This window comes from Megalops cyprinoides, chromosome 10 (genome assembly GCF_013368585.1).
Source record: "Megalops cyprinoides isolate fMegCyp1 chromosome 10, fMegCyp1.pri, whole genome shotgun sequence".
Classification (NCBI taxonomy): domain Eukaryota; kingdom Metazoa; phylum Chordata; class Actinopteri; order Elopiformes; family Megalopidae; genus Megalops; species Megalops cyprinoides.
In genome coordinates this window covers 12,255,594-12,327,682 of record NC_050592.1, presented here as the reverse complement: position 1 = coordinate 12,327,682, position 72,089 = coordinate 12,255,594, and the positions used below count along the sequence as shown (strand labels likewise).

Below are 72,089 nucleotides of genomic sequence, written 5' to 3'. Positions count from 1 at the left end.
GTGGAGTAATAGCATTGCATCGTGAAATTATAAATATGTTAATAGGTTTTGGAAGATATAAAGAGCACAGACCACACACTAACAAAAATAGGTCAAAGTAGTACATTTTTTTTTTAATTTGCAGAAACACACCTCCAACTGCATGGAGTTATCAAGGGCTTGAAACAGATAACTCTCATGAGATGTCTAATTCAGATCAGTACATAATTCAGTCCAGCCAGACTACTTAAATGTTTATCTTGAACAAAAACCAGGATACACAGTGGATGGTAAGAGAGATGAGTTGTTGCCCTATGACTCCATCTACCAGTGTTGACTGCTGCACAAGTGCTCTCTAGGAATGAAAGTCTCATTTTTTATGGTCTCTGTAAGGGGAGGCAGCTTGTTTTGGTGGCCCTTGCCCCAGGGGTGACAGAGATCCATTCCTGTCCAATCCAAGCCCCCCTTCTCCTGTAGCTCTGTCCTGTCCATGTTTAATTTATGACCCAACACCCCCTGTCCCAGGGCTGTGCAGGTCAGAAGGTGTCCCTTAATGGGGACTGGTAAAAATAGCCTGGGGAAAGAGGGAGGGGGGGCTGACCAGTTCTCTCACACTGGGAGTGTTAGACTGAAGGAGAGCCCTCAGCAGGTAGGGAAAAACAGGCATAAGAAAATTCAGTGCCCGCTTAATTTCCATCGATGGCTATTTATTTTATCAGCCTTTGCTCAAGCATTAGTCATCCTGCAGCTGATCCAGATCTCCTCATGGTACATATTGTATGTCAAAAAAGGAATGTGTCCTCTTCAACTTCCCATTCAAACATCTAATAGCTGTTCTGTATCTTGCAACTCTGTAATTGGCATCACACAGCCGCACACAGGTTGAATGTGCATTGATTGGGAATCTGTGCAGAATGATTTTTGAATTTTGTTTTTTCTGTCCAGTCACATCCAAGCACACATGGTTTTTAGCTGAATCTGCACAAATACACTATAGTGCTGCCATGGGCGGTCCTGGTGTGGGAGGTAACCAGGCCCTAACAGGAGTGCTTAGTTCAGGCAGAGGAGCAGCTGGAGCAGGCCCCTGACAGCTGAGGGAAGGGAACAGGGACTCACTCTGTCCAAACGACACACACAGATTCTCTCCCTTGTCCACACATGGGTGTACAGGTGTACACTGTCGTTTACATTGACACCTAACACACGTGTCTCTCATTTGTAAACACACTGACAGTAAAGCACAGACAGACACACACACAAATGGAAAAAAAACACTAACTGATGCAGATTGGCTTACATATAGAGCTGAATATAAACATAGGGTATCAGACACATATGCACCCATTTACACCCATCTTATAGTATAAACAGACTTGATGCTATACAAAGACAGAAATCAAGACGCCATGCAAATGTGCCCTATGTGTCTGAGCGATAAGTGCCATTCACCTTTCCCAGGGTTTTCCTTGTATTCAGCACAGAACTGCCTACAAGGAACCACTGCCCATCTATGAATGGCACCAAACCAACCAGCTTCATTACATTACGGGGGACCAATAACGTAATGAAAGAGGTCATACCACTCTTCAGCGCTATTGTACAAGGAAAATCCTGACCCCAAGTCAAAATCCTGACCAAAAGCACATTACACTCTTACTGTTCTACCCTCAATGTCAGCTTGCCTTTCTCCAACTGGCCCCTTTTCTGTACTACCCAAAAACAACAGCATCAAGTTACTCAATGGCTTGTAATCAGCTTTAGTGGGTCAAAGTTCTGGCCTTTGCTACAGTCAGCCACTTTGTTTGGCACTGGATTCATGTCATCCATTCTTCTTGCTCAAAAAGGGACTTTTGTTCACACACACACACACACACACACACACACGCGCGCGCGATTCCCCCAGGTGTAGGGAAACCTTAGTTACAGTGTGTAGATGCTTTGGATGATTATCACACCCAGGCTGTCCACATTTCTCAGTGAGACAAAGAGGGAGAATTTTAAGGTTCATCCTATAACGCTGCCTGTGTCAATGTGAAGGCATATATTACAGTGGACCATAATTATATTTATATATTTATAGATATCATTGGGGATACAGTGTGGAGAAGGGCTTGCCCTTTATTCTTTTCCCTTTCAGGGGGAAATTTCGCCTCACCCCCCACTTCTCCGCATATCTATCAAACCTTTCATTACATCGGCCCTCCCACTTACCTTTACACTGATCCCCAGTGTTGCCTTTCACGCTTTTCTCGCACTATCCTTCTCTACCTGATGCCGTCCCTCACTGTTTCTACGTCTGTCCCCCCTCCCCTTCAGTCACGCCCATGTCTCCAACAATGGCCAGTGTGTTAGTGCAGCAATTATAGCCCTGTGCACCGGGGGAGGGGAGCCAGTGAGTGTGGCATGCAGGAGAAAGTGAAATGCAATCTGGGGCCTGTGACAGCTGCAGGGACCCCCCCCCCCCCCCTCTCTCTCACTCATGCACCCCCCAGCACTGAGGCGAATGAGCTGCTAAAGCTAGTCAACCAGGCCCGGCCACACCTGTTCATATACACACGTCTGGCACGCAGGGGACAGTGGGACTGGGACAGATGACTGCACAATATGTGCAGACCTGAGGTCAGCTTCAGAGGCAGGTTATGGGGGGGCGGCGCATAAAGGTAGTCTGATATAGAAGCACTTCAGCACCGTGTTGCTAGGGGGGGACTGTTCAAGTTCATTTTAAAATAGTGACTACTGTCAACTACTTTTCTCCAGAAACACAGAGGAGACGTAAAGCTTCACACGTGTAACAATTAGTCAATCAAATAAAGAACTTATTCCTTTGGGTGAACTCTTTTTTTAAGCAATGTAGGTACACAGCACTGCAGTGCTTAGCTCATTTATTAAACCCAATCGATGTTGTACAAGAACATGAGGCATCAACAAAGGGTTTAGCTAATTAATCAGTCTGATTCACAAACTGCTATAGTCCCAGTTAGCATGCTTTGTTTAAAAACAGATGTCGTATGTCAGTGTTATTTCTTTAGGGTATCCAATCAGTCTACCTAGCCCTTTGTCAGCATGCAGAATAATTTGAAATAGCTAATATAGAGCATATGCTCCTCACAAAAGCCAGATATGAATTCTTCTGTGTGCCACCCACCCACATACTGTTGGATACCTTAAAAATGGTACACAATCACAGCCATTGTGTCCATTTCAAACAACAAAAGACATAAATTTGAGCATCTAGTATAACTGTATATAATGCATTGGTGCAATACCTTGTATCTTGTCCTTTCAAATTAAACATATAGCTTAATGGGTACTCTGCACATGAGTATACTTAGACTAACATAAAATAAGGTAAATCCAAACAGAAAGGTAATATTATAGCTCTTATCAGAGGAAGGCATTGTTTTTCCATCATGGATACATTTTATATGGGTGCCAGTCTACCAATTGTTGTGAGTTTGTTGTGGTTCACTTTCAGGTGATTCTCCTCTTCTCTGGCTGTGCCAGTGCAGACCAGGACTGTTGCGCTTTCATTCCACTGGATCCGATGGCACCACTGGGGCTCAGACTTGGCCAGCTACCAACAGAGCAGGCACAAATGCTTACCATGGGTCAGAAGACTGGGAGCTGCGGTTTTCTGTGATGGAATTTTAATGTTAACAAAGCACTGTGTCACAGAGTGAAAGCAGCTCTGTGGAGGGGAGATGATCCCTGGTATGTAATTAATGCTCTGTTCTGATTGCAGATTTTTGCTGCTTAGGATGATCTTAGTACTCAACTGTATCTGGGCTACGATGTTTAATCAGCCCTCCTGATATTGGTAATGGGACCTAAAGGAGACAGCTGCCTTGTTTCCAAGCATGGCAGTGCTTTCTCTGCACAGCTTTGGTTACAACAGCAGGCCGTTCCCATGTGCTGGAATGGAACCACTCCCGGATATTGAACTGAATCCTCGCTGGTCAAGCTGGGACATTCTATAACAGCCACGGGCCATCATGAAGTCAGTGACCCTGCAAAGTCAACTGAAAGCTCTCTTGCAAGCCTTTATGAGGCACCAGTCAGTTCCCTCTCTGCCCCCAGCGTGCATCAAGGCACAAAGTAGTCACACCTGTCACTTTATACCTGTGAGCTCTGGGTGTTATCTTGGCATCTGTTACATCAGCATGAGCAGTGAGCATTTGCTCTGGCTGCGAGGATAAGTCAATTTGAACTGCGAATCTACCGAGTGGATCTTTTATGCTGTCGTAAAATCATTTTCACGTGTGCAATTGAGTTTTTATTACCTCTCAGGGTGCTTTATGGTGGTCTCTTAATGGCAGGAGCATTCCACATGACCAGGTTCAGCAATATTAAACCAAATAGGAAATATCAGAAATCATATATCACTGAAACTGCATTTATTCATGTGGAAGATTCATATAATACGTGTGCATTTTTGGAATCATCTGAATTCTTGAAAGAAAAAACTTAAAAAACAGTTAATTTAATAATTGTCTACAGTGAAAGTCAGATGTATGCAGGCATATATTATTAAGACTGAGTTATATATTGGTGTAAGGTAATGTATCAGCGTGAAAGAGTACTGTCATCTTAATATTTCTGTGATTGCAACTGAAAGCTACATTTCTGCAGTATCTCAACCACAGGCAATCCAATGACAGTAATCAGGATAATCAATCTTGTAAATAACCGTCTGCCCAACACACACACCCACATGCTCACACACACACCCACATGCTGTCTAAGTGCCTCAGGGCGTTGTATGTCCGACTGGGACCTGAGGGCAGACGTGACGTCAGCCAGGAGAGTACCCAGACTGTCCTGTATCATTCCTCTCAGTTTACACTGAGCTGTAAAATCTTCCCCACGACCAGGGCTACTCCCATGTCCTCCCTGCCTCCGCTGCAGATACTGCTCACAGTAATGAGGAGAGAGCAAGGAGGTATTGATTCATATTCACCTGAGTATGCTGCTGTGCAGCAGCTCTGATGCACTCCAGGGCACCCCCGGAACAGCAGACTGAGAGATGAGTACAGTTTAGCCCCCTGATCGCACTCATTGGGCCACTGAAGGTGAATAATGCCCACCCTCCGCCATGTGGTACAGGTTTATTTCTTCATTATTATCAGTGCTGATGCATTTTTAATACCCTCCACTTAGCCGGCCCAGGGGCTCAGACATTTCCATGAATCAAATTGCCGAGGATGGCTTATCAAACAGTGTTTCACAACTTTCTCGCCTCAGGGAGTCACATGGTCTTACCTTCTTGCTTCCTTTCTCCTGCTGCTACCTGCTCTTTTCTTTGTTTGCTCAGGTTATTGGGTTTTGAGACTAGAAATGTGTTTCTGGGGATTGCAGATTTTTTTGCCTCACAGGACTCCAAGCTGTAGCATTCATATGCTTTTCTCCAATGTGCTCAAGAGGGTAAAAGTGTGTGTTTTATATATTTTATAATATGCCAATGTTGCATATTTTAAATATAAAATATTTTAAATAAAATAAGATCTTTATTCATTCTTAAACCGTTATGCCATAACCATAACATATATTAGACTTTTGGCATACATTGCAAGCCATCTCATTAAATACGCTCTTGATGATGACACATACAAAATAGTGCTGATTGTTTCTGGATCTATCAGAATAATTTATGTTGCAATTATAAAGATTAAGTCAACATGTCAATCAAAATGCATTCCAAGACTACTTTAATGAAATTTGAAGTAAGGAAGAACTTTTGCACCTGTAGTGGCTCTGAACTGATTGAAGGGATCAGCAATGTTATGACATAAGACTCCACATAGGTCACTGTATTTTAAAAACACCCTTATACCATTAGAAACCATTGCCCTCTATTTGTGTAATTATATAAGAGAAGGTTTACTTCAGGGTATGTGTTAGCATTGTGTTTATTAAATAATGTGTGATTTAAAATAGTTTCACACATTCATAATCCATTTACTACTTGACCACTTTTTGTTTGCTTGCCACCATAAAAATATGTCATTCTTAAATAATAGGAAGTAATGTACAAATTAGCTGTTCTCGGAGAGTATAAATAGGCCCTTAAAATAAAGTGTTGCCCAAAAATAAACCCTGAATTCACCTCTTCCTCTGTTCTTCAAGTTCACATAATACATCTATACAAGCCTTTCTGAGGTATATTAGCCCTTGCGTATTACAAGTTAACTGAAAGTCACAGTGACATTGTGCTATATTTGAATGGGGCATGGAGGAGAGACAGAGAAAGAGAGACAGAACGCATTGATTTTGCTGGTTTTTGATTCAGTTACCCAACCTAATGTCGCTGTTAGCCATTTCCAGTAACAGTAATGGTCTGCATGGAAAAACAGCCGTTCTGTTTGTCTGTTGCCCAGGCTAGGGAAACAAACACATGCGTGGCCATGTGCCATGCCAAAAACAGCCCGTCGAGGGACGGGAGAGGCCAGTGCCATATTGATGAAATAAAGTCAATGGGGAGTGTTCTGTGGAACACATGCTATAAGGCTGTTGGAACTCACACAAACTCGCTCATTATATAACATTCAAAGGGATAGATAACCTGCAGGGGTTCATATTTGGATTTCATTATCAAGGGGTAGTTTGATGATGAGTAGGCTGAAGTTCTGATTGTTCGATGTCGATGAGGTACATTTTTTAATGCTTGTAGGTCATGCTCGTTTCATAATCATTTCCACTCCTGTACCTAACAAAAAAGGTCACAATGTGTCCCCTTTTTCCATCAAACACGGCAGTTGAGCAGGAGGCTGGAACTACCCCTTTGACACTATAGCTAATGTCTTTCCTGCACCAAATGACTCCAGAGCACCACAATTTCAGAAATTGTGCTGGTGCTCCTCTACACTACACTGGACTAAATACTTAAATGTGTTAACGCATGTTAATATGCAGCGACATTATGTTAATTATTGTACAGCTCTGACAACAACATGTAACCAACAAAAGATGCTGCCATTTGAATCCCCATAGCAGTAAGTCTTGAGGTTAGGTTACAGATTATTTCTCATTTGTGATCAGTCTCACAAATCTTCTCACAATTCACAGTTCCTACAGCATAAACGCATCAATTTGATTTGATCTTTTTAATGAGGAAATGCATGCTAATTATTTAATAGCAAGCAGTTTATGCACTGATGCACATATGTTCACAGTACTTAAAAATGCATCAAAGTGTGAGAACACCAATTATAGAGGACAATGAAGGCTATTTAAAGTATTCATTATATTTCAAATATTATTGCAGATATGATGTTTTGACAGAACTGTTAACACAGATTGTTCTGGAATTAAACTGAAAAAATACAATAGTACAGGCGTTCTCATTTCAGGTGAAACACAACAGGTTAGGATTAATAGCAGACCTCTTCAAGGCTGGCACTCTGATGCCCACTGCCTGGTGCCAGCTCTGCCCATTCACAGATAGGGCACAAGGGTGACACTGCTGATCTCTTTTCAGGACCCATGAATAATGGAAAAACCTATAATGGATACTTCAATAATGAATAAATTGCCTCACGGATCAGAACAGAACCTACCTCCTGCTTGCTAGATGGAAATGCATACATTTTTCTATAGATATTTGAAAAAAATTTTGTCTGAAATGTATTTTTTAAAGAAGGCTAAACATTGGTCATAGAATCTTTAATACAGGCAAGGACGGTAAACAGCAATGCTGTCTAGGACATATCATGCCCCAGACAAAATGGCTATGCAACATATCTGGAATATCTAGGAGTTACGAACTAAATCAATGGGCCTAATGCTTTAAACAGGTTCTTTAAGGATCTGAGAGATCCCAAATTAAAAGGGTGTGTTTGTTTGAGGTTGAGCAGACTGATCTTTGGGGCTTGGTTTACATATCCTAAAAGGGCAGCAGTGGGGCTAGGGATTAGATGTCCACTCCATCAGGCTGACCCAGTCATGTACTACAATCCAGGAGCAATCTGGGTAGCTATTTTGAGATTATGACATAACCGTGAAATATAGATCCCAAGACAATAATGCACATTAATGCTATGCTGAGTGTACACAAAGCCCATATGTTGCTGCAGCCTCAATGTGTAATACCCACAATCTGATATTCTCGGAAACTGAAAGGCATATTGGTTTTCACTGTGCCGTGCACTGCTTTTGAATAAATATTGTGCGCCTCAGACTGACATATACATCAAAGTAAGGTTCTGAAAAACAATATAGGTAAAGACAAAGCAAGGGATACCACAAAAAAAGTTGCTGATTACATTTTCAATCTCATCCACAGGTCTGAGGATGATTATCATGTGTCCTGTAGTGTCAAATTTAAGATATACATTTACATTTATTCATTTGGCAGATGCTTTTATCCAAAGCAACTTACATAGGTTACAGTTGTTTTACAATGTTATCCATTTATACAGCTGGATATTTACCGAGGCAACTGTGGGTTAAGTACCTTGCCCAAGGGTACAGCAGCAGCATCCTTTCGGTTACGAGTCCTGCTCCTTAACCACTATGCTACACTGCCGCCCACAATGCATATACCAGCAGGCCCGGTGCTATGGGAGTGCTTATGGGTGCATTGCACCCCTAGACGGACCTCAGTGCACCCCCAGTTGTCTCCTTATATCAAGATGTCTGCATAGTATTTAAGACTTCTTTGTGCACCCCCGTGGAATGCAGCTGCACCCCTCTGTGTTTTCGACTGGAGCAGGGCCTGTATACCAGTGTGTTCCAGTACATGTTAAAAGCGCCATGCAATTAAGAAATGTTTCAATATTTTCAATGCATATGTAAACTCTATTGAAGTATTACAGCCAATTTTTCTTTAACTGAAACCCAACTGGAAATTAAAATAAGGTTAATAGGGGGAAAGGATGGGCTTTGACAAAAGAGAGATGAAAATAGTGGACGGTCATATTTCCTTAGTGTTCCTATGCATTGTCTCTCGACCAGGCCTAAAAGGACAGCACAGTGGGTGAGTGTCGCGGGTAGAGACGCTCTGGCCATTCTGAGAGCAGAGTGTCTCCCACGAAGGCCTGCTCTATTATTGATGGGTGTCCGGGGTAGGATGACAGGGCTTGTATTACCATGAGTCCTTAGGGTGTACAGGCTGTGTGCATCCTCCCAGCTACAACAGAAGCACCTTAGCTGGCAGCAAGAACAGTCAGAGGATTGAGCTGGGCAATGCAGTAGCTGCCCCCTTTACACCAGTCAATGCACACACAACCAGCGCAGGTCCCAAACTTAGATGGGATCTTTGCAGCTCTCGACTAAGGATCTGTGCGGTCGCCGGTCTGTGCAGCTCTGTCTGCACATTGCCTACTCTGGTGTCAGCTTTCAGTGCTTTTGAGCTGCTGCTTACCTGCTAAATCCACTTAACCACTGAAATGATCATCCTATCTCCTTTTATCAGAGATGTGTCTGTTCCTTGGTTACCTCAGCCTGAGCATACAGTATGCAACAACATAAAGAGTTTGAGCAAGCTTTTAGCTCTTAAACAGTGCTGTCTTGAAATTGAATGTGAAACGTTGCTTACTGTCTCGGCTTTCCTGGCCCAGGCATATCTGTCATTGTATTTGGGTGTGCAGACAATCCATTCTTGCACCAGCAGCATGCAGAAAGGATTTATTTATTTGAATAAGAATGGCCGATTTAATGATGCTGGTTAATGATCATCCAGAATGATTATCTTAACATATTCATAAGCAAATTAATGGTTTCCTTTGTCTTGTCTGCCAGGATTGTCAGCAATGATCTCAATTAGCCCTCCCCTCTCTTCACACCTCTTTGTGTTGTGCTGTCTTCATGTCTAGTTGGCAGATAGTTTCACAGCAGTTGTCATACCTGTAAATTGTCTGTTGCTGAATGCCATTTTGACAGCTGGACAGCACCATCCCAGTGCACAAATGTATGACATTGTGCAGCTGACAAAAATTCCATCAACTCCTGCCCTCCAGGTAGCAATATTTTTATTCTGTAGCAATGAGAAGATGCTTCACTGGACATTACATAGTTGTCTAGAAGGGCATTCACATGAGATTTTCACTGAGCACAACAGCCCTCCCCAAAATGCTAAAAGTATTCACCAACTGTAAATTGAATTATTCATTAATTGTTCCATTACGCCTTCCATAGGTCACGTGTGCAAATAAATTATGCCACTGATATTTATGAGAACATATAAAAATTGTTTCACAAAAATATCTATCCTTTCATGATGTATAAGTCAGTGAGTCTATATAACAGTTTTATTCTTCTTCTTTTGGCAGTATTATAACTATCAGATATTTATCGATTTATTTTCTTGTAAAAGTATCCTTATGGTTCTAAAGTTCACTCAAAGTTATAAATATATAAACATGCACATTTTTGCTCTGTGGCAATGTTTGGTATCAATGTTTTGTATCAAACACTCTTCGAGTGTACTCTTCACTGGTCCATTCTTCTGTCATTTCAACAGAAACTCTGTATAGTTACATAAAGGTGTGTGTCTGTCTGAGCATGGTTTGTTATGTGTATAGAGATTTGATTTCAAGGTCTTCTTCCTGAAAAGTAGATCACATGACCTGAAGAGATTTTCAAAGTTGAAGGGGTTTCTATGGAGATTCTTGAAAAGAATGTGTTGCATAATAGAGAGTACACAAAGTATGCCCCTGAAAGACACACAATAACTCACTCTGTGAAGCATCTCAGTCATTTTACATTAAATTCCCGTTTTTCAAAGTTCAGAAGAGCGAAGCAAAAAACAGAAAATTAATCTGCAATAAAGAAATAGGGCTGTGAGTTTGCCCGTTAATTTGTCGTCATTAGGTACTATACCTTTGATTGAAGGAAACTGGAGCCTTTTCTACACAAGTAGTAATTTCAAGCCATACATAACACCCCCAGCGTGAAGTGACGTTGAAGAACAGGCTGAATACAGCACTCAGTTGTGGCAGCACTTCCCCAGTCATTTGGCTTTTATTGCTGTGATTGAGCAGCACAATGCGTGCAGGGCATCCTCTTTATCGCTTTGAAAGGGCATCTGTGTAACTGGTGGAGCTGCCCATTGTCCGCACTCTAATCCAGGGGCACTCATGCTATCTCAGATAGGGCCTTTAATGCATTTTTGAGTATTTTCCTTTCTCTCCCGGATTAATGTCCTGCACCCCATCGATATACATGAGGTAATTTGCGCTAATGCCCCCCAGCAGCCACACAAAGGCAGGGTAATCCCACAGTGTTTCTCTTCTGTGGGTCTGATCTCTATCAACTGGCCGCGGCTCCTGGACTCTAATCAAAGGCTTGACTGGCAGGGTCAGTCGATGCACCGGAGTCAATCACCCTGATCAGGCCTTCCAGGTGCAGAGGCCCCGCGCAGACAGGAGTATTTAGTTGTGAGATAAGAGAACAATGCGGCAGCAGACAAGAGTAAACCCATTGCAGGAAATGGTTCCTCAAGCAGATAGGCAGGGGAAAGAAAACTTGCCTGAAAATGGTGAACTTTGGCAGGAATACTGAAGGCACAAAAGAGCAAGGGTTTTTGTAAAGAATACAAGATACATTTGTGTTGATGTTGTAATACAAGTTCCCGTAAAGTATTATCTATTTGCCACTCATACACTCTGTACTGGACACATTGTACCACATGCTTTATTCATGTGAATTACTGATGAAAGAAAAAATGGCTCAAACCAATTAATTGATATGCAAATGGTAAGCTTTTAAGGATCAGGCAGCCTGCACTTAAAGATAATTTGGACTACCTGAAGCATGTAACATGAGCAAGAACAGTTGCTTTTTGTGGGCTTGTGAGTGAAACTCACGAACAGCCAATAGCATCTGGGAGCCACTAGCAAAAACAAATGCAAAAATTTAAGACCTGCACGTCACTCTGTTGCATTCTGGGATCCTGCCTGTGGTAAGGGGAGAGGATGGTGAGTGGTGGATTCATGTAGTATCATCATCCTGTGGCTTTTTAACAGAATACCCTCTGGACACCTTGGGCCTCTGACACTGTGACGGACTAATGAGGCACAGTGCAGCCAGCTGTGTAGTTGTTGCTTGTAGTTGCCATGGACTGACAGCCCTGACCATGCCCCCTAACCCTCTCTACTCTTCCCTGGAAGTAACCAGAAAGCCCAGTCTTGCCAGAGATGGGATTACAATGAATGTTTCATTGGCCAGTGTAAGGTGATAGTATAACTGTGGGTTACAGCACTCCAGAGTAGGGTCTGTGGCCATGGGGGATTCAGAGTTTGCTGGAATGCTTGGAATTCTGGGAGCAGTGATGGGATAAGTCTCTCCAGGAACCGATTTCAAGTGCATACACAGGACACCGGATCAATGTTCCACACCATGCAGGATCAAAGAATCTGAAGAATGTGGCTGTGTGTGTGTATGTATGTGTGTTTTCCTATATGTAGTCAAATAGGAAGACAAACCTCTAAAGGCAAACTTTTCTACAACTCTTTCAACATTGGAAATACAGGGGAATTTAAATTTTCTTTGTTATTTCTGCTTCTTCACACAAGTTTTTTATATATATTTCAGGTAACATTTATATGGCTACTGGGTCGCTATTGACACACTACAGCACAGAATGATATTACTCTGATTTACCAAACATGGCTATTTCTCCTGAGAATGTTTCACAATATAACGCAACCTTTCAGACTGAAACGGAAAGAGTGAGACGCTGAGTCATGTGCTTCTGCAGATGTAGACATACCATGACGCTGAACCTCATGATGCAGTGTTGTTATGCAGGGCCTCTGAATGGCTCTGTGCTGTTTCCTGGAGAATGTGACGGCAGCACTGGATTCAAAGTGTGGAGGTCGGAGGTTGTAAAGGGTGAAGAGACAACCCAGCAGGTACAGAGACAAAATATGCATCATTTCCTGTTTAGTTCTAGAAAATTGGTTACCCTATTCATCACATCAGATGACACTAAATTCCTTAGCCAGGTTCATTAATTCAAGGTGCAGACCATGGTCTCACATTCTAAGCAGGACAGCATGAAAATGTCATTGACTTAAGTACTGGCATAGCTAATTACTTAATATTAAACCACTGACATTCAAATTAACACATATAAACACACTTCAAATAAACATATTATTGTCAAACTGCACTTGAATGCTATTACATGTGATTCCATTGTTACCAGCTTAAATCAAACTGTACTGTATCAAATAATAAGTCCCTTTGTGTCCATGTTTTCAACAGTTTACAAGGTAGCATCCTTGCAAACAATCATAAATAGTATGAAGGCAAAGAGCTCTGACACCCACAGCACTACTTGGCATGTAGAGATGGAGTAAGTGTGAAGTAAACTGACCTCCGACCTTCTCTGGAAAGGATCAAGGGTCATATATACTTGGGGAATTCAATGCACCGTTGCCAATGGCCCTGAGCTGACATGGTAATACTACCGCCTGTTACACTTTAGTTTGGTTTGTCTTAAACTGCCTAGTCTGATTCTGAAAATCTTTATCTTTACTCTATAAAGGTCATTGTCATTGTCATTGATGATGCAAATCTATAGAGATCATGGTAAAAAAAAATAAAAAACGGCTGGTGAAGTATATAGGTAGATCAATGTGTTACAAATTTACAATTGATCAATGTGTTACAAATTACAATGTGTTTACAAATTTCATTTGTAAAGTCTTCTGCACATAATGGTTCCAGCACACAAAGCTGACACACTGAGATCAAATTTGCTCTTTTGTGGTGACAAAAATTCAGTATGCAGACACAGTGGGCAGACAGAATGACCACACAACACTGACTGAAGCATTCAAAGTGCATTTTTCACATTCCACAGCTAGCCTTCCTCCAAGTCATTGTAAAACTTCAGAGTCACAGCATTCTAAAAAAATGATGTGGCTATCTAAATCGCACACTGGAGGAAAAAGATTGGTCGGGTGTAATTTGCGTGTGTGTGTGTGTGTGGGGTGGGGCATGACAAGAAAGAAAACTTAAGAGCCCACAAGAAGCTGAGAAGGCAGTGAGCTGAAGGGGGTTGGCATCTGTCTGTCACTAGTACAGTCGAGAGAGTCACTATCATTGCAAAATGACTTCCAGCAGGCTTTAACATCACTACTTTGCATCAGTTTCCGATAATGCAACAAGAATGGGAATTTGCTGCCTCAGTGAGTGACTGTGGAAGTCATGTGTGTCATTGTGTCAGTGCTGCTCAGACTGGTAGATCCCACTGCATAGCCCTTCAGGACTTTCTCTAATAGCCTGTATGCCATAATTAGTTTCATAGCAGCAATGTGGCATGGAGCATAAAGAACTAGATTTGAAACCAGAACTTTGCAGGTTTGAATCTTGTGTTCATCTCACTGAGAATGATATATATCCTGAATTGCTTTAGAAAACATTCATCTGTAAAAAAAAAATATACAACTGATAAGATGTAAAATATATTCTATACAAGTTACCCTGGACCGAAGAATGCCTGCTAAGCACATCAATATTTGTTTCACACTGTTGGGATTTTGATTCATTCTTTATAGATCCGGTAAGGTACAGACTGTAAGTGAATGCACCTGAATGCGGTAGGCCAGCCTGCATCTCTGTGTGATCCAGGGTAATGGGGATTGTCAGCTCCACAGAGGCAGCAGTGCAGTGTGTCCTAATGCAGGGAGCAGATCTGCAGTACAGGATAAAGAGTAATGAGCACAGTGCCCCTGAATGAGTGTACATGCCATAAATCAAGATATTTACCTGTGCCTATACATCATTCTGCAACATGTACAGAAAACAGAAAAGGAAGGAGAGAGGAAAGAGGAAGGGAGAATGAAAATGTGTAATGTGGAACTGCTCTGAGGAAGTGAGAATTAAAGTTTTTATGTTCATATAAATCTGAAAGTACTGGACCCATATGCTAATGTGGCTATGTGATATGAGAACTGTGTGTCAGTGTGTAATGTTTTTCCCCTCATTTGTCATTGCTGTGAGCAAGGATTCTGTAGTATGTGGTGAAAAATAGATTGTGTCAAAACAGTGTGCCTGAAGACTTGTGTCTTCAGTAATTATTTGTTGATGATTTTATGAACAGTCACCTAGACTTTTTCTAACGATTCTAATGGTGGATGTAATATGCAATGAGCACCCATTTGGGGAAGCTCAGAGTTGAAATAAGGAAACAAACTAAAACCAGTAACACACACACACACACACACACAGTTTGTGTTGTAGAATAAAGAACATGAAGTAGTACTGTGGTGTTGGCATACAAATGATCAGAAGTGTACGCAATCACATCCACTATAATATGTGAATGTGGCCCCTGGTTTCCTTGTTCTCTCCTAATTCTGACAATAGGGGCACTAACTGGAAGCCACTCTAGACATCTCTTACCAGTCCAATCCTACCATTACATTTTTGATGTATCACTGGTTACTCTCACTTTCAGTGTTAGAGTGCCGGAGGGTAGGCAGAGATGGGTCATTTGGCTTTGACAGCTTTAGTCTGCACATTTCCTTACTCCAGATAATGCATGCTGTTAAAATCACATCTCTGCAGGCAAATGGGTTAGCAAAATCCATGCATCCATCCAATGCATTTTGAACAGAATCAAATTAGTAATGCATCTAGTCTTGTTCGCTGGTTCTGTACTCTTGTCATGACACCAGGTTAAAGCTGAACTGTTTTGAATTTTCATTGCCTTTAGCTGGAGTTAGCCTGAAGAGGTTCATTCAACTTCATTCCAGGTTTAGCCATAAGAATATATGCGTCTCACTCAGCCTTTGCACCAAAATAATATCATGGTGAGAATTTGATTCCACAACCTAGCATAAATCAGATTTGCTTAGTCGGATACACAACATGATGTGCTCAATATACTGCTGAAAGACTTTTAGGATGTCATACTAAAAGTATGTAGTTTGGTGTTCAATAATGTGACTCACAAAATGTAAAGCTTGAATTGTGTGGAAGCTCAGTGCAGTGCAAGGCATCCAGCGAGACTTTAGTGGGGGATGTAAGGATGGCCATTTGCTTCAGATTAGTGACAATCAAAAGACATGTTCTTGTGATCCATGCTTCAGTCACATGACAGATCTGGCATTCTTGCAGGATTCAATCTTCACTCATTAGGGCTTATGGGTTTCTTTACACTGTAAGATACACCCTGTAAGGGTCACCAAAGTTCACCACACTGAATGGGTATGACATGTGAGCTCCTCAGTGTCAATACATAATCCTCTGGCAACTGGACCAGCCTGGCTACCCTGATCTCCAGCAATGACCCCCCACCTCCATCCTGAATCTGGCTGACCGAGCCCCAGTGCCCTACATTGGTGGATAAACCATGCCATCTGCACCCCCCCCCCCCCCCAACTTCAACAAACACCCCCTTGTCCAAGGACTGTAATCCCACTAATCCAACAGATGAGATCCAGCGGTGGCCCAGTCTCAGAGAGAGACATGCATTCCTCTCACTTCTTGTCATGGGGGTTTCAACTAACTACACCTTGAAGGATTAAGTCAGTTAATGTGTTCCTGGTCATAGGCATGGGCCCTAGCTCTGCTCCATCACCCTGTGGATGAAATTTTGAAGGTGCTTCTCCAGGGCTGATTTTTGTTATGATATAGACATATGGTGCACCTCAGATTAATGAGTGGCCTTAAGAACATCTCAGTCCCAGACATATATCAGAGGAAAGTGAAACCCTGAACCAGACAGTTGTGATTCTAACTGCTGAACCCCCAACCCTGCCTCCTGTCTCCTGCTTGATCTTCTTAAGTTAAAGGTTCAATTTGGAAATGAATTAAAAAAATGTATTTTTAGGGTACTCCAACACATCCAGTGATCTTATGTAAAAAAAACACCCATTTGGGGAAGCTCAAAAATACCCATTTGGGGAAGCTGAGATGAGGAAACAAACTAAAACCAGTACCACACACACAAACAGAAGTAGCAGATTGTTCTAGAAGTTTGGTGGTGACAGCACACTTTCTTGCAACTAGTGCAGCCATGGACAGGAAGGCGAGAGGGACTTGACCAAGGAGAAGTGTGTGTGTGTTCCCTGTTTCTAAATTTCTTGGCTCTCAGAGGTCAAAAACAGTGTGCTTCATACACTGTCTACTCCACTAATAGGCAATCAGCACTGAGGAGCCCGGGTAATGGGTGCAAGGGATGAGGGAGACACACGGCTGCATCAAGTGGCAAGGCTCCATCAGCTGATAATCTGCAACTGTTGCAGCAGCAGTTTATAAATTCTCTGCCTCTCAGGGGTCAAAAACAGTGTGCTTCATACCCTGCCTACTCCACTAATAGGCAATCAGCACTGAGGAGCCCGGGTAATGGGTGCAAGGGATGGGGGAGACACACGGCTGCATCAAGTGGCAAGTCACTATCAGATGACAATCTGCAACTGTTGCAGCAGGATGCTGATTACACACTCATTTCAGTGAGGGGTGATCATTATTTTTAGTCAACCTTTTTCAGACACAGTAAAAACAACTGAAGTTGAGCCCTTCATATGAGTGCTTTTGACCTAATTGGAGACTGAGTTTGGCATTGGTGGGTGTGTTTGGATGGAGAGAGAAAGAGAGAGAGAAGGGGCAAGAGAGGAAGAATATCAGAGTAACAGAAATACAGCAGAGAAAAAGAGGGTAAATACATTTAGATCTAATAGAAAAGCATGTGTCTTGTCAAAGCAATGCTCTGCGAGGATCATGTCTGGTTGTCAATGTTCATGCCTGTTTGTCCTATTTTAGAGAGAAAAAAAATGATTAGAGTGGGCAGAGGTTTGCACAAGAAGTTTGCGCAAGATGTCAGCTTGACAGGAAGTGACACAAAGGGGAGAAGATGATTGGATCAAATCTCACTGCGGTATAAGTATGTTTTGTGCAATTAAGAAGAAAAAGACTGACATATGCTAGATGGGAAAGAACCAAACTTGCGCACAAACAAAACTGACAATATTTTCCCTTTTTTAAAAAGAACGAAAATCTAAACAGACAACACATGACAATATAAAGTGAAAACATCGCATGCAAGAGAAGGCCCAGAACCGCCATGTTCCAGATGGTTCCATTTTGCCAAAAAATGGGGTCTTTTTCAAAATTTAGTGGTTAAATATCCATGAGTCATTTTGAAAGAAATTCACACATCCATTAACTGTACCTCCAGATGATATTCAAACAATATTCAAATAATATAAAGAAGAAGTACCAGAAAAGTAACTCAGGGTTTATAGTTATAATACATTATACTCTCATGAGTACTTACAGAAAAGCTTGATTACTTGAAATTAAGATGGAGATTTAGGACGGTCCACCACAGGTCAGGGTCCCTTGGCTTTGCCCCTGCATTTAGCAGTGGTATTGCCATTGTGAAGTTCCTTTGAAGTGAACAGGCAAAGTGCTTCCCATATTTCTTAGAATCAAAGTCAGAATGAAGTTATTATGTATTTACTGGGCATGTGGCCCAGTCTGAGGTCACTTGCATTGCTTGCATTTTTGACAGATCTCCCAATTACACAACTTTTACTGGGGCAATTCCAATTACAAACCTTAGTCTGGCACAGCTACTGAAGCCAAATAGCCTCTTTTTTAATATTATCACAATGTAAGTAAACACTGAGATGTTTTTCAGGGTATCATATTATTATGACAAATGGTGGAAAGGACCTATTCCAATGAGCTGCCAATGACTAATGGACATCATCAGCAGATTGCCAAATGGATCTTCATTCTACTGCATACCAGGTGAAGTGCTACTGAAAAAGTGTGTGAAAGTGAGAACGTGTGAAAGTGTGAGAATTCAAGAAACCTCTCTGAAAAGTCTCTCTAGGTGTTTTGGAAAGAATGGTGAGAGATGTAGGAAGCTAACCAGTTCTGTGCAGTTCCTGATACTCCCATCCTCACTGGGATGTACAGAAGCATCTGATGGTTTCTCACGTATTAAAAGCAGTGCTAGTGGTGGGCTACACTTTGCGGGTTTTCGGATGGGATCAATGGACGTAATTAGACAACTCCCCCACACAGGAAACTCCTGACATTTAACCTCCACAGGAAAATTGCTTCAAGCCTCTTGCTTTTCCAGCAATTAACAGCCATGCATAGGGCTGTCTACTGTAAGCTGATTTTCAGGAGCTTGCGCAACAGCCAGTTTAAACTGGGACAGTGGTTACTCATAAGTCTGATGCTGTGTTGGATTAGGCTGTGTCAGGCAACTGTCCCTAGACTGTGTGTGTTAGGGCTCATATGGCTTCTCTTAAGACGGCCACAAAATGGGTGGTTCCTGACTTTGAAACCAGAAAGACATAGTGCCTAATTCAGCCATATCAGATGTAAATAACTTTCAGCAACAAAAAATCACCTTTTTGACAGGTATTACTTGGTCATTTATGGAAATGTTGTTAGAGACTTGGATTTCAATCAGATGGTTGTGGATTCAAATCTTGGGTGTGATTAAATACAACTGTTGAATCTTTAACAAGGTGCTAAACCTATCCAAGAAATATGCAATTGTACAAAAAATTATATGTAAAATTTAAGCATTGTAAGTCACCCTGGAAAAATGCATCTGCAAAGCGAATAAATAATACAATGCATGGATGCATATAAAGGGAATCACTTCATGCTATGACTATGACTGTTCTCTGGACTCAATCATCAGAGTCTTTCAGGAAACAGGGTCATGTGAATAATTACGCAGTATAGCACAATTAAGAATTTTCATGGTAACTGCCTTAACTAGATTCATGCTTCCATTAATTGTGCCTGCCATTGATTTTCAAAAAACATAATTAACACAGTATTAAGTTTTTGAAAGTACACACCACAGAACACAACAAGGGATTGTATGAATAGCTGTATATAATACAGTGTATAATAGCTGTATATAATGCAATATATAATATATAATAGCTGTTTATAGTACAGAGCAATAGTTGTCTATAACTAACGGTTCTACTGACCCACACATGTACACTTTAACTTATTGTGCAGTACCTGTTAACCTTTTGTACAGTAGTTGTTCATATTTATTTTTATATACCCCATTCACTCCATCCTTACTCCATTCCATGTATGTGTCCACTACTGTTGTTGTTTGCTGTACCACTACTGTTGGATGGTATTTGTTGTTGTCACCTTGACATTGTATGAAAGCACCCTGAGAGACATTGGAACAGGAGTCAGATTCCTTGTATGTGTAAAAGCATACTTGGTAAATAAAGTCTGATTCTGATTCTGTATTACAAGACATTATTATTGGCTTCCATTGTTCACCTAGATGTCATTGTGTAAAGTCCCCGAATTCCTACTCATGACATGTCAGTAATAGAGTGCACTACTCATGCTGCAAACATATGTGCCCTCAAAGGTTTGTACAAAACTCCCATAAGGAGGTCCTTTTCTTTGTGTTTGTTTGCCTCGGGGTTCACACTTCAAACAGCCATGTGCATACACTCTCTCAGACAGACAGATAGGGGGAGTCTGAGGTGAATATTGATAGAAAACACTGATAACCTGGGAGAATGATGAGGGTAGTCCTTCACAGGGTGGAAACAGATATTCAGCACCCATACACATGTCCCTTACATTCTTATCTTGCTCTTTTTCACAAACCATATGTCAGATTTTTGGTGGTGACCGGTTGGATGTGAAACTATTTAAAAGTGCTCAGTTTTATCACTGGTGTTACAATTCATAAGGTCCAATTCATAACTTGCACTAACAATGCAATATCAAGTGTTACAGATGTATGCCAATGTTGGGGATGTAATGATGTCTGTGCTAATGTTGGGAATGTAATGGTGTCAGTTAAAAAGAAAGGACATGAGAGGGAGCAAATGCACCCATGTGTCAGTCCATGTTGGATTCATATTGGGAAGACATGTATTCTTGGGAAAATGAAAGGGTAGAGATAGTTACCTACTGGCTTGAGTCAAAAACTCAAAACTAAATGGTATGAGTATGAGTTAAAGGAATAGACACATTAGAGTAAGAAAACGGAACCGAAACCACTTTTATATATTATGAAACTTTTTCCTAGGATCAATAACCCTAATAATAGAAGTTCCTGTGTCCCACAAGCCTGCTGACTAAATGTTATGGGTACTCAGTGAGTTCACCATGGCTGTGATACAGTGAATAATTGGAGAAAGTGTGGGGTGCACTATGGCGGGATCCCAGCCCAACAAAAAGCACTGTGTGTGTGTGTGTGTGTGTGTGTGTGTGTGTGTGTGTGTGTGTGTGTGTGTGTGTGTGTGTGTGTGTGTGTGTGTGTGTGTGTGTGTGTGGATGCAGACAAAGCCTGAATCCAGAGTCCACCCCTCTAGCAACCACCAGCTCAAAGCCCCCAAGACACCCAGGCTGCCTCTCCGGTTGATTGAAACCCTGTTGGCCCCTCCCCCTTCACCCAACCCCCTAATCCTCTTCACCAACAACAACCACACAGGAGAAACAAAACAAGGAATATGTGTCTTCCCTCTAAATGTTTCCAAATCTGTTTTAAGTGCAACCCGGAGCTCAAGCTGCTTAGTATTGTTTGATACTGCTTAACATTATAATATTGTACTCTGCAGCTTGACTTGAACAAGCTTGCATATATGTAAGTCCAGAAAAGAACTAAGCCAAAAAGTATGGCTTTTAGCTAAATGAATTTACAGTGAAAGCTGTCTGAAGAAGTTAATTCAGCAAAAGTGATTTTGAATTTTCAGGCTTTATGCAAACTTAAATGTAGGTCAGGTTTTGGGATAAGTTCCTCAGATTTGCTTTTATGTATGTCCACTTACCAATGACCTCAGCAATTTCTTTATGTGTGTTTGTTTATGTATTCAAGAATCTTTGACGTACGTAGCCATAAAATATCACAAAAGAAAGAGGATTTTTCAGAACATTGCAAGGCACAAAATGGAGCAGTGATTTCAACACGGTCAAAAAGATATGACAGATATGAAAATGTTACAAGTCCACCTAAGCTAAACTGCACAAATCTGCGAGTGTAAGCAAGTTCTCTCAATAGAAGACACACCCTACAAAATGTGTGCTTTAAATTCTTTTAAAAATGTCGAACAGCTCACCTATTGTGGGATGCTTAAGGTCATTGAAAGATAGGAACCACAGGTGGACATGGCTCTGGCGAATAGTTATGTTACACTATTGTGCCTCTGAGAAAGCAATTGATGTTCATTACCAAGACTGGCCTATACTGGATAGAAGCATGGACTGCTGAAGATTCCATAAATGGATTCCATGTAATATCATGCATTACCCTTTGCAAAGGAGCAATTTAGCAAATATATTGCATATATTTAGAAAAGTGAATTTTTCAATATATGCAATCCTTTCTTGCATTTTAGAGCGGGATTAACATTTTGTTATGAATGTTTATTTAAAAGAAGGTGTTTGAAAAACATTGTAACAAATAGGCTTAATACTTAAGTGGGCTTAAATATGTGTTTACTGAAGAAGCTCGCTCGCTTATCTATTTTAAGTCGTCTGTATTCATGCATGTAATACGATGTACCTGTAATTACTTTGCATCTGAATAACTTTTCAACTTTTTGCTGTTTTTTACGCATATAGGAAAATATGAGCACATCTCGTGCGTTCACTTCTGCTTTGCCCAGTGACATCACCAACCAACGTTGCCGAGGCTATAGATGGAGCTGTCGAGTGTTATAGCGGGAGTATCCCGGCAGCAAGTCCCATATTACAACACAATCCTCAGCCTAGGGAGGGGGAGTCGAGTAGAGAGCCGATGACACAGCCTCATCCGTGTAACTAGAGACTACCAATTCAGCGCCGCGTACTGACCCTGCGAGCCAACGAGAGTGCAAATCTACTGGGCGACATCTATAGCTGGAGGAGCGGAGAGAGAAAAAGCAACGGGGGAAACGGAGGTACTTCAACGCAGGAGCGGCCGAGAGAGGGGACGCGAAATACTGTAGCTACAGTTTTCTTGCCCAACGGAGAACCTTTCCGTCTCCTGAAATAACCTCACGTCCCTTCAAGAAGAGAATTGTGGCGAGCATAAAACACACAGCAAGCGAAACTGGGTAAACTCTTGGAAAGCAATCGACAACCCTGATACCTTCACAATGAAGAAAAACAATTCGGCCAAACGGGTGAGCTGTTTATAACGTTACATGTGTATCGATGTTAAAATAGCTTATTGTTAACAAAAAAATACGGGCTTTCTTTCTTTGAGTATGTTACCGTTTAACTAGAACATGAGTGGAACAGGCAGCGGATAACGATTTACTGCACTAGACAATGTGCTTTCTCTTGCCTTGCTACTTGATACATGCTATTTTTGTTACATATTGTCTATGTCCAAACTGATGCATTTGTCAGCGGAGATCAGGGTGGACACACAGTCGTGCAACGATCAGTCTTCTTACATGAGCAGTTTCTTTTTCCAGTGCTGGTTCAGTACGTACTATTATTGTACAGCAATTGAATAAAATTGTGCAATACTACGGGCTATTTAGTCGTATGTATTTAACGAGATGCTGTCTATGGCATACAGCGGTACGTTAGCGAAGGGTGGTTTTATGGTTTATAGAGCCGATACTCTTTTTAGCACAGACTGTAAAATTAAAGGTAATTAGTAATTACAGATTAATTCTATATTGACCGTAGAGATTTATGTGATAAGTAATACGCCGAAGGGAAAGAAAATACAGTGCGCGCGAGGAATGTGACAGCATCTACATGACAAAAGAATTGACTGGGGCTGAGTAGCCTTTGCAAAAAGTCGCTCTTTTTCCCCGTCCATGCGGTCTCCTTTGAATCTAAATGAGGGGCTACGGCTATTTTATGTTCGTGACGCTTGTCATAGTGTAACGGCCGTCTCGTTTCTTTTCTCAACATGCAGGGCCCACAGGATGCTAACCAGCCGTCGGCGCAGCCGGACAAAATCGGCTGGATCCGCAAGTTTTGTGGTAAAGGGATTTTTAGGGAGATTTGGAAAAACCGTTTCGTGGTGCTTAAGGGGGACCAGCTCTACATCTCCGAGAAAGAGGTAAGGGTTCTGTTTCATCAACTTATTTATAATATAACATGTCAGTGATTTCGACTTGTTTTTAGAGCTGGACCTAACTAACTGGTGATTGATGAGACTTTCATTATGTTATTGACAGTAATTATTTGGAATCATGTGTATTTTGATGAACTAGTTTCGTTTTCTACAGTTAGACCAATTTTTCTTAAAGTGCTGTAAAGATTACCACGAACACTTTGCAATCGAGTCAGGTTAATAAATTAATAACAGATTAGTAAATCCTACTCTTGTCAGAAATACCCCTAATCCCCTAATCAAACACAGCACTGTAACGGTGTAAGACACCTCAGTATAATATTATCAGATATTATGGCCATAGTTTATGACCTGTTTAATAACTATCTCCATCCGACCTCTACTACGTATATATCGTTAGGTCTGTGATAATGCAATTGCAAAAACGCACAGTTGCATTTTCATCAATTTATTAAGCAGTTTGCTGCTAATAGGATCTGTGGAAGGAGAAAACTGTCTGACGAACTGTGTTTAAAACTGATGCAAGACCTTGCTGTTTTGACTCACGAAACTGATCAGTACCTAAGTCAGCCTATGCAGAGTGACAGCAACTTTATGAGATGCATAAACTGAAACAACATTGTAGGAGGAACTATGGTCAGTAAACGAGTGAGGGACTATTAGTATTATCAGAGACTGGCTGCTGTATAATTTGTAGCAGGTGTAGGCAACCCTGGTCCTGGAGTAGTGGAGATGTTTTTAGTTTTTTTCCATCTGAGCTCTTAATTACATAGTTGGAGCAATCATTACGCTGAATTAACGTGTGTACTGAAGATAATGGGCTTTTCACGAAAATGCACAATGTTCCTCTTCCATTTCCTGATTTACAGTTATTTATGAGCAGAGGAACAGGAATCGAATCGATGAGCTCGATAACATTCTGCTATGACTAGCCTGGAAATGTTCCGTTTGCACCCCCCCCCCCCCCCCCCCCCCAGACCCCCATCTTTCACCCAGTGACAGCCAGAGCATGGTTTTGATTGACAGTGACAGAGAAGAAAGATGCCATATCAGTGACAGGGGAAACCTTAGGGACAGGCGGCAAGGAATAATACTAATACATCACAGCCACCATGTATTAAAGGCCAAGCTATCAATGATCATTTATAAAAGGACATTTTGTGTCATCTGTCTGTAAAAGACTGGCTGTCTTCTGCACTGGAAATATTCATTTTATGTCAGCGAAAAAATGTTTAAGGAGTACCCTGTTTGTCATGTCTGCAGAGCATCTTAGTGTTATTTTATGTACATAGATGTAATATTTACTATTAACATTTGTAAACTGTATACATACAACATTCTGTCTATGGGTGTTCGTACAGGACCAGAAAAATCTATTACATGGAGGTGAAATTACAGTGCTTGAGTCAGACACACAGCAAAGCTAATATGATGGGCTCCTCTTGAAGCAGTAACTCCGCATTGCTTTAAGGTTGGAGAGTGTCTTCACTTGTCACTGAACGTGTATAAATGTGCATCTCTTCATTACGGCTTCATTACGGGTGTGGGGCAGAGGTCCGTGCCGTGGAGCGGACTGCAGAGAGAGGGAGTGCGCTGGCTGATGCTGGCGAAATGCAGGTTCGCGTGAGGACATTCAGAAAGCGCTGTGCCTCTCTCCCGCCTCATCTGTCACCCCCCGAGGCCATCCTCGGCGGCGATGTCAGCTCCGTTGTCAGCAAACGGCACTGTCATAGCTCATCTCTTGTACTCAGTCTGGGAATTGTAGAAGATTAAGACTACCTGCCGGCTTCCTGTTTTTGCTGGAAATGTGACTCAACATTAGGGATAGCGCTTGAGTCGTTCTTTTCCTCTTTCTTTCAAAGTGTTTGTCATACTATTGCTAAATTGCGCATTTTACCTCCAGTGCGCTAGGAGATCTTGGCTGTAGATTCTGTTAGTATGTTGGTTTTCTGATATCACATTATTTATTTATTTCACAGATGCCCTTACAGTGACTTACAGAGTTATGTGTCAGAGACACCATTGCGATATCACCCTCTCCAGTGAGCGTTAAGCAGTGATGATTGATGCAGGTCTGCAGTTGGGAAGATGTTTGGGAGCAGCTGAAACTGCACCTCTGTGCCAGTGTGAGTTGTTATATACAGGGCTCAGGCTTCTGTGCTGTCTTCCAAGTGTTGTAGTAAGTTTGTTGGTTGAAAAAATCTGTCCAAAACTAAAATGTCCAAAACTATTGTGCTGGAAGTTCCTCTGAATAAGAGTGTCTGCTACATAAATGTAATGTAAATGTAATGTAATGTAAAATGACAGTTTTTCCCTGGAGAAAAAGTTTGCCTGTTTGTTTTCACTTGTAATTTACCATTGATGTGTGAGGGTGAAGGTTAGAAGTCAGCTTACGGCTTCACATTTTTTTCAGATGTGAAATTTGAAATGAGAATAAGCTGCTTATTCTGTGAATCTAGGGCAGAATCCAACTGTAACCCATTACGTTCAAACTTTTCAGCATAAATCACACATAAAGACACATGATTATTTAAGGGGCCTGTATGAACAGAGGATAATTATTCCTATTTCCTGAGGTGTTATTCAATAACTACAGATTTGTTTTAATGAGAGAGCTAATATGCATAAAACGCCCCCTGTGAGTGTAGATTGTAATTTCTGGAGTGTTTGCTGAGCAGCAGATGTCTCCCTTCACATTGTAAGGGAAGACTTCCCCGCGTGTATGTATGCATGTGTGTGTTAACGCACTCCACCTGGAACTACGCACTGACACCCACGTCTGAGTCAGACCCTATCACGATCTGACAGAGCAGAGAGAAGCAGAGCTGAGTGCTGATACAGCCTGAGCAGTCCTTTGAGGACCATTGCCTCGCGAGACATTTTAGCATTCATGTGTTTGGCAGACGCTCTTATCCAGAGTGACTTACAAAGCCATCATGGCAAGATCCATTAAGTGTGTCCTACAAAAGCAGAAAGAACTAAAAGATCATCCCACAGGAAGCGAACAGCTGGTAGCACATCAGTGATTAAACATCAATCTGAAAAATTCTTTACTTCAGTAGCTACTATTTATTTACCTGTCAGGAAGTCATATCCAGATCGTCTTGCAAGTCATTTCAATATACATTAAACACATATCACAAGAGCAACAAGAAAATACGTACAGAGTAGACAGCAACACAGTGGTTTAGCATCAAGCTAAAAACAATGCTAAAATAAGAATGCAGCAGGAACTGTTACAGAGTGGACTTAGTCCGTAAGAGCAGTGTTTCACTACGTCAGATCTCACTCTGGGTTCTGCGTAATTAGGTACTGGGTCCTAGGGATAGGATATGCCCAGATTCTTGGAACCAAGGTGCAGCCCGAGGAGGTTAGTTTCAGTCAAAGTCGGACTGTGAGAGGCTTTACAATCTGACACTTACAGGTAGCTTATTCCATCTCTACTGCGCCGCCATGGTGAAGAGGCGACTTTGAAATGTATGGCTGTGCACCTGCCTTTTTCCTTTTTATATGTAAAGCCAATGTAAAATTGACTGCCTAATCAGTAAAATCACTGCTTGCCTCTCCACAGCAACAGGGGGTGTGCTGTCTGCAGCATAATGACTTCAGTGCAACACCCAAGTGCTGTCAGTGATGGCCTATGTGAAATTTCCTCTCTATGAAGTGCATTGATGAAAAACGCACAAATGAACCCAACCATTATTACGAATGTTTAATTGTAAATTATTTTTAAAAATATGATTTTAGTTGTACATATACTTCATTTGAGAGCAATGGCTTAAGTAATTTTTTGTTGGGGATGGTTACAAAGGAGGATCTGAAGTGACTTTCTTAGTGGGTTTTTTCTGTCCACAGGATGTTACTCACTGAATACTGCTCTCCTCTTGAGTGTTATGCAAATAGAAAGGCATCTTAAAAAGACACTAAGACTTGAAGTGCTTTGGTGGATGGCTTGTTGACTGTGCATTTGGCTTCTGTTGGTTTGACCCTGTTCTTTCAAACACACTGAGAACAGCCTCTTCTGTCTCAGCCAGTGTGCTTAGAAGAGCTGAGACCGAGATTTGTTTAGCACAGCTGAAGCTTTAAGAAGGATATAATGGAGGAGTTCTTAAACTGTCCTTAACTCCCTGATCCAATTCAAAACAGGGCTTTAGAGATCAAAACAAAACCGGACAACTGTACAGTACAAAACAAGCGATGATATGGTGTTTTCCCCCTGGAGCACAAAAAAGAGGCTTGGAAAGAAAAGGAGTGGTGCCCTGTATTAGGTGTGAATTTAGCTACCTAAATCAGTTTTTTGTTGTTGCATTTTCTGGTATCTAAAAACTTCCTCAGTGTCACTGACTGAACCTCCCACTCCATCCTTTGAATCCATGTTTGGCTCAGAAGACGTGGGCGACGGCAGCGGGGCACTGTGTCATGTGGCTTATGCTCGTGTCAGTGTCAAGTCGCAGTCATTTCCTCAGAGAGGTATGCTTGGTGTGTGCTGGGTGAGTGACTCATACGCCAGACACTCAGCGGAGCGTCATGTCAAACAGTGTCCATGAGTCCATGGCCCCGGCAGATCGGTCACACGGTGTGACTGAGACTTAGGATTTATCTGAGCCTCTGCTCGCCATGAGTTCAGCATCCTGTTGCTCTCAAGGTGTACACACTAGCAAGCCAATGTCAGGCAAGACATACATTAAAACTAATGCCAAAGAAGTCTGTAGTTTGATATTTTATTGACAGTTTGTAATTTATCTGATTTGTGTCATTTTAGAAGGCTTCTTGCAATATTTTAGGCAAAATCAGAAAGCCACGGCTCAGATTTCTCCATCAAAATCTCATTAAAGCTGATAACCGGCCATATTGCTTAACACAAAAATATTTGCATCCTTGCAGCTGGGAAATCTTCCAGAGAGAGGGATTGAGAGGGCTAGGTCTTGCTGTTTTACTGAATGTAGGAAAAACAAATAAAGTAAATAGTATATGCTAAATAGTAAATCCAAAGAACCTAATGGTGCTCTCTGAATAGTAGAGTCTATGGATGGGATTAAAATCACAACAGTAAGCCACTTGATAACAATCAGATTTAATAATGCAGTGGCAGGGGCTGCCTTTGTGACACAGTCACCGTGTGATAAGGAGACAAGCTTTAGCCAACTTTATTGTATTTTACAGTTTAGCGGGTCAAAGTATTTTCAGTCTGTGAGTGCTGCCTGTTGGGTTTTGCTGTAAAGGACAGTCCTCCCAAAGCAGGGCAGCTGTGGGCAAATGGGAGTGGCAATGTGGGTGAGCTCAGATTGCAGGGGGGACGTGTTCTGATGTCTCTGCTGTGGAGACACAAACAACAGTTCACTCTGTAATATTGTGTGTCCATTTTACACTGAGCCCTGTTTAGGCCTAGAGTTTGAAAGTGTTAATGGTCATTTTATATATTGAACAAAAAGGTCTCTGTAAAGGTCTCTGTAAATAATTTATACCCATGGATCCTAGGTGCCTGTGCAAACAATCCAGGTCTAGGGTTTTTCCAGAGTTCTGACGGTGGACCTTTTAATTAAAGACTATGGTCACTTCCCAAGATGAAAATCCTTATCTCATTTAGAAAGTTAGAATGCATTTGAATTAAATCCAAGAGGTTTCCCAAGCGCTGAATTGTCCAACTCTGATGCATTATTGGTGCCACCATGGCCAAAGGTTAACAATTTTAACAAATTTGCACAGACAGAGAGCAATTAGAGAAGTATGCAAAAAATAATAACACCATAAAGTTCTTTGTTTCGGTGCTTCCTCTGTTGGCAAAAAGGAAACTTTTTAGTGCAGGGTGGATTAAAAGGATATTAGTCTCAGTTCTGCTGTATGTAGCAAGGGTTAATAGTCATTACAAAACCAGAGTTTTCTGTTATTTTTGGTTTCTTAAAAAGAGAAGTGCTGATAATGGAGTTTCTGAATAGTACCTTGCTTTGGATTCACTGCAGTCTTGTTGGCAATATATTATATACATGAGGTACAGTATACAGTTCTCAACAGTAGTGCTTCTTTGTTCAGTTTAAAGCAAAGCCAATTTGTCTCCATTCAGTCTTTTGCTTTCCAAAAGAACTTATTGCAAGTCCCACTTCAGACTAATAGTTTCTGTAATAACCCTTATGCCATATGCTATTTCACTGACAGATGTCCTCTTAGTTTGTTTCAGCCTTAAATAATCTAAATTCACTATGTGGAAACAGGAATATATTGCCAGTTGTTCTCTGCCCAAATAAAACTGAAACTGTGGACTTCCTGCTAAGTGGTGAATTATTTTGATGATGGCATCCCCCCTCTAGCTGGCCTTTGTGTCACCCAGTATAAGATATTGTGGGCCTGGTTTGTGTATCGTATGAGAGCGATCATCAGTTTGACACACAAACAAGGCTCTCAGGCCCAGCACTTAGGGCGCAAGTTAGATCAACTCCTCCTACCAGTTTTGACCTCCTACCCATATTCTGAACAAAGTGATTCACATCAACTAGAAGTGCAGCCATTGTTTCTCACTGAAGGAATGGAATTGTAGAGGCTACAGATTGATTGTTCCCTTTGAACAGAATCAGCGTTTGTTCTCTTTGAACAGAACAGTTCCCTCGCTCTAGAGCAATGAGCAGTTGGGAGGAGAGCGAGGGGCTTTTTACATTGTGTGATCCAGTCCTTACTCTCATGGTCTTGGTTTTGGCTGCAAATGGAAAGGGGTGTTCTGACTCAGTTCAAGCAGCGGGACATCTCTTTGATGGTTGACGGAGTGCCATGGCATTCTGTTCTCTCATCCTTGGCAGTGAGATCCACATGCCCGGGCTGTGGCTCGCTGAAGGGCAGACCCCAGAAAGTGTGTCACAGGGAGTGGGTCTTTGTGTGTTTTAGCAAAGAGACATACAAAGGATCAGTGAAAAGCGGTCCTTCCCATGTTGGGGCACACAAGGACCCGTTGTGTTTGGGAGAAACAATCTGAATCTTGTCTTTGGACTTCGTTTCTCTCTCTCTCTCTCCCCTCTTTCTTCCTCTCTCTCGCTCTATCATTCCATCACTCCCTGACACTCTCTCCCATGCCAGAACACTTGAAGCCCAGTGGGACAGGAGTAATTAAGTCTGGCTGATTGTTTAATCCCAAGGCCTCCCTGCTTTCTTTTTATTTGGAGCCACAGGTCTGTGCCAGGGTATGGCTGGCTGGCAGGCCTGACAGTGTGGGAGTGTCAGGGCGTAGGGTGGCAAGGGGGGCCGCTGGGTGTGCTGGTTGCCATGGCACCATGGAAGTAGGGCTCCAAAGCTGGGTATTGAGCAAACCTTGAAGTATTCCTCCCCATTGGCAACCTGCCATTCAGGGCTTGAACTTAGTTGGTTGTGGCCTTACATGTGGATGAGATTAACAACTGTGACTTTTAGAAAAGGGAACACTTTACAAGAAAAATGAGTGATTTTTCTACAGTACAGTGGGTAAATGCAGGAGCAAACAGAGGGGTGTGGGGGGGGGCGTTGTCTATTTCAGTATGAAACATGCCAGCTGAGATCTAGTTTATTATACGACTGCTGTTGGCATGTGATGGGCTCGAATGACTGGACAGGGCAATGTCTGTGAGTGGGAAAAAGGTGTTGAAAAGACAGAGAGTGTTATCTGAGGTCCTGGGCTATCTGAAGGTTGCTGAACATCATGAATTACCAAGAGAAAGAGAAGAAGAGTTAAGGAATCCATAAATATCATCAAATTTGAAGAAGAGGTAAAACGATTGAGAGTGAAAGTCAACAGAGGGGAGTTAAACATAGAAAACTGAATGTGGCAAAGCTGCTTTGAGTTGATGTAACAGAAGAGGAGAGAGAGCTCATCAAAGAATTTGTTAGAGGTACTTTATGGTCAGTACCCAAGATGCCAGACTCAAAATTTTATATAAGAGTTTTGTACATTCTGCCACCAAAGTTCCTAAGTTTCAAAGATTTAAATAGTGACAGGAACTCTCCAGCCAGACTAGGAAGGAACTAAGTGTGAGTAATCTTCCTTGTGAGAAATGGTCTTAAGTTTGAGACTGTTGCTCGTCTTCTCTTCTAAGTGCAGGTTTGCCCAATCTGCAGGTTAAAAAGGGGAGAGCTTTGAGATGTATGGAGTAGTGAGAGCAGACTCAGAGAACAAGAAACAATGAAAAAGCTGTTAATAAGAGAGTTATTGAGAGAGTAATCAGGGTGAAGTCAGTGTTTAGTAAACTGTGAGACCTGAAAAGGAGTCCACAGAGGGGTCGGCAGACAGGGCGGTAAAAAGGACAGTGGGTGGAGACAGGGTTAAATGGATACATCAAAGGTAGTGGATAGGAGGAGGAGCCACAAAGAAATACAAGGGAGAAAGGGAAAAAGCAGAGGTCAGAAAGGTCAGGAGGAGCAAGAGTCAGATTTGAGGGAGAGCAATTTCATTCCAGTTGCCTGCCCTTCTGCCCCCGACTTGGAGGAGAAAGATAAGAGAAAAAATTAACATTGGGGGAGAGGGTAGAAAAAAGCAGTGTAAGAAGGTGGCGGTGGACACTGAAACCACAGAGCAGCATTACTGTTGTTGGTAGGTAGCATCTGAGCAGAAAGCGGGAAGCCCTTGAGCCCCTGCCACATCCAGCGAGGCAAGAGGAGGCATCCGTGGGGGATGGCGCAGCCTCTGTAGGGGAGATCTGAGACTGTATGAGAGAACACACAAATCCAGAGACTCAGGGGCAGAGAAACAGCCAGCCTTTTCAGAAGCTGATTGGCAGTCCCAGACTGCACCTGAGAACGGGAGGTGTGCAGCAGGCACAGTAGGGGAGAGGAAGTGGAATTGGGTTAGAGCAATGAGTGCCACAGGTGGGACGGAGATTACAGATGGAGCAGGTCCAGTATTTAGAACAGCAGACGGACATGAACCCTGGAATGGGGTGTAGCGGACTGAGCGATGCAGAGAGAGTGCCAGAGCAGTCAGAGGCCAGGCGGCTACAGCAGGATTGAAGAGGTTCAGCCTGACCTGCAAAGCTGATGGAATCATTTCTACAAATCTGTAGTCTGTCTTTTTCTCAGTAGAATACTTAAAGTGGACTTGGGTCCAAAGGGTATTGAAGCCACAAGGCATTAAAAGATGCTACACGCTTACATCTTGTTAATGTATAAGATACATTATTCGCATACATGACATCTAAACAGTTAAAAACAAAACAAAAAACAGTTGTATACAAATGCCATCCTCTACAAAGAAAATGGACAGTGGGACTCATCGTTTGGAAAAAGATCGGTATACACCTTTCATTTTATGGCACTACTTATACTGATAGAAAAGAAGAAATTTCTGTTAAAAGCAGCAGGTAATCACTATACTATTAGCATTGTAGTTGTTCACAACAACTGAACAATAACTGTAAATGCCAACGTGAAATCAACAAAAAAGATGAAAACATCAATTTCTACTTTCTGAAAACAACAGGCCCTAGAAATAAACCGTGACTGGAGCAATCACAGTGACAGGGCTTTTGAAGAACGACTTTTGTTGCATTAAAAAGCTAACGCTAATCCAGGCACACAAGCACACACACACAAAGACACGTACCCCAGGTAACCCAAGAGAGTGCGCAACACAAGCTTACGCTGTTATAAAAATATCTGGCCACTTCCACCCATACTTTAATGCCCTTCCTGTTTTGAATTTCCCTTGTAGGGTAGCAACCGCTCACACACAGGCCGCTTGCAGGCTCATCCTCTCTGTTCTGCTGCTGTAAAGCTGGCTGGAGATTCTGTCAGAGGACAGAACGCACCGTTAGATGCTAATCGAGTGCCGGAAAGCGGTAATGATTTATCTCCCGTCAGTTGGTGGGGGTGAGAATTCTCAGACAAGGGTACCAATTAGCGGCTGATCGCTTTATCACCTCTCTCTCTAAACTGCGGCAGAATTTTGGGGGACATTTGCGCCGGCTACCCTCGACACAAAACCGTGCACAGTGTGTTTTCCTCGTGGTTCTGATAAAATGAACAGTCAGTGAAGGCTGGTACTGTATATACAGGTGATCCTATCCTAAATTACACACTGTGGCATTACTTCAGAGTTAGGCCTTAGACTGTCATGTCATTGGTCCCCCAGGAAGTAGTTTTTAAGTTTTTAAAGTGCTTATTTAGGATTGATTTTTGGGGCACTTCAGAATGATTTACATATGTACTACAATGATAAGAGTATTAGTGACTCAGCTGCTAGCTCGAACAAAAATATATAACATGTTTTGAGCATGGCAGTGTTAAGGGTGGAGAGCTTGAGCATATTAATAAGCATACGGTTGATGGTGGTGCAGCTGGGGTGCGTAAGAGTGTTGCGTTGTCAGCAGTGTCTGACTAATGCTCCTGCAATCTAAACATGATGTGCGGTGGCTATGATGTGGAGTAAGTCCTCTTACAAGTCATTTGCAGAACAGGCAACTTACAGCTTTCAGCTTCAGAAACTGTTGAGGCATTGCCATCCAGCCAATTAACTGCATTTATAAAGAATGTAAAATATGACAATTTCATCCATGTATTTCACATGTGAAATAATCAAATTGAGTGTATTATGGTTATGTTGTAGTGTCGCTAATCAATGTTGTGAGCATATCTCTGCAGTGAGAAATGTACTGTGTTCAGAAAGGTAATTTGTCAGACAGTGATGGGCTTATAAAGCTGGGGGTACACACACATGATGGTCAGTCAAAATCCGTTGGTGGCCAACCATTGCCTGTAGTCACCGCAATGTGTCTCACATGTAGTCTGTAGCCGGTTGCTGTTGATGGCTGTCATGTAAGATTTTTAGCAGACTCTGACTGACTACACCATCAGAGCAGCTCGACCGACTGTCGGGTGTCTATCCCCAGGTCAACTGGGAGAGGCTTCTGGGAGTATTTCTGATTGTATGCTGTCCTGGTAGCTTTCATCAGGATGTAGCTCTTACCTCACAGAGCACCAGCCGCAGTGCTAGAGATTTCTGGCCGTTTAGCTTGTGTGTTTCATAAAGCAAAGCAAGCAGGTATTTGTTAATTCAAGCCAAGTGTTTGGACTGTGTGGAATGATAACAGATGCTTATGTGACAACCTTAAGTATGTGTAGGCAAACAAGTGTCAAATCCCCTTCCTCACAGTGCTTTGTGGACTGTTTAATAATTCTGAACTATGGCTTATGGAATTATGGTTATGAGTATAAGATTTAATCAAGTGTTTTTTTTCCTTATTTTGAAACATTTGAGTTTGATGGGTATAGGCATTAACAACAGTATATAAATAGTGGAGGAATGTGACAATTGCTTAAATTCTTTTTATTTATTAACAAGCTGTAGTTAAATTGGAGATGAAGAATTGAATCCCATCCTTTGTCACAGTGTGGCACATGGTCATGATGTGGGGTGTTTTGTGTAAAACAGTGGCCTCCTGTGTGAAAAGGTGACAAGATGGCAAATTTCTTTCAAGCCCCTCATCACCAGTGGTCAGAAGAAAATGTCTAGTTATCCTCAACAAAGCTTAAGACAGAATGTATCTTAAATCAGTTACATTAGCAGTCAGAAAGAGTACCTCACTGGAAACAAAACAGCTTTATTGTGGTAAATTTGTTTCTCATACCATACGCATGTACTTTAAGATCTTGTAGATCCTCCCTTCGATTAATGATGGCCTCACACCTGGCCTGGACCTTCAAGTGGTCCTACAATGGAGTAGGGATGTGCAAAAACATAGTTTCTTCGATTAATTGTTTTTTAAAATTCATCCGATTCGATATTGATCTGTAAAATTTATGGATCGATCTTTTAGGCTAATATGCATTTTTTATGGTTTTCTATGTTCATTTCCACAATGGTTAAACATAGCCAGAGAATTAAATAGACGAGAATTAAATTGACATAGCCTGTCGAATTAAAGGCAATTACTAGTCCCCCCATGGGTGGACGGATGTCGCTCTCTCGTTTAACTTTTAACAGTTAACAACTTGCGAATGCATAGAGGAAAACCTGTCACATCAATTTTTTTACTGTGATGCGACCATACAGTCTTCACCATGGCTAACGGACGACACAGGAGAGAGACAGAGCGACCAGCTGCCATTCATTTTCAATGAGAGTTGGAGGTTTACAGCGACAAGAGACAAGTAGCCGTTGCAAAGCCAACTAGGTGGAGCTAAAATAGACTAGAGTCGAGTTTTGTCAGTCATTGTAGCTACCTTACAAACTTTGTGTCATTAATAAGTAGGCAATGATACAGGTTGGTTTTGTTTTTAAGGAACTATACCCGTGTGTTCCTTAAATGAATTGAATGAAATGGTTTTCACAATTTGTTTCCAGTGACTCTGCATTTGTAAATTGCTGTTCCCTTTAGAGCTTTTTAAATATCTCTCCAAATATGGAAAGCTGCTATATAGTGTTTCATATCACATTCCTATCAAATTGATATCGAATGGGAATGTAATCAAATCGGATTGAATCGAATGGTTAGCTTGTGAATCGGAATTGAATCGAATCAGGGCATCTGTGCCAATACCCAGCCGAACAATAGAGCACACATTCAGTGTTTACCTCGGTCCAGTGTTCCCAGGATACTGCTCACATGTTCTGAATGTGTTTTGGTCCAGGGTTCTCATTGGGGTTCAAATCAGTTCACGTTTGATTGCTGACTAATCACCTTAGTTTCATCCTTCATAAACTGCACCTCCACATTACTGATAACTCATCACCTCAGCTCACTCTTCCATAAACCACACCTGCACATTGTGACAAGTACTGCCATCCTGTTATCTTATGCCTACAAAAACCTCTGGGAAGGCTTTAAATCAATTGTACATTTCAGGCTAACAAGCTTTTTCAGTACAGATAGATGTGCATTTCTATACGTGGTGAGTAATTCTTTTTGACTGCCATTGTAAAAAAAATCTGACTCAGGCAAAGATTGCAGTCTCCATTCCTGGCAGAGCCTCTGCCTCCCCACACATTATGCGTAGGCATTTGAGATTGCACAGGGCTAAATATGTAACCTGCAACTGAAAAGCAGAATGAAAAATTTAACATGCTTTTTCATATTCGGTCATTATATGATGTCAGTACAAATAACCAAAGCAATTAATATTTCTCTCCATCTTAACAATGTACTTCATGGCTTTATGACAGATGAAACTGGCAATTTTGGATTTATGTTTTATTTTTACTACTGTAATTTTGATATTGACACCTAGTTATTATTAGCTAGCTGTATATCTCTTTGAGCTGTTTTTGAGTGCATACAGGAAAGGACTCTGGATGTACCATTGCGAGTCAGTGGCTGCATCCTTTGTTTTAAGCCAAGGAAGAAAATGACTGGAAATGATTCATGAATTTGAACTGTGGACGAGATGGCTTCATTCAAAGAAGGTGGTGCCAAAAACACTCTAGTCTTTATGATGCTGTCAGCAACAATTACTGTCAAGGGACTCGTGCTGCACTCTGACACTGTGTTCTCCAGCAACTTGCAGACACGAGGCGAAAAGGGATACGAGCTAGAGAGGACCTGACAGTGCTGTCGCTGCGTTGGGAAATGCAACTGCACCACCGGGGCAGATTTAGGTGATGGACGACCGTCTGTGGCACAGATCAATAATAAATCCATTTCCTGGAAGTCCTTCGGTTCAGTTTACGGATAGCCACCTTTTCAAAGTCCCATTGACTAAAAGCCTCGTGCTGATTTAGACAAATGAAGTCCCGAATGAGTCGGACATGGAGATTCAGGGCATAGGAGTGGGTCACTAGTGCTGCCTGTATGTAACCCAGCATGAGCGTCATGGCTCTGACTCCATACTGCTTTTTTCTCTCTCCGCTAGCCAGAAGATGTTACTAACAGGCAGATTTCATCAGATAGCAGCACACAGTTGAGGAGCGACCTGTCCTGCTTTGATTGCTCGGGTCAAATCCCCAACAAAGAGTGCTTTGGTCAGCTTACCTATCTGTACTCAAGCCGCAAGCCACAAGCCACAAGCCACAATCTGTCCAATAGCTGTTGGCTGCAGATGTCAGAGGCAGACCAAGTGATATTGTCCATGGCTATAATGTGCTCCTAGGTAGTCCCTGCAAATACAGTTAGTGTAGGGATTAGGGTAAGTGTCACACCTGTGGATGAGGTTTCTTTGGATGAGATGGTTCTACCTGCAGTCAGACTGGTCTCTACCTGCTACTTGCTGTGGGTACTGTTTCCCAGCTCTGTGTCATTTTGAGGGCTCCTGTCTCAGGACATGTGCACAGCTTTTTAAGTGTTTGGTGTGATGGTGTAGCGCACTGGTTTTCTACCCTTGTGCTGTGTCTCCCAGTTTGCGTTGTGTGCCTGTGAGACAGTATAGTTGGGAAACACCTAGGAAGGTATATGGCTCAATGCTGTTTGTCAGATTTGGGAATTGTGGGTACGTGAGTCCTTGGCACACGGGGCTTATGGGCTTATGGCTGAAACGACTAAGCGAGGACTTTTGGAGCCCTGGCCAGCAAAAAGCATAAGTTGGGTTTGGTCCCAGAGGACGGTTTAAAACGCACGCCAAGTGTAGACCGGGCACAGAGGCATCATCACAGGCTAAGAGAAGAGAAGCAGAGAGACACAGGGGGCTCCTGTGGGGTTCTGCTTTCATTTTTTTTCTTGAAACACTAAGGAAGCAAACCTTCTGTTTCTGCTCTCTCTCTCTTGTTCAGCACGCTGTCTCACTCAGCCACTGCATCAAGGGAGCGCTTCGTATTTGATCTTTTCTGGTGCATCCCGGCGTTTTGCAAAACACACACTGCAGCAGCAGCGGGCTCTCCCTCCCTTCCACCTGCCTCCACCTGTTCCTCAGGCCCCTGCCACCAAGGCAGCACGTGCCAGAGAGTGGGGGTGGAGGGTGTTGGTTAGAGAGCTATTTTTGCTGCTATGATATCACCGTACATGTCGCTTTGCTCTCACAGCTCGTTTCCACAAATCAGCTCAGAGAAATGTACAGCATGCAACTTTAATAAGACTTCCTACCCTGCTCTTTCTGCCCTTGTGGTGTGTGTGTGTATGTGTGTGTGTGTGTGTGTGTGTGTGTATATATATATGTATATATATATATATATATATATATATATATATATATATATATATATATATATATATATATATATATATATATATAGATATATATATATATATATACACACACATATATATATATATATATATCCATTAGCAGACCTTTTTGTAGACCTTTTTGTTGGATTATTATTTTTAGGATTTTAGGAATGCTTCAAGGATTGTGATGCTTCTTAATAGAGGTGGATTGATTTGTTTTTTATTTGGTGCTTCAATGCTTACTCTGAGCACAGTGTGTAATGTTCTTCAGTGCTGACTGAAGCCATTACTTTTTGTTGCAGCATCCTTGCGTATTTTTATGTGTGATTTTTATACGTAGAGACAGGCTATGTTGTATTTTTAAACGCTCCTTTTAAGAACAAATTCCTTTGTAAATAAGCTGTCATGGTTGCCAATAATGCTGATGCATGGGGTGGATGTTACATAAGGCGGCCTCTCGGTACACCCTCTCCTAAATCTCATGGCACCTGAATGTGTTTCAATTAGCTCAATAAGCTCTGCCTGGGGATTGTGGAAGCCCTGCTCTGTAGAATACAAAAAAGCAGCTCTGCTATTGTAATCTGTATTGAAGCTCTTTTTGAAGGAAGTTAATCTGCAGTGCCTTTTCAGTGTTAAACACGGAAAAAGGGTGTTCCATAAGTAAATGTAGCTCACAGCTAATAAATGCATGTAAGAGATTAATCACCCACCTGAATCATCTTGCTGTAGACAGCTGTGAAAAGTTCAATCAAAGGCCTCCTGCTTAATCCCGACAGACAGTCGAACAAGGTAAGCGCTGCGCTACTGTCTTGCAATAATCAGTTCATCAAGCAAGATTAGTCTTGCATCAGACACTTGTTGAACTGAGGACATCTGAGGATTAGAATATAAATAAATCTTTTGTGTGTGATATAATGGGACCATGTTAAATTTATACCGTACTACTATAGAGGGTTAATCAAAAAATGAAATGGCCTTGTCTGAATGAAGAAAAAGCATGTTTTAAAGTAGACTGCATTAAAAAAAAAATCATATTTCCCTCTACCATCAAAGGATGCTGTAAATCCAATTTTCCAAGCTTCCAAGTTTAGCCCTGGTTTATAAAAAGAATAGCCTTTAGTTGCTTGATTATAGGGTGTTGAACGCACAGTGGCCAGGCTGTGGATGTATGTGTAATTGGAAGTATCCTTGCATGCCTTGATTGAACGACTTCAGTGCTTTCCTTGACATTGTAGCAGCAGAAATACATCTGTATGCATTCTCTCTGTTTTCTTTTCTGTGCGCTTTTTTGCTGCGGTTTCTTTAGTAGAGGCCCATCCTGTTGCCTGAAAAAAGGGATGCCCCTGCTTAAAACTTAATGCACAATAGTGAGGAGATTAAATATTAATGCGCTGCTGGCGTGCAATGGAAAAGGTACCCAAGAGTGTCCCGGTGCGTCTTTTGCTTGAAATACCACGCAGCGCCTTTTGTGCGTGAAGCACTCGGGTTTCCTCTTCCTGTGAGGTGTGAAGGGGATCTGCATGTAACGCTGTGCTCTGAATAGCACGCCACATAAAGAACAGCAAAGCACCCTTCGAGAAGGCGCTCGTGGTGTTTCTGTATCACAGAGCGCAGGCAAAGGGATGTGGGCCCTGGATATTACGTGGGGTTATTCCTTATATTAGGAGGGCAGTGGAAGGTCTTTTACTCACTGACAGTTACGTTGCTCATTGGTGCTTTTGGTTCACCAAGGCATTGAGTCCAATGCATGTCATTGAACACATATATCTCCATGGTGCTGTTCCAGCACTGTATCTCTACACAACTGCTGCCTTCAAGGCTTGGAATTCACTAGGAATAATGAGTAAAAAATGAGTGAATGGTAAAAATGAGTGAATTTCATGACACTGCACATACATGTAGTTTATGTAAAAGATTATATATACAGATTTGCCTTGGTAGTCAGATAAAGTATGGAAAAGCAAGGCATCTCTTGTTAGGTTTTTTGCTCACTGCTGAAGTGCAGTCTTCATCTTTCACACTCTCTCACTGCAGCGTTTCCTCAGACAGGGGGCCTTGTGACCCTCAGAGTGACAGCGTTGCAGTTCATTTCTCATTGACGCCATCAGAGATATAAAGTGTTGCGTCTCGTTGCCGCGAGACGCCCTTGGTGACCGGGCAGAACTGTAACTGTGCTGTTCAAAGAGGCCAGACTGCAGTGCTTGTACTCCCTGCACAGTGGCTTCGCTGTTCGCTCAGTGGCACGCCACAGGCCCTTCCCAGAGCGGCTTCCAGAGTGTAGCGCTGCGGACCCCCTGTTGGCCGCTCGTGTCAGCATGCTGAGGGCCACAGGCTTTGATTGCTTCGCAGCCGCTCCATTAATTAAAATTGATCGCTGCTTAACAAGGTCGTTCTGTCCGCTTGGGTGACGTCAGCGGAGGCCGTGGCGTGCCGTGTCAAACCGGGTTCAGAAGTTACATCGCGCCACAGTGCCGAGTGCGTGCGGATGTTTGCAGGCTGGCAGCCATGCGCCCCAAGATCTGAAGCGCCGCAGATTTATTAGTGGTCCGTTTTATTGGATGGAATCTTTGTAATGAAAAAGCGTGATTGTGAGTTCAGCGCATTAACCAGGATCGTGTTAAATGAGGTGGGAGTAGGAACTGAAGTGTGGGAATAGACCAGATTGCACAAAGTGATGGCACATGAAGTTCGGGCACATTGATCGCAGCTACGCGCGCCGCAGCCGCCGCTGCAGTGATTGAGTGGCAGAGTCCGTGTTACGTGCCTGTGGTGGAGTGTGAGGTTATATTCGTGAGAGAGAGGGGCAGATAGCAGATCCCAGCACAGCTGCCAGGCTGAGTGGCAGTGAGCTGTGGGTTGAGAGGGTGTATCTGCCTTTGCCCCTCCCCCCGTCCTCCCGCTGATGAGACGCGACAGAATGAGAGGGGGGGAGGGGTGGGGGCTTCTGCTCAGTTCCTGTGTTAGTGCGAGCGCGTGGGCGCCGGGGGGGACGTCCGTGCATGTGTTGGGGGGACCGCGGTGCCTGATCTCTCCTTGAACCTTCTGTTGAGTGCCAGCCTCTCTTACCGTCAGGAACCCACAGGCCCATTGGCCACCCAGACTACCCACAGGGGCTTGTGTCACATTATAGCAGCTGCGGTACAGCTACTCCGTAATTTAATCCTCAGTGAAATTAAATCATTTTCATATTCCACTAGCTCCACTATTGCCAGAGTAAGTAGGGATCTGTGCTTAAAAAGATGTGAATTCCTATTTAATAAGTTGTGTTTATCATTTTATTATTTATCACTTTTAATATGCTCCCGCATCAACAAAAACCCATGTGGGCTGGAGAAAGCAAAATATGGCATGAGCCATATGGTTTGATCATATTATCTGTGCGTGTACACAATAACTGCTGTCTGTTTAAAGCATTACCAGATATGCAGGCCTTTGGATTCTATTTAGACAACAGGTTTTTGAATACACATATGTCCTTGTGATGGGGCTGGGTGCTGGTAGCCTTGTAGGGGCAGCAGACAGCCATAATGAGCTGTCTTTCGGGTGAGCGCTGTGGGTCGCACTGCTCTCTCTGGCAGACAACCCCCCACATGGGAATCTGCCTGCAGCTGTGTCCTCCACATGGCGTCTGCTGCGGGGGGATCGGATTGAGAAATAGGCCAAGGAGTCAGGCTGAGCCACACCGCTGAGAGTTCCCCCACGGGCTTTGCCGCTGCACAGGGGTAATGGCATTAAGACGTTTAGCTGCACCCGCAAAAGCCTGGCACACCCCCCCCCCAGGCCAGTTTGAAAGATCTGAGGCACATATCCATATGGTAATTCATGGGTGTGTCACAGACAGAGTGTCTGATAACCCTAATCCAATTAGCCGTTAGACATTAATGTGTGCCATTGTTTCTTCTGCCTTTGTTTGGTGGGGGTGGGGGGGGGTCTACAGATTGAATGAAGGGGTATATCCAGTGCAGAAGTTCAGTTTGTACGTGGCCTTTTTGTATCACTAAAAATTAATATGACAGTTGCGACTTAATTTGTGTGCAAGTACTTGAAATTAGTATTTTTGTTGAATACAGGTACGTACACCTAACACCTGACTGCACATATATAGGAGGTGTAGGCTGCAGTTTAAATGTCCCTCGGTTTATTCGCAGGTGAAGGATGAGAAGAAGATCCAGGAGGTGTTTGACCTCACGGACTATGAGCGCTCGGAGGAGCTGCGCAAATCCAAGAGCCGGAGCAAGAAGAACCACAGCAAGTTCACTCTGCTGCGCTCCCGGCAGCCAGGAAACACGGTGAGTTTCAGAAGCAGGGCATGAGAGACACGCAGGGAGGAAGTCACTGGTTGAGACCTACAGTAGCAGTCAAAACCTAATTTTTCTTTATTATTACTTTTTTCCACATTTTAGAACAGTAGTAAAGACAGCAAAGCTATGAAATAACGCAAATGGAATTATGCAGTGACTCAAAAAGTGTTAAACAAATCAAAACTATGTTATATTTTAAATTCTTCAAAGTAGGCAAAAATATTTTTAAACATTTAAGAAAAAATCATACATAGCCATCAACTTCATTATTTATGTCTAAGAAACAAATTTAAGCATTCAGCATTTCAAGCACTTAAGCACATAAGTCTTTTGATCAAAATGTTGTAAAGACGCATCTGTAAAGACACAGAGAGGCTGCGTTCTAGAGCTCAGGGAGGACGGAGAAGTGCTGGAGCCGAGTCAGCCCGGTGATCATTAGTGATCGGGAGTCATCGGTGAGGCTGGACTCGATTGGCTACCGCTAAGCGCTAGGTAAACTCCCCTGACCCAGCTCAGCCATTATCCTGTCCTGAGTAATTAAATCTGATTCGGGTAATCGCCTTTCGTCTCCCCAGACAGAAGACGCAGTGTTCGTTCACAAGAACATTGTATTCTTGACGCACACTCCACTCTCTCGCTAACATGCAAACCATTTACTGACATGCTCATGCACACATCCTCAAAGACATGTTGGCAGCCACCAGCTGACGTACACTATGCATTCTGTCTCACACTAATTACATTCACCGCCTCGAAATTTCACACACACACAATCACTCACATTCACACAAGCACTGTATTCAAACATATTTAAATATTTTGAGGATAACTTGATGTTCTTCTGTAATTTTATTATGATTTTGTAAACAAAATCCTATTTCATAATCCCCTGGACCCAATGAACTGAGAGGACCAGCTGAGCTGGAAAGGCATTTATGTCTAAATAACCCAGAAATGAGGATCCTTTTCTAGCTTTCAGACCCTTAACTGTATTTATAGAATATTTGCTAGTATTTCTTCTGTAAGTTGGCTTGTGGTAATGTAGTTCAGTGTACAATTTCAAGATTTTTTTTTTTGCGTAGTGGTAGAGGAAATCTGATTCCATGTCACTTTTTACGTGGAGATGCTGTGAACTTGGCATGAAGTTGAAATGAGGATCAGTTCTGTTTTTTTCTTGGATGTTAGTAGTGCTGAAGAGCCTCAACAGAGGCCTGAGTGTTTTATCTGGTGTTGAAAAAACAATGGTAGCATATTTTACATTTAAATGAAGCGACACTTGTGCTCACACACTCATGACAGTGTGAGGCCTCCACTGGTCACTCCTTTTAAAGAAACTTGTTCATAAACACTAGCATGTTGCAAAAGAAGAATCACTGTTATCTTAACGAAAAACAACAGCACATCTAATTGTGACAACAGTAACATCAGTCATAGGCAATTGGGGTATCCAGATCCAGACTGCCCGCTGAGAGAGCAGTCATTATTCTGCGAAACAGTGGTGTGGGTATAATGTTTCAAGTCACTGTGTACAGCACAGAGGATGGTAGGCTGTTTCCTTTAAAGAGAATTTTGAAAAAAGAAAAACACACACACACAAAAATCCTGAGCCGTAAGCGACTTATAAAAGGAGAGTTGGATTTGTGCTGGGTGGGATAGGAAATAAGACCCAGTTGGCGAGGCAGCGGTGAATTTTTGAAGGATAGGGAAGCATTAAGTCTGAGCAATCTGCTGAAATCCCATGTTGAAGCAGGCGGTTAATCCTTGGCCTGTAGCTCTGTGGGCCTGTGGGGAATCCACTGCTACTGCCGTCATGCTGCCAGTGACGTTCCACACTGCCACCCCCCCCCCCCCACCCCCCCAAACAGCTGTACTGTCATCATGGAGCGACTGCAGAACCTGGGTCTAATCTGAACTCTGTGACACCAGCCATTCTGTCATGGAATAATCATGGTTGAGATAGGCCACACGCTCAGATTTGTAAGAAAGCAAAACAGGTTGGCGGATGGAAGTCAAACTCTTCCAACTGTACATTTTCTCATTTTGTGTGGGGGATCTGGGAAATGTTTGCAGTTGTAATTTTTGAAGCATGGGAGTGCTGTATTTCTGTGTGTGGAACTTTAAAACTTGTGTTGAGAGACCACTTTATGGACAGAAACAGTTTATATGTTTTAGAGAGAACAGCCTTTAAAAAAGACATTGTATTCCTGCAGAACTAAGGGCTTTCTCTGTCTGACATTTACATGTTCACATGTCTCATAGATGATTTTTTCCACCATTTAGGACCATGTGGCACCATGTGGCAGTATATGGTTCCCACACTGAGCCAGTTAGAAAATGAATGTTCATAGGCAAGGACAAATGAGGCTAGACAGTTCAACATTTTTATGTGTTAATGAAAACATATTTCAGTGTTTTTGCAACAGCAGCTGTAGCCAGCAAGTTAATGAGGGAAACCATTAATCAAAGGACTTCCTCACTTTCAAGCCTTCAGAGTTCCAGCCTCTTTCGGCAAGAAGGCTTTAGTTTATCAAATCTAGAAAGGCCTTGGCTCTACAACAATGTGGTCTTCCACAGTTACTGCCAGCTACATGCTCTTGAAAATATAACATGGTGCCTCATGTTGGAAACTTCCACTTCCACAGAAGTATTTGTCTTCATGTTTTTTTTACATTCTTGTGATTCCTTCAGGAGCCTCCATCTCCCAAAAGCTTAAGACAAACCTGTAATATTTGAGCAGTCTTAATGAATAGGGGCGTGGCGCTCTGAGGCCTCTATGATCCCAACAGGACAAAGGGGTATCATTTTCAAAGCAGCGTGTGCCATCGGCTGTAAAGTGTGTGAAGAGAAAGCCTGGGTGAGAAGCAAAGGCTGTGTGTGTCTGAAGCTGTGCAGCGTGAGTGTGTGTGCCTCGCCCGTAGGCTTTTCACACAGAGACAGGAGAGCTGAGAAATGCCAGCTGCACTATTGTAATTTCTCTGAAAAAAAAAAAAGAATATCTGATGCAGGGCTTTTGTTTCGCAAGGGGACTCCGCTCCCCAGAATGGGCTTCAAATCACCTCACTCTGAGGATGGGAGTGGGTAGTACAACATGCTGACAGCCCTCTTTTCCTGCTCCCTTTGTTCCCCAGTTTCTCCTTCTCAGTTTCAAAGTCATTTGTTTGAGTGATGCTAGAGCAATTATCAAAAGTAAATAGCAATGTGGAGTATGGAAAAAATGGCAATTCCAAACATCATGAATTCCAGCAATATATAAGCACCTTCCCTAACATTTCCCCCCTCTTCACTCCATGAGCTGGGGGTGAGTGTAAGTGTCCCTCAGTCCCTGACAAACCATCACATAAGAGTGCAGCCTAGAGGGCAAGTGTGAACTTCACACTGGTTATTCTTCATTGTCAGCAGGTTACTAAAACAGTGAAGTTATAGGTTTAATTTCCGAGGAAAGAATGCCAGTTCATTTTGTGAACTTGCTATAGTGTAGGAGGAGATTCAGATTCAACCTATCGCGTCTGACGATGATAACATAATCTGTCTTTAGTGAGTGCCAGGATTCCCTATTTCAGTGGTCATGGTCCCTGGATGTCTGTGTTTGGTTAGGTTTTGTCTCTGCTTTGTGTCGATGACACCGTAGAGATATTCTTCTCTGCTTTCTTTCCTTTTAGGGCATGATAATGACTAATGTCTGGTTCCCTCTCGCTCTCTTCCCCAAGGTCCCGAATCTAGTGTTCCTGGCCGTCAGTCCAGAGGAGAAAGAGTCCTGGATCAACGCTTTGAATGGAGCCATCACCAGAGCCAAGAACCGCATCCTGGACGAGGTACGCCCTCCTTGCAGCCCGAGGCTCCGCCCCCTGCCCCGCTCCACATGCCCATCAGCGAGCAGGCTCCTCTAAGGATGCCTCTCAAATGAAGTCAGTCTCTTGATTAAACCCATGAGAGCAGTAAGGCGGTCATTAGCGGGGATCACGCGGCTCGCTCCCTGATCCTATCTTAAACAGATTTCCTGACAAACGTGCCGGCTTCATTCCGACTCCCGACCCGCGTCTTCTGCGCACGCACAGACGCGTTTGAGTACACAATTAATTACTTCCATTAGGAAGCACAGCCAGATGCGATATTATCCGTGTGGCCTTGAGATCAAAGCGTTTCCTCAATGCCAAATCTCTCAATCTTGTTCCTTGCTGACGTCCCCCCACCGCCCCCCACCCCCTGCCCCTTTTCCTTAATGAAATCAGCAAAGGTGACTCAACGGCTGACTACGGGAAGGCGATTCAGAAAGCACACGCGTGCGGGGGGGGGGGGGGGGGATGATTTGGAGCGTCTGTTTGCTCTCTCCGTAACGAGAGCGGCGAATTCAGGGCCCGGTGTTAGGTGTCAGAGCGAACGTCAGCTGCGGAAGGTCACGGATGACTCAGCCACCCCCCAACCAGTCTCATTACTATCCCAGCAGCCCCAGCGCCAGAGTTGCCCGACCGCTAAATAACAAAGAGGAAGTCAGCTGATGGACTGAACATTTGAACCAGTGTTGCTTTGATAAATATCGATTTCCTCTCTGGCTTGGGTGTCCTCTGCATTCAGGCACACAACATCAGTGGTTTAGGTCTCATCTGTGCAGTGCCTCAGGAAAGGAAGAAGAGTATAATCTATACAATCTGCCTCACATTCATTTATTGTAGTATTAATATGAAAAGTTGCATTTGAATATGCTAAAAATCAAACGTAAAGAACATTGCAGGGAATATTACGGTTAGCACTGATGATATCCAGACTGCAGGTAAAAATATGAAATCCCTAAAAATATTCAAGGTAGAATGTTAAATGACTGTAAAATTGGTCTTACTTTGCTATAAGAGCTGTTTACATCAGACAGTAATTTTGATGAAAAATCAAGCAAATAGCCTAACTGTGGTTTTGGTCTCTTATAGTTTACCTTTGCCAACCATGAGCATTAAGGCAATAAAACAAAATCCTAAGAAATTACAGATCATTGCATTTTAATTGCAATACAATTCCTGTTTATTTAGTGCAGATTTCCATCTGGGCAGAGAAGCAGCGCAGTGAGGTACATTTTAGATGCTGATAGTCGATGGTGGATGAGAGGAGTCATTCTCCCCTCTTTAAAGCATGTTGAAATTCTTGAACTAGGGTAGGTACTATGCTTGTACTAGGTACTGTATAAATGAAATTCAGAAACGATTAATATGACAGGTGGTTAGTAATTTTATAAATACCTTCTACCAAAACTCACAGATGATAAAGAGTTAAAGAAGGGAGCTGAGCTCATTTTACCAATACTGGTGCACTGTAGAACATCACCATCATAGGTACGGACAAGACCTTAAGTGAGGGACCATAACAATAGCCATAGACTATTACACTGTCATACTCTCCATTGTATATCTTGATATTCAATGATATAATTCAGATTCTGTGCCTTGCTCAAGAGCAGCGTCTCACCAAGAAATTGTACCTTGAACCCTATGGTTTCAAGCTCGTTTCTTGCCACCATCATAGACATCCACTTGTCTGTGGACCATCCAGGGAAGAAATGTATTTTATCATAGCATTGTAGCACTGGCCCTGATTATGTAACAGCAGCTGAAGAAGACCTGAATATATCTGTTGTTTTGTCCATAGTAGCTTATGCAACATTCTCTCTGAACCCATGTGTCCAGGCACATCACATGTCGGTGGTTGATGATCAGATCGAATATTTGGTCAATAAAGCATCCCACATCCCCCAGGCTAAAATGAAGATATTGTCCCCATACGCAAGTCTTTCCCCTGCTGCCTCTATCACCCTTACCATCTCTCTATGTCTCTCTTTCTTTTTCTATAGGTCACGGTTGAAGAAGAGAGCCTCCTTGTCCATCCTACACGTGATCGTGCCAAGATCCCGCACACGCGCCGCTTGCCAACCCGCGGACATCTTATGGCAGTGGTAGGTACCATCCCATGGCAGATCTTCTGTGGAGGTGTCGTGTGGCGACTCTAAAAGGCGGAGCAGAATATTTTGTGGCTGTTCCAATGATACCTTTAGCATTACTGTTTTCAGAAGAAACAATTTTTCACCATTTCACCATTTCTGTGGTTGCTGAACTCACTGAAATTCTTGTGAAGTAATGTTTACAATTACCTGTGAGTCACACTCAAGGACAAATGTTGGCTGCATTTAAGGATACCTAACACTAAAGGATATGTAGAATTCTGGGCGGTTGTATTATTGTGTTCTTCACTAATGTTGCTGAATTGTCCTGCTATCTGCAGGCGTCCACCTCCACGTCCGATGGCATGCTGACGCTGGACCTCATCCAGGAGGAGGATGCGTCGTCACCCGAGGAGCAGGACACCTGCGAGAAGAACTTCCGGGTCGACCTGGACAAATCTGTGGCTCAGCTTGCTTCAGGAGGCCAGCAGTCCGACCCTGATGGCACCCAAACCCCGGCAACCAGCGAGACGGTGCTGAAAGCGGGGAGCCTGCCCCGCAAGAGTGAGATCTCCTGGGACCGGCAGCACCAGGAGGGTCAGGCTCGCACCCCGCAACCTGGCAAGAAACTGACTGCGGCGGAGAAGAGCCGGTGTGCCTCCATGGAGGAGATCCTCTCCCACTCGGACACGCGGGCGACCAAGAGGGCCATCCCCGCGTCCCCGTCGGCGCCGGTCCAGCCCATCAGCCAGCTGCAGGACCTCATCTCCCAGAAACTGGAGAGAACTCAGGAGCTGCTGACCGAGGTCCGCTTGCAGGAGCGCAAGGGCAAGGACTCGCCCCACCACAAGGGCTCGGACTCGGAGAGCGCCCGGGCGGAGGCGGAGCGGCTGCTGCAGGAGGCCGCCTGCAACTGGGGCCAGGCCCGCGACGTGCTGGAGGAGGTGAAGGAACTGCGGGCGCTGTACCGGCAACTGGACTCCGCCCCTGCCACGCCCCTGACGCCTTCACAGAGCGGGAAGCTGAAGAGCCCCCAGCAGACTCAGTACAGGAAGAGCATGATGTGATGCAGGGACTAAGCCAGACAGAGAATAGGCAAACCCTTAAACAAGAAGGACAACAAAAAAAGACACGAGTTACAGACACAGGGAATATGTCTGGGTTTCGTTTTTTACGTGTTTCTTTTCACTCTTGTGACAAAATGCACAAATGTAGTTCCGCTGATTGCTGGTCTCCGCTTTGTACCTTTGAGCCTACAATGTGTGTGTGCTTTCTAATGAAGGGAGGTCAGCTCTTGTCAGCTGCTCTGACGCCAGCCTCTGTGGTACAAGCAGTCAGTGTGCACCATTTGTAGTGATCCAGCGTCTGTGTAAGGGATAGCAAATCTGAATCTGCAGAGGCACCTGGACTGTCCTACAGCACTCCTGAGTGTACATTCTGTACTGGTTTTTACAGGCATCCAGTTACAGTGGGAAGAGGTGTGTGGTTGGGGGCCAGTGGGTGGCATACCTCTGCAGTTCTGGGCAGTGAATGCAGGTGACTCAGACGGAAGGAAGTATAAAGCAGGCCAGCCGCAAGAGCTGCTGGGACAAACCGTCTCCTGGCTGGCTCACTGGAATGTGAATGTTTTCCTTTCATGTTTCATAATACACTGGAAGGGTTCCATAACTGTCCCGTCGCAGGTTCCCAGGGTTCAAAATCAATACGGGCGCAGAGTCTGCTGTTTTAATAATGGTGTTCAGCAAAATATCTGCAGTATCCAAGTCACCAAATTCACTCAAGCTGGCCCAGGCCCCATGCCCATACTACATTTTCAATTAGATAGACAAGGGTGATGGTCACCCGTGGCTTGTTGGCTGACACAGTGAATATAGTAGTTGGAACACAAATATCAAAAGACAAATTCTGGGCAAGGTCAGCATCGACATGTTTTCTTGGCGGGATTCTTCAGTTGAGCTTTCAGCACCATCAGGCTATGTGGTTTTGTATTAATTCAGTTTTTGCTTTAGCTTTGCAAGATGAACAATAAAGAAAAGCAGCCCACGAAGCTTTGTACAGTTAGCCTTGTACACTCTTGTTAATTCGGATGCTTTTGAATTCTGGGGCCAGTAGGGATGGCTCCAGCAGCTTTTGTTTGACTATGAAATGGAGACAGCAATGAGGTTGAAATGGAGATCACATGCAGTACTTGCAGGAATGAAACCACTTATAAAATGAGTAAATAGTAATAATTAAACTGGATCTGTGTTTTTAAGGCGAGAGGAGTTTATGCAATTGCACTATGGGGAACACTGTAAAACAAGAACTTGATGCTGGCGTGCAGATGCATGTATAACTTGTTCTCTTGGCAAGGAATACGTGTTGGTCTGAACTGAAAAGACAATCTAGCCAGCAACACAGGGGCTGTATATTACAGCATCTTTGCATCTCAATCACATTTTCAATGCCAATGGAATACAAAACATAAAAACTGCCTTAGAAAACCTTCAGGTAGCATCTGTATGCTGTATCTTACACCTATAGACACTGTTCCGTGTTCTGAATTGGAACAATGAACTGGTGTTTGAATATGGCCCCTGACAAGCATGTGCTGGGAATCAGAATGTGATTGGCTTAGAGTGGGGTTAATGAAAGCTGTTCCTCCTCTCTGGCTGGTGTAATGCCCTGTTGCATTTTGGGAGTTTGCCTCTGCACTTCTGTGCTTTCCAGAGAACGGTAATTTGCAGCTGCGGAGTGGGAAACAGCTCAGCAGTGTGGGTCTGAGGATGGCAGACAAACCAAAGGGTATTTCTTGCCAGTACGCCTCTCCTTGTTTTACAGTTAGTAGCTTTGAAATGTGTTTGCACAATAACGGGGGTCATGGTTCATTCTGTTCTGTCACTCAGACATTACAAAACAGTGTTATTGTTTTTTATTTTTTTATTGTAAAAAAGTGCTTTTTTGAGGTATGATGGAATGTATGTTTCAGAGAATAAAAAAGTAGGGGTGTTGGACTCTCAGCGTGTCTGCTTTTGGAGGGAGGAGCGTACTCAAAACCGACTGTGTGGAAACTCAGCTCTGGATACTGTAGCTCAACATCACAAACTCACTGACTTGGTGAACCTATGCACACAAAGGTCGATGAGCAGTTGCCTTTTGTTTAAAGAGCAGCTGAGCATCAGGCCATTTCTAAAGACTATTGCAGCTATTGTGGATGAATGTCGAGCAAGGTTACCTTCTCATCGTGATCCAAGAGTGTTTGTTTGTGTCACCTTTTCAGAAGAATAATTTATATTATTAATCCAAATTCAATAGAGCAGGAAATGGTTAGGGTGTTTGTGTTTTTAACAAACGGCATCACTGAGAATGGCTTCTTTTATACACTTATACATTTTAGCAGTATACATTTATATATATATGTATTATATATATATATATATATACACACACATTTATAGTATACATCGAGACTCAAGGATTTTTCACAAAGTTCCAGTGATGAATGAATTGCTGGAAGTTTTGATTGCATGTCCTAACCTCTGTTTAGATCAGACCTGATGACATTTTCATTTTAAATACATCCATATTGATTGTTTCCTTATTTGGGGAGAAAGGAATATTACGTTATGACTTTGGTTTAAAAAATGAATGGAAAGCAGCATCTTAAAATACTGTTGGATCACAGTTGGAATGGGGAATTGGCATTTGCCCAAAATGGCCACAGTAGCAATTTTGTGGTATTTTTTTATCTCCAGCAGTTTAGCTACATGTACAGGCTCTGGGTCAACTTGCACTGTTATTGCACAGCCTGTGTGATTCTGTAGGAAGAAGAACTCAAACTAATTTCTGGTGTATGTCTGTGAGAGAAACTCTGGCACATTTCAATGGGTTACTTGGAAAAAAGATCCGTGAAAGCCTTCATTTAAATGAATTCACATGAGTAGGAGGATGTGGTTATTATCTGTGATTGCTGCTCAAAGACCTGACAGGATGGCCTATTATAGGATCATTATTACACGCATCATGAAGAATTCTTAAGGGTTCATTGAACGAGGAGATCAGGTGGGTAGCTGAAGTAGTTTTACATCATTGTTTAAGAATATTGAGGGATAGTCATTATCCTCTGAATCATGATGTTTTAGCCCTTTGCCGGTCTTTATAACCATGTTACTCACAGGCTCCCTACTTAACACACATGAATACTGCATTATCACCGAATTAATAATGTATACATACAGTGCAAGCAGGCTGAAAACAAATGTTTCCAATTGGAGGGTACTGCTACAAAAGTGCTAAGCTTTCCACACAAATATTAAAACTAAGTAGGCCATATTACAATGTTTACTTTATTAGTAGTATTGTTTTTTTCTGGTCTGAAGAAACCTGTTGAACAAAACAGAACACTGGCAATCCTGAGGATATATATATATATATATATATATATATATATATATATATATATATATATATATATATATATATAGTTTTTTTTTGCTTACCATGTTTTATGTGTTCAGAGCATTCTAACTAATCTTAATTTGAATTATTACTGTAATTATTATTTGTTGTTTTTTTTTTTTTTGGTATGCTTGGACGACTTACAATCATGTGAATGTGAGTTTCCTGGTGGTAATTTCTGAAAGATTAGGGTCATTGTGCTGAGAGACTTTGCTATGTCAATGTGAAACTGTATAAAGTTACTCCAAGGATACGACTGAAGTAAAACAGGGTGAAGAGGCCAGTTAGTCACAGGACTGTAAATGAAAGGCTGCCATTGCACTGCAGGTTATCTAGTGTGGGCTCACCCTCACAGCCCTTCATGACACACAAATACGTGCTGTTCTGGAGCTATCACCCCCATAATACAACTTTCATTTAGCACAGACAGTGGCACTAAAATAGAAACGGATCATCTTTCCTTTTTCTGTTGGTTGGAATTTTGTTATAGAATTTGAATGGCGAAATGGGGAAAAAACAGGAAGTGGAGCTTAACAAAGCAACACACCTGGACTTCAGTGGAATGGCAACCTTATTAGCGTCCAAGAGCTACGCCAAAGATTACAGGGCAGTTCAAGGTAGACGTGTGCATCATTCAGCAAATTATTGCGGTTATTAAAGGTTTGCTGTATGATTAGGTAAAACCATCACTTAACTTTGGTTGTCATGTGTCTCCCACTGGTGTGGATGGTCTCACTGTCCTCATCCAAAGCAACCCTCTGAAGGATTCAACAATTACTCACTCAGTTCCGTCATTGAAGTACACACGAAAGGGAAATATCAGTCCAAAAGCATTGGCTGTATCAGGCCTGAGACACAATGGTTTAGTTTTAGGCTTTGTGAAGGTTGCTGTTGGAGTTTAGTACAATGTTAAAACCATACCACAGCTAGAAGGATACTAAAATGAGAAGTAAATGTTCTGTGTGAATACTGTATCATGGAGGAACATTTTAGAGGAAGTACATTTTAAATACAGCACCTCTAAAACTCAGAAGTGAATGGCACCTAAATTACAAAGTGAAGCCATAAATAGGTACTTAAACATGCTGTAACACCTTTAGAAATCATTAGTCAGATTATCTGAAGAAATATTGACATTGTGATTCATACATTGTTATGAATGTGAATGTGGTTCTTACACCACAGTTACTAAAAACTCCAGAGATCACATCTCATTGAACCTCAGCAGTGAAAATCATTTCTGGCAGGTCTCAATTGATTTCTCAGAGGAATGTTTTGGTTGACAACTTCTAGTGTTCTTATTCTAAAGCAAAAAGTCTTCCTTTGATGTCTGAAGAGTATTTGTGTTTCATTTTAGGTATGCATTGCTTTATTCACACATTTGTCTTGTACCAAATGGTAGTTACTTTAGCCTTAAATCAGAGTTGGGTTTGTTCAAGGGCTTCTAATCTGCATAGCAAAGGCAAAGGATTGTCACACGTCCGTACGTGTACCATAAAAAATATGATTTGGAGTGAATATATTTCTTTATTTAAGTGAAGAAAGCATTCAACTCTTTCAGACTGAAATTGTCCCATGGTTAAACCTTGAATTTTCAGGGTTAAATGTGAATAAATGTGCTATAAAAAGAGTTTGACTTTGATTCTTCAGTCTGACATCAAGTGTCATTTGATCACCTTACTATACTCCACTCACATACTCACTCCATCTGTGTCAGTGTCAAGTTATAAATCAATGAGTATGGCACATAAGTAGGTATGAAAAGATACATGTTATTAAATTATGCCATTTTTACAGTGCACCTGTACACTGTGAAAGCAATTTTTCCATCTGTTCCATATTACAAATAGAAGTATGCCTTAAAGAGTCCACAACCAAATCAGGGCATCAGTCTATCATGTGAAGGACCCTGAGTGATTATTACGGGAACTTGCTTCTTTCATTGTCCTGTCTTACTGCATGTTACGGTAACCCCTATATTCAACAAGAAGAACTAAGAAAAGGTTATTTCTGTTTCCCATACATCTTCTACAGCATCATGAGCACTGTCAACACAGACACAGAGCCCACAAACTGAGTAAAGGAGAAAGATGTCAACTGCATATGTCCAGCCAAGCCAGAAAAGATTGATGCTGTTGACTGCTTGACAGTATGTTGCTTACAGGATTTGCCATGTAGCACATTAACATGATAGTGTTAATTAGTTGGCTGTTCTTTGGTTAGGGTGTGTGGTCTATCATTACTTTAATAACACATTTGTATGATGAAAGGTCATCTAGTTATTGCTTTGCAGGAGAAGCGCCTCAATGAGCAAAAAGACAGATCGGGGGTTCTTGAGTAGTGATCAAAGCGATTGGTTTGGGACAGCCTTGGTTGGATCACAGCCATGTTGTCAGCAGACAATGACCAGGAGCCCACAGCAGCAGAGCAACTTGGCTTTCTTAAGCCAGTGATAGGGGTGGGTCGGGTCAGCCACTGGTCAGTTGGGTGCCCACAGTCTGTCTATATAAAGCTGCACAGGAAATTTCTTCCTCTGACTCATGCCTGTGCTAGCTTGGCATGGGTACTGCAGTGTGAAGAGGTATCAGCTGATATCATATGTTTTGGAGGAGAACACCTGTTTGCCTGTACTCTGCCAGCCTTTTTGGATGTTGAAAGCATATTTGTTATATTCTGGTCAACAGTAGTCAGACTCCAGAAATAATCATATTTTGCTCAACAACCAAGCAGGAAAACCCAGCAGCTTCTGATATCATGCTTGTGTTTAGACTGTTCTACAGAAATGATGACCTCTGAGTAGCTTGGATAGTATTTGCCACATGGTTTCTGGCCCACTTGGATTAGTGTTGCAGTCTCAATTTGAGTCAGATTTTAGAGCACATATGTCATAACAGTTGAGAATTTCAGACCCTACCCCCAGTAGCCTGCTCAGATTTCAGCATGACATTTTCTCATAAAGAAGTTAGTCATATGCTGTAGCCATTGATCTTTTCTGCCCAGTAACTGCGTTGCACAGATGTTGATCTGCAGGTGCAAGTTTTTACTGCCAGAATGCTGTGTGTTGTCATCTGAAAGTGACTTTTCTGGCTTTTTTTATTAGGTAAAAACATCAAACCAAACATTCATTTTAACTGTATCCTTTCATGAAAAACAACCCAGTAATTATTAATAAAAGTATTTTTACAGACCATTTTAAATTCTATGAATGTATGAATTTGGAAGGTTTAACACCAGTATTGTCCATTTTTGTATCAGAACAGTTCACCTGAATGGGTAGTCACTGGAAGAGATCAACAAAGCATGATTGAGGGCATATCTGTGGAGTGGGGAGATGGTTGGGGAGGGAAGGACATCCACCTCTGATGTAAGATGGCCAATTCCTATTACTGCCTCAAAGAACATTGCATCTGTAACATTGTTTACATTGTGGCTTGAGTAAAGCTTCCACAGAGTGATCACAAGCTGGGACAGAAAAAAAAAATCTACAGCCGCTTCATCACAGCTGATCACACCCAGTTAAGCATAAATGTGAGCTGTCAGCTGGGCAAATCATGGATTGAAGGAACACTCAGAGCAGAACCCTACACGAGCCACCCAGATGGTTCCACATAGTGTCTTCATAACCGAGCACAAAGTGCATCAGATTCCCATTCACAGGTGGTAATTTTGCAGCATTTACAGGAGAGCAGAGGTGCATTCTGGGTCAGATTTCCCACCAGGCCTGGAGTGCTTCCTTCCCGCTGAGCGCCACGCACTCCACGGACGCAGTGCAAGGCACAGAGCTGGCAGGTGGGACTCGCTGCCTATTTTTGCATGATTTTGCATTCAAACGACAGGCTGTAAAACCCCCTTGCGCTGCTGGAAAACTCTGCTCATTCATCACCTCACAGCTTCACTCATCTCAGATAATCACCTTCTGCTGGACACCTGCATCATTCGTGCAGCAAGATGAACGTGTGGCATGACGCACAACCACTGCCGATACCATAATGTGCACGAGGAAGATCTTGCTGTCGTTTTTGCTTTTATGACTCTGCTGTTGACCATGTTCTTTTAGCATCAACCGGAGGTTATTTTATTTGTGGAAATTTATGATCATGTCACTGAGATCATCACTGAAAAGGACAAACATTTTTTTTTCTTTTCTGTTCTCTTGGAAATTCTAGTGACATTTTCCTGGTTTGCTTTCAGTGGTATATGGTACATCTAGGTTATCTGGTGCTACTGTCCTCAGAAAAAAAAAAATACACACAACTTGCAACATGCAACTGTTTAGTTACCATACATTATTTCCACTAATGTAAAAGGCAAAAGAACAAAAATGGTTTGGGCTTCAAAGAATGTTCTCCAGGAGGAGAAACCCAATGAATGTGTACAACAACCAAACTTGTCAAGATCAAGAGCCAAAAACAAAATTTGAGCCTGATTAGCTTTTCAAATGTAAGGAAGATTCAAAGACAGGCTCATGTTCTTCTGCAGATAGAAAAACATTAAAAATATCTTTCCTCATATGGTGGTGACCAATGCACAGCACAGAAAACAAGAGGAAGGAAAATATTTAAATTTTAAAATAAGCAGTACTTTGTCAGAGCCTTAAATAACACCAAAGGCTCTTTTAACAAAAAGCACACACCTGTATTTAAGTCCATTAATTTGGCAGGTGGAGTAAGTTAGCCAATGGCAAACCTCACACTTACCCACACATGCACAGTGCTAATTATAATCATCTGGTTTGCAATTAAATTGATTAAAAGCAATCTACTATTGCTGCATTGGGGAAGTGAAAAAAAGGGGTTCTCATTTAAGGTTACACACATTAAACGAATCATTCATACACTTACTGCACAAAAACACTTTACATGTTAAACACTTAAAGCAGTTTATCAGGGACAGCTAGTTTTTTTCCATTCCTTCACAATTATGATCTACAAACAAACCACGAGCACATTCAACAACTGCAAGGCAATGAAACAACAAATGTCATATAGTATCTATTCAGAAGAATGCATAACACACAGCTGTTATACAAACACTGACAACCACAGATATTTCAGAAGGTGGGACCAGGACTGGAGATGTGAGAAAGGACCTCCAATTATGAAGAACAGCAATTCATTTTTTACAATTAATGTTGTGATCTAAATATGAATCCACTCCCTGATATGCTTTCTTACAAGGGACCTCTCCTACAAACACAGCCTGAGTAAACTGGGTATTCACAATGCTCACAAACTGGGTATTCACAATGGGTGTGACAAAAATAATCCCAGATCTGGGATTTTGTAAAATTTAAGGTTTCCTTTGAATGTGATGTACAAAAAGAGCGTGGCTACTTCAGATTTATTCATGGCTAATTTATAAATTAGATAGATACAATTACTTTTGTACGGCAGCTACTTAGGGACTCACTTGACGATTTACACACTGAGGCCAAAACTCGAGAGAGTGTGCAAAATCTAAAACAATGAGCTCGACAGTAAACTGTGTTTCACATACATCCTGGGACCCTATATATTAACTAAACACAATATATGGTGGTAGAAACCAAGTCAGGCATCATGATTCTTCTGATTCTCACCAAGAACTTGTTGTGGCTGGTTGTGTAAAATCCACTGCCAATACACTTCTCTCTCCCAGTTCTTTACTTCCTATTCCCAATATAGCCAGCAACAGCACCCTGCCAGCTTCAAGCTCACACTGCACTGTCTCACATTGATTGGATGGATTGGAATGTCCTTGTTCATAAGTTCAGCCTCTGTGTGATGCTGGTGAAACTACCCCTGGACGATTAGCGGTAAAGCATTTTTATCCTGATGGCTGAGTAAAATGTGCTTGCAATTAGGGTATAGACTGTCCTTTTATGTGTTTTTAGAGATGAGGACATGTAAATTTGCTCCAGGACTTTGTGTTGATGCTGGTACGCGACAGCAGCAGCATCTCAGTCCTCAACAGCGTCAGCACAAACTAGGACGGCCGTGAGCTGGCAGCGCTTCAGAAGCCGATGTTTGCATGTTCACAATGATGTACCATCTATCTAATTGTCACGCGGATCTGAGCTATTAACCTTCTGACTCACTTTTGAGCGTTTACACAGCTGTTCAATTTGCCATTTTCATTTTCCAGAAATCAGGTCCTCGCGTTGACTCTGCAGTGTTATTTATAATATCAGAGATGCATTGTCAGGGCCGATGAACAGCCAAGCACGTAGCATTACCAGGTGGCAGACAAGGCCTCACAGTTATCCTCCATTACCGTCCTTGTGGGAAGAAATTAATCAGCGGTGTGAAGGTCTCATTGATCGATCGGGGCTCCAGCTCTGCCATTTAGCTGCAATACAAACGCAGCCCCAGGTCCAGGGCTGCCCAATGGGATTATTGTTACTAACTTATTAACCACATAAAATGGAGTCATCTTGCAATAAGGGAAGAGGTCGTTTCAGCTTCCTCTGTTTCAGATAAAAAAGCAGGCAGGCAATACTGTATATTCAAGTACCAGACACAGTTGCTGTTAACAGGGATTTGAAGCATGAATCACATACATCAGTTTTCTGTTGTTACTAAAAATGCCTGTGGTAATCACTTTGTGGCTGGTACAGCATTAATCTCATGCAATATTCATGATTAAGATTCAGGTTCAGAATCAACACCCCCCACACACACCCCACCCTCTCCCAAACCTTAAAAACACATTCCCACAATAGTGTGAAGCTAATAGTGTCAATATTACAATGCATGATGGTCTTGAGATGTTGGCCATGGTTTACTGTGTTCCTTGGAGCTGTCTGTTTGACCATATGCCTACTCCATGCTATTCCTTCCTCAGACAAATTCTGCTTCAATACTAGACTCCACTTCGCTGTACTAGTTCAGCTCGTAGTTAAGTAGTCTGTCTCTATGCAGGTAAAAAAATATTTACTTTTTGCTCCAGGCATTTCTGTTTGTATCATCATTATTTGAACTGTGCTGGTTGTTGGTATGATATGACAACATGAAACTATGACAGTGGCATGAATGATAATAATGTGAATGACAATAATAAATTTGTAATCTGCTTTATATATTCTCTCCTTGACCTCATGATCAAAGCTTAGGTTTTGTGAAGGTCGTGTTCTTATTAGCCCTTCTTACTCATTCCTGTACCTACTTTTTTTAGACAGCCATTGCTTATCTGTATTTTTTTTTAACTTTTTTTGCCTAAATAAATCTTTCAATAAAAAAAATATTTCTCTTCGTACAGAAGTTTGACTTTCCAGTTTTATTAACTCTGTGCATCTTGCCATGTTATCTGTCAAAATCACAGCAGTCAATATGGAAAGCATCTGTGTCATGGTCTGATTGCCATGGAAATTCGAGACGGTTTCCAGGGCAAAGGACTGGGGTGAGGGGAGATGGAAGGAGCAGTGATTAAACCTGAAGGCTCAGGGGGAGAGCAGCACAGCTGTTTAGCTTTGTCCTCCCAGCGCCTCGCATGGGACATGGTGTCAGGGGACAGAGGCAGCCCAGGGTGACTGGGGCAGGAGACTGAAAATGTCTGTCAGTGTGTGCGAGATAGAGTGAGGTACAAAGTACTGGACCATGCTTGTATATCAGGGCACTGGACTTGGTGCCAGAGGGTTGTAGGTTTAAGTCCTGCGTGTGATTCTGCTGTTGTGCCCTTGGAAGCGGCACTTAACCTTAATTGTTTCAGTACATATCTAGATGCATGACTGGATAATATATAAATGTAAGCCACTCTGGGGTAATGATGCCAAGCTAATGAATAATGTAACATCATGTTATATACATGTCCATGCATGCTCAGTGTGCACATCCAAAGGAGTGTTTGTGTGAGACACGTTTGACCATGAGCATGTGTTTGTGTGCATGCGTGCATGGAGGATTATGTACATGTAAACATTAGATATGTGTGCAACGGACTGCTCTCAATGCATTACACGGATCAGAGCACTTTACTGGGAGTGCTTTCTGATGCAGAGTGCTTATGGGCTCATGCAGAGTAAATAACCATTGCACACCCAAATACTCGTAATTCTCTTTACTGAGACTCAGTAGCCATGCTGTAGGATGTGTTGTGTGTTTTATTTGCAGACTCAGCCTTTTTACAACTCAAGATGCAGTGTCAGCATCTAAAACCTGTGCCATTTGTTTCCATCCCCTGACAGACAGCTGCGCATTGAATTCAAAAGTGAACTCCTGACTGCCCTCTGCTCATGTGCGGACTGTTATTTCAGGCCTGATGAAGACAGAGCTGTGGGCTTGTGGCTGCTGGTGTGTGTTTTCTGAGCGGGGGCTGTGTCTGCTGTGTATTTGGTTAAAAGTTAGCGTGCGCATCTCTCTCCCGGGGGCCTCCGCGGGTGCGTAGCGGGTCTGACGGTGGACGGGGGAAGGCGGGAGCTGTGTGCCTGTGGGAAGGCCCCTTGGTATGGGGAGACACTCAGTCGCACAACAACAAAAGCCTAGCACCGCTCACTGCTGCTTGGAAATGCTTCCCCTTAACAGCTGAGATTCACCATATAAGGCATGGCGCTGCCTGAGCCCTCTGATTCGCTGGCTGAGGGACACACAAAGGGGGAGGGGGGGGGGGGCTGAGGGGAGGGGGGAGGGGGGGAGGTTAATCGCAGGAGGCAGTGAGGTGTATACGCGTGTGAACAGTGATGCTGGGGGGGAGGGTGCTGGGGGAGTAGAGAGGGAGGGAAGTGGAGAGGAGGGATACAAAAAAGGAGGATGAATTGAACTACAATGAACTACAATGCATGGAACAGAGGACACAGAAAGTGACTTTCCTTGATGGGCTGCTGGAAATGACAACATATTTTGTAATATCTTGACGTTCAGCGCTTTTCCTGATTTATGTTACCACAAAAAAGAATATATCTCAACTAACACTGCTTTCATGACATCTGTCTTAAATGATGTCAAGGTCCGATCAAACGCATCACAAGTGGAATACATTAACAGAAACTGCAATTATATCAGTGCTTACATTTTCTTTTCTGCCAAGCTGCAGTAGTGAAGAAAGTCAGTAAGGCACTCAATTAGCCGTGAGTCAAAGAGTCAAGTTAAATCATTATCAAACAGTCATTGCGGGGTTTTAAGAGCTTTATCTGGCTTGCCTCACCCAGGGGACAGAATAAAAAAATGATACTCTGCTAATCACAGCATACAATGATTTCACCCTTTGACTCAGCCAGCATTTTTTACATCTCTCCTAACCCAGAAAAGTGACTTCCCCAGGGGCACAGTGTAACACATAGACAGCCAGAGGATTATGGGCCTGACCCACTGAGCTGTTTCCTCCATTCCTTCCTATCGGAGAGATGGGAGTTGATGATGATGATGATGATGGCAATGACACTGAGCAGGCTGGCCAGGTAACTGCACTCCAACAGTGAGCGGAGGGTCCTGCTGACAACCATCACTGTCGTTGAGCTGGGGACCAGGGATCAAGCGCTAGCCCGGGTGCCTGGCACCTATAAGATGAGTGTGTGCTTGAATCATGCATTTAATTATGCAACGCATGTAACAGTGTGCATTGCTGCTTTGTGAGCGATGCAAATGATGATTGCTCCCCTTCCCTGAAATATGTATTTAGAGAGGAATTCGCTGAGAAACACAGAGTGATATTCAAAGCTCTCCATCTTACAGTGGCCATTTGACAAGGAATGACATTTGTGAGGAGAGTTATTTCATACCACACTTGATCTGAACAGGGCAAGCAAGACGAAACTAAAGACAAGTGGCATTACTGTAAAATATTGAGCAAATACAGGACTGAATAGGTGAGTTCAATTGCACACCTTGTAGATGGAGGATAAAAAATACAGGATCAGTTAAAAAAACCCTGAAATGTAACAGACATAAAATTATGTGCAACTAATGTACTCATTTGCATTAATCTAGGAATTCACAAACAAAATTGTGTTATTGTCCCAGATCAAACCCTCTGGCATCATTCTGTGCATTATCCGATTATTCTTTTTTAAAGTAGCTATATCAAAGGAACAGGCACAGAAGTTCTCTTTCTTTGCATTTTCCACCCTTTCGCATCCAGCTTTTTTGTCACTAGTTGTCACCAGGTTGTCACACCATGTCAACCTTTGTATTTCCATTTGTCATTAAACAGATGCTATTATCCAGAGCGACCTACATATTTCAGTATTTTGACATCACTGAGGCAGTTGTGGGTTAAGTACCTTGCTCAAGGGTACAGTAGCAGTGCCCCAGCAGGCAAATGAACCTTTTGGTTACAAGTCCTGCACCTTACCATTATGCTACACTGCCACACCTGTATTTGCTCAGAAACACAGGGCGAGGTGAAGGAAACCCTCTGATACATATGCAGATGCCAAAGGGTAGACAGGTGCATGCTGGTGATGTTATCTGAGTAACAAGCAAACCACAATGGGCTGAGAGTGGAGTGACGAGACCCAGCCAATCTAACCACTCATTCCCTGCCAGAACAAAACCGGTTTATTATGCTGATGTGCATCCCAGCCATTGCAGGTAAATGATGCAACCAGGTTCAAAGCCACACTGTAGTCTGTGCTTGCAACAAGCACTGTCTGTGTCAGTTGGGAACCAACAGACACGAACTTGATAAAACTTGAAGAGTGATGGAAAAAACAAGTATTTAATGTTGATCCCAGTCATTATACAGACACTGTGAGATGGTCTCTTTTGGCAGTAAATAAAGAGATGATTTTGTAAGGTGCAGAGTACAGTGGACGGAATTGAAAAGAAAAAGTTTGCAGAGCTGATATTGTGCCCCAAGGTTATAATAATAATTTCTTTCACATATTACAGGTTTGACCATGCAAGGGTTCTCAACAACTTCCGATGGAAGGGTTTTCAACATGAAGATGACAGCAGAAAGCATGACTATGGCAATCCAGCCTGAATCCAGACAACAGGAAACCCACCTAACTCCAAAACACACAAAATGCCTGCCTAGCTGCACATATGCACACAGAGACAAACGCACACACAGGAACACAACAACGACACAAAGGACGTGATCATCAGTATTTCTTACTTAGTATGTATGCAACACTGCAGGAGATGGAAAAGGGAAGTGAGAAAGAGTCTAGCTGAAGGTGAGATATGATGAGGTATGATCAGCACTCAGGTAAATTTAGACAGCACCAGTGTATGCACACTGCCATGACCACAGGAGCAGGAAAGCCTCTGCAAATTAAATAGCGATAAAGAGGACCAATGACCTGCCTCTGAAGAACTAACTGAATAATTTCAGTCAGCAGGTGTTGAGAATATCTGGATACTCTGTGGTTACTGTAATTCCCAAATCTACTTAGCAGGCCCAGTAAGGACCATGTGCTTCCATATGAGAAAGAGTCCTTCATTCATTTCAAGTCTTGAGATGGGAAGAGTTGGTGTACCTCATCAGTTAAACTTAGAAGGATTAACTGAGGGACACAAGGACAGAAGTGAACATGCAGGAGCCCACAGTTACTCTAGTGGAAGCAGGCACAATGTACCGATTAGCTCCTTCCCCTTTTTTTTTCTCAGCATCTAATCATCCCCACCATTTGCAGAAGTACATCCCAAAGAGCACAGGAAGAACTGCTCATGTGAGCAAGACCACTGAGAAGTGAGTCACCGCACGTCTAGTTTCTCTGTCCATGCACAAAGACACACATGCACATACACACGCATACACATACAAAGAGGAACCGACCTACTTTCGGAGGAACATCTGCGCCGGTGTGCGAACATTTCCATTTTAGTGTTAATTATGTTACCCTGCCCCAGCCATAGGGAGCCCTGCGTATCCCCCAACACATCTGGTCTGCATCATCTCCTTTATGAGGGTAGACAGTCACCGGCCCTCTGACTCTGTGGGAAAGGGAAAGTGTGTGTGTGTGTGTGTGTGTGTGTGTGTGTGTGTGTGTATTCTGATAGAATGCAGCAACACATATGCACTCTGACAAAGGTACATACATGACAAAGGTTCCATACTGAATCAATTGTATAGGAGGCACTGAGATAATCTGAAGAGCTCTCCTCTCTCCCCTAACTCAGCTGTCTGCCAGGGTCTATAAACAACCCACCCTCAACACTGCAGGCCAGGGGCCCTTAGTAGTGTGGACACAAACACGTATGCATGCACACACACACACACACACACACACACACACACACACACACACACACACACGCACGCAAACTCATCGAGGCATTGATGAGATCAATGGCAAAGGAGCCAGATCTGAAGCTGTCTTTTTTACTGTGCCATAGTTTTAGCGCTGCTGTTAGTCAATAAACTGCTTTGCTTTCCACCGTGTGAACATCGAACCTCCAAATGAGTATTGGGCCTGCTGGAATCTAAGGGCTGAGACCTGCAGCAGCTGTGGATCTCAGTTAGGTCCAGGGATGAGTTTCAGATCCCTGTCCAAAGGGATCTGCTGTCATGGTATTACATCAGCATTCAACAGATATGATGCTCAAAATATTATCTGCAATGTTGGGGTGATTGTTATGTGGACAAATCAAACAAACAAGTGTGTTTTAATTTTTGACTGAGTTGTTGAAATTCATAAAGTAGAACACATTCTCATTTGAGATGCAAGTTGATCAGCCTAGATGGTTGTAATGACTGTTCTGATACTTTAATGCAGTTATAAAGTAGTTTGTAAAATAGTGTACTTTGCTTCTTTTTGGTCCTCAGTTTTATATTGTGATGCCTTTTTCGCTGAGTCAGTTTCCAGTGCTGGCTAAGGGTTCTGAATGTTTCAAGTCTTTGAATAACCACAACACACACAAGAGACTTCTTACACATCAATCCCAACAGAGTTATGCTTTTGTCTGGTCTTTGGACAGCAACTGTGCCAAAGATTAATTTAATAAGGAAGAGTGATGCCCCTGGAGAAAAGCATGCCCATCTCATATCACATGAAACTGTTGGTTTAAGTATTTGCCTTGTAAATAAAGGCCTGGTGTAGTAGTCTCATGTTAATTGCAGCTGGATTGATGGTGAGATCAGAGTTTGTATATGTGTGTGTGTGTGTGTGTGTGTGTGTATGCATGTTGTCACATTGAGAAGGGCCCCTAGGCTGCAGTGATGGAGGTTGCTCATAAGGCCCATGAGGTTCATGTGGGCGTGACCTGTGCATATCTGTGGTTTTGCACATGGGGCACAGGACACTTCATAGCCAATGTCGGCTTTAATCAAGTCCCTCAAAGGGGGGCATTCAGACGCTCATACACACACAGCATCGCTCTTGTCTAGAGCCCTGCATACACCCTCGCCCTGCCTCTACATGTCTCGCCCCCGCCGCCCCTCAAAATGAGACCCCAAATGTCCCTCAATGGGCAGCTTTGTGCCATGGCGCCCTGCCCCTCTCTGCCCCTCCAGAGACAGTGCTGTGGAGCGCCCTTTCATTGTGTGTGACGGAGCCTCAGAGGAGGCCAGTCTGACAGTCTGCCGCTCTCGCCGGCCCCCGTCCTCACACTGTCTAGCCTGTTAACCGCTGGAGCGCTAGGGGAGGCCCGGCAGATGTTGCTCTCAGACTTTTGACAGAGGCTTTTTGTGATTCTGGAATGCGTTCAAAAAGCTGGATGAGTTATGATCCCCTGTGGGATTTGGCACTGGACGGATTCTAGGCAGCCGAGGGGGAGGAAGACAGGCGAGCCCTTGCTTACAGGCCAGAGCTGCGTGGCACAAGAGTTGTACAGTAGCCGCACCTAAATGTGCATGCTTAAAGTAGCTATGTCACTTCCAGTCACAATTCATCTAATTCTCCTGGCTTTGCTACCCAACTCGAACAGATCCTCTCTGTCAGCATATTGCTATTGATCTCCTTTTTTAAACAGATGCAGAATTGATTGTAATACAGCTGAACTACATTAGCCGTCAAAACCAATTACACCCAGAAAGACAGCTGCTTGTGTGAAACACAAAACCCTCACCTATCCCCCACAAAAGTGTTTAATTGTTAATTGTTTACATATGTTTCTGAGGGGGTCTTTGTCTTCCAATCTGGCATGTTTTCAATAACTGTGCTTTTTTCAATCAGCTGCAATCAAATATTTAATTGTTTAATTGAAATTGTCTGTTTGTACTTAAGTCCTTATCAACATTGTCATGAAAAGTCAACTTTCCTTAGTATCTAGTATAAGTTTTATACTAGATACTTGCTTGCTCTTGCACGCACACACACACACACACACGCGCGTGCGCGCGCGCGCACACACAGACACAGCTCAGGTTTTGTTCTGCATGTTTCTCATGCATGATCACTGTTTTACAAACTCTTAAAAATTAATAAATAAAATTAACCACACTGTTATTTCATTAATCTGTTCTTAAATCAATGAGATTAAGCTTCCATGCCTTTACTTAGAGGTTAATATGGCTTGGTTACAGTGTTCTGAAAAAAAAGACACCGGAGCTTAGCACTACATGGGAGCTGTGTGAGGAACGAGTCTGCTTCGGATGTGGTTTAGGAATATGGTCTCTTTCGCCACCTGGTGGAATATTTCGTTATTACTTCAGTTGTGTGTCATGTTTGCAAGAGTGCATTGTGAAGTTTATATCTTACCTAATCGTTACTGCAGCTACAAGGTAAATGATATTAAGATGTACAAATTTATTCCATTCAGATCAGAAGCAAAACTCATAAATTAAATAATAAATTTACATGAAAAATATGCTCCCTAAAATAAATGATAAAATGTATCAATCTATTACACAATGTATAATTGTACATCTGACAGAATTTACATTCTAAAACACAACATTCAATGTATTTGAAATTTGAAACAAATAGAATTTGATTTCAATGATGCTGAACCTTATTTTATGCTTGTAATAATATTGACATATAGTAAAGAAAGAAAGAAAGAAAAATCCTTGCTTCCACAATAACCTCTGATGTTCAGATGATGAAATTGATTCTCCTACACTATAGGCTTAGCCAGTCCACGAACACTGCACTAAAAGGTTCAACACTCCAAGAGCTTACGATGTGCTGAACTTGCCTTCACACATGAAATATGAGTTAGGCCAAGGCAGATAAATAATATGACATATTTATTCTATGATACTTTACAGTGGCAATGATTACAATGTAAAATAGGTAGTGTAAAACCAACCACACCATTGAACTGCCATGTGGTAACATCAGAGATGAGAGACAGGGAAATAGTCTGTGTCCATGTCTTAGATACTGGTCTGACACTTGAAAAAAGATGGTGACATAGTTTTCCACAAAGTACTGGAGAAGCACATGTATGATTCCTGGCAAGCATTTCAAAGAAAAAATATTTGTTATATCAGTGAGACTCTCAAGAGTTTCTTGAGAACAGAAGTGCCTGATATGTACTGCCTGATGTAAGATACAATAATCAGTTTCTTCTGAAGAATCAACACGAATGTGTTCAATGTTAGCATTGCATCTCCCAATTGAAAAATGACAGAGGAACTGTGTGCAAACAACAGTTGTATCATATTCAACATGTTTTCTAACATCTGAAATTTTAAACACTATGGAAAGGTCAGATTTGTCCATTCCCTGTCTTAATGTTCCTGAATGGCTTAAATTAACTGCATCATATGATATTGAAAACCATAATGCAGGATATCTTCATTGCCAAGAGAACAGTACCTCAATATAAATTGGGTTTGAATAATTGTAGAATAAAAATACAGTATCTATTATTAGTGCCATTCCATTCTATAATGTTACCTCCTCACTCTTAAATTTATTGGCATTACCTTGACCATCATCACTTCTTTCAGCCATTTCAATCTTATGGGAGAACACCAGAGCAGAAAACAGCACGAGATTTTTTCACTGTCTGAAGTGCTGTAAATGCCATCTGGGCCAATTAAAAAATGGTAATTGTGAGATGTAGAAAACCGAACATTCAAGATCAGAGAATGATCTCCTGTCAGTGAAGGCCCCCCTGGGAGAAATAAGAGGAGAACGGCGATCGTCACACCAACATGCTGAAAGACTCAAAAGGACAAAGCTCCATTGTCATGGTTTAGGTAAACGTCATATGGTGTACTGTACAAACTCCCGTGGCTGTGATGCATTATGTACTGTATGTGATTAGATGTGGCATGAGGGAAGGAACAGATTATATGACACACAATTGTGTAAGATTGTTTTTAGAAATATTAATTTGCCCTAGAACATTTTGTTACAATGTTATCAAAGGTATTGCGATTTTTCACCTTAGGTGTAGCTGACATGGAATCAATAAAGAACGCAAATTGGCAGGCTCCAGGAATTGCCAATTAGCACATTGATTGATTCAAATTACAGGAGTACACAGAAACAGCACAGCATTGTTACTGCCATATGGTTGGGAACACACTGACTGTGGATGATGTAATCCCATAATTCAAAGTTCAAAGAAATGAGAATTCAACACCAACATCCTCATAATACATATAAGTAATGGTGCTTTATGATACAATTTTATGACATGAAATACCAAAGGAGCAAACACAATCTTTAACAGCAATATACTGAAACTACAGTAAGTGCTGACATATTTGTACAGATTTACATTGGCATAATAAACATTACTTAGACAAAAATATAGATTCTGTACAAAACTGAACAATTGTATAAAATCAGCTAACATAGGTAGTCTACTGAAGCCACATCAGCAGATCAAATCCCAAGATAAGGATCCATCCCCGGGGTTTGAATAAGTGTTCTTTTAAGACAGAAGACCCTCCTGTATGTATTATCTCCATGGTGTCCCTGTAGAAAGAGGCGGGCTCAGCGGTTACTGATATGCAGTGTGTGCTTCACAGCAGATGGCAGCTTTAAGCAATGCTCTTGGGACACAAGGCCTTCTTACTACTAAAATTTCACCTGTGCTCTACATTACTTAATGAAAGTCCATTGTAATTACAAACCATGGAGTACTTGGATTCTATAAATGTGCCACTAGAAAATGTGTTTTTATTCCACTTAATATTAAGCACAATTTTATATTGTATACATTTCTTAGGACTGACCCCAGTTTTTTTCTATTCTGAAGCTGAAGGGTGATAAATAGATTATACTTAAATTTTCTCAAACACTATGGCCACTTTTCCTTTGTAAGGGCTTATGCATGATTTATGACAGGTGTATGTATGTATTGATGTATGACAGGTGACATGTATGACAATATATGGTTTATTTCACTGACACCCTGCTAGCTAAATGCAAAAGAGCAAGCAAAGCAAAAAATCAAATCTAAAATCTGATCACAAATATCTTTTGACATCTCATGAAGAACACACAATTTCTTAGTAGTGGAACTGCTTCTGATATTAAAAAATGAAACTGATCCTCAAATAAATAAAGTGAATCATTAAAGGACAGCATACCACATGTAATCTAATGGCTTTGCAGCATTTAAAAACAGTACTTCAGCTAATGTTGATATGTTAACATTAAATTCTCACTCAGAATTCAGAAATCTGTAGACCTCATGTCCTTGTCTCTATACCCCAAGTCAAGGAAGACCACATGTACCATACTTCATAGTGTGCCTGAAACAAAGGCATTTCTGGTACAAAGCTCCACTTTTTTCTTTAAACTAAAAAAAAAAGCTAATTTAAAATGCAATTTCACAAAATGGTACTTCCACATTGCATTTTACTAGTGTTTTGGTAGGAATGGTTAAGGTATATGCTTTGTGGTACAGTAAATGCAATGCCATGTACAGATAGTTCTTGGGATTACAATTATTAGTTATTCAAATCTGATACCTGTAAGTCTCTGGAGTAAGACTGATATGAAGCTACTAACTGTTACACATTAGATGTAGATATACAACAGGGGGCCAGCTTAGTTTACTTTTATCCCTGGTGATTGTACAAGAAGCCTATTGCATCTACTTCTATCTCCATTCTGGAATCCATGTTCAATATGCAATCAAATGGTTAAATGTCAGTTCAATGGTAAATTTGCAGAAACATTTAAAAAGAAACAGGCCCTTAACAGTACCATGCAATATACCAGCAAGATTTACCTAGTGAAAAATACAGAACTCTTCATTGTTGATAGTTAATTTGTACATCCAAGCACAGAAGCAAAGGTCAAAACATTTTAAAGCAATTTTCTTTTTTTTTTTTTATTTTAAAAACACTCTAGAAGTTTACTGCACACAAACGCCACACACAACTGTTACAACAGCAGAGGACAGAAAATAAAAACTATTGTATCATGGGTCTGAGTGTTTACCTCCTGACCTGTGCTTTGTATTCATTAAAAAAGGACCAATGACGATCCAAATGAACAAAAACAAAAATAAAACAAAAACATCTACACAGGAGATACAACAAGGAGTTGGACCAGATACTATGTACATATTGCAATACAAACATGATTAAAGTTTTCGCTCAGTAAAATATTTCAAATAAAAAAAATGGAAAAAGCTCATTTTTTTGTC

At 42.2% G+C, this 72,089-nt stretch overlaps 2 protein-coding genes across 3 annotated transcripts in view; one reads left to right on the top strand and one right to left on the bottom strand.

Annotated features, from left to right (window-relative positions):
- The first annotated feature begins 22,628 nt into the window (after positions 1-22,628).
- On the top strand, positions 22,629-51,629 carry plekho1b (pleckstrin homology domain containing, family O member 1b). 2 transcript variants are annotated; one of them, XM_036538943.1, is made up of 6 exons: positions 22,629-23,054; positions 23,807-23,953; positions 43,161-43,301; positions 47,021-47,125; positions 49,147-49,248; positions 49,575-51,629. In XM_036538943.1, the coding sequence occupies exons 1-6, from the start codon at positions 23,028-23,030 to the stop codon at positions 50,298-50,300; spliced, it is 1,248 nt and encodes a 415-aa protein (XP_036394836.1). In that variant the 5' UTR covers positions 22,629-23,027; the 3' UTR covers positions 50,301-51,629. The 2 variants fall into 2 exon arrangements, with proteins under 2 accessions (XP_036394836.1, XP_036394837.1); XM_036538944.1 differs by lacking the exon at positions 22,629-23,054 and adding an exon at positions 23,440-23,460.
- A 20,167-nt stretch (positions 51,630-71,796) lies between these two features.
- The window catches only part of LOC118784499 (acidic leucine-rich nuclear phosphoprotein 32 family member E-like), a 10,591-nt gene continuing 10,298 nt past the window's right edge, over positions 71,797-72,089 (bottom strand). The window contains exon 7 of the mRNA XM_036538747.1: positions 71,797-72,089. This exon is cut by the window's right edge and continues 1,092 nt beyond it. The gene's annotated coding sequence lies outside the window, so the exon portion shown is untranslated.

Coding starts and splice junctions, on each gene's coding strand:
- plekho1b (XM_036538943.1), top strand. CDS start 23,028: ATGAAGAAAAACAATTCGGCCAAACGG. Junction 43,302..47,020: donor CCCGGCAGCCAGGAAACACG/GTGAGTTTCAGA, acceptor CTCTTCCCCAAG/GTCCCGAATCTAGTGTTCCT. Junction 47,126..49,146: donor AGAACCGCATCCTGGACGAG/GTACGCCCTCCT, acceptor CTTTTTCTATAG/GTCACGGTTGAAGAAGAGAG.